This window comes from Xyrauchen texanus, chromosome 41 (assembly GCF_025860055.1).
Source record: "Xyrauchen texanus isolate HMW12.3.18 chromosome 41, RBS_HiC_50CHRs, whole genome shotgun sequence".
NCBI classification, from domain to species: Eukaryota; Metazoa; Chordata; class Actinopteri; order Cypriniformes; family Catostomidae; genus Xyrauchen; species Xyrauchen texanus.
Genome location: NC_068316.1, coordinates 13835316 through 13907404, shown reverse-complemented (window position 1 = coordinate 13907404; position 72089 = coordinate 13835316). Strand labels below are relative to the sequence as shown.

At 44.3% G+C, this 72089-nt stretch overlaps 1 pseudogene; it reads left to right on the top strand.

Moving 5' to 3' along the window:
- Positions 1-31422: 31422 nt before the first annotated feature.
- LOC127634132 (uncharacterized) lies at positions 31423-59142 on the top strand (annotated as a pseudogene).
- The last annotated feature ends 12947 nt before the right edge of the window (positions 59143-72089 follow it).

Genomic DNA, 72089 nt, shown 5'->3' with positions numbered 1-72089 from the left:
TCTTTCATTAAGGTTGCTCGCTCTCACTCCAATTTTTTTTGAGGGAACAGAATGTAATCTCAATGAAATGACCCTTTAAAGTAGCATATGCCCTCACCTTATAAGTTATTCCTGACTCAATTTTAAGTTGCTGTCATATGATTTTCCTAGAAACTTTGTTTTTTGTTTTGTTTTTTGAGGGGGTGTAGTTGAGTGAACTCCCACAGGAGGAGAAAAGGAGTGTGCTGACATCATGCAGCTGACAGAGCTTTAATTGAAATGACAGATTATTTTAATGTGTAGGAAAGTCATTAAAACTCTGCACAGCATAGCAGCATCCATTATCCTTGCTGAAAATAGCTCAGCTTCTCAAACAGCTTAGTAAATATGCTAAAATTATAAAATGAGAGTGGATCTGGCTGTTTCCTCTGTCAGCCTTGCACATCTGGAAAAAGCAGCAGAGGGTGATGTTGAAGAATGTACGAAAACCCCAAAGTCAAAAGGACAGATCAAGAATTTATTCAAAAGAATGACACAAGTCACCATGGAGAAAAGTTTAGAACTGATGAACTCTGTTATGCAAACAAGGTCGTAAGAGGTGTCATACTGTAATGGACTATGCTGCTAATGATATTTAAAGAGCAGGGTTGCCAGTGGCTGATATAATGCTGATACATACTGAATAATACAATTTAATGATTGCAAATAAATTGCACATGCAATTACTGAATTTAAATGAGCACACTCACTGAGCACTTTATTAGGAACACCTTCACACCTACTTTTTCATGTGAATATCTAACCAGTTAATTGTGTGGCAGCAGTGCAATGCATAAAATAATGCAAATATGGGTCAGGAACTTCAGTTAATGTTCACATTAACTATCAGAATGGGTAAAACATTTGATCTTAGTGATTTAGCCCATCAGGCATGATTGTTGGTTTGAGTATTTCTGTAACTGCTGATCTCCTGGGATTTTCACGCAACAAAATTCTGTATAGTTTACTCAGAATGGTGCCAAAAACAAACAAAAAAATATCCAGTGATTGGCAGTTCTGCCAACAGAAACACCTTGTTGATGAGTGAGGTCAATGCAAAATGGCCAGAGTGGACAGAATGGCTATGGTAACTCAGATAACCTCTCTGTACAAGTGTAGTACGCAGAATAGCATCTCAGAACACTTCGACCCATGTGGCAGATGGGCAACAACAGCAGAAGATCATATCAGGCACTTTTTTAGGTCCAAAGTGTTCCTAATAAAGTGCTTAGTGAGTGTATTTCACTCAGTATTTGCTCAAAATTCACTAAAACTATTTGAAAACGTAAATTTGCATTATCTTTTGACATTGCTGTTTGTAGATTTTGGAACTGACCAATCAGGACAGTTACTAGCAGATGCCGCTAATTTCAAAATGGTCAAATATTGGCCAATTAATAGGCCTGTCCAATCACTAAATAAGACCCTATAAGAATTGTGCAATTTGGATTTGATCAGCTAAAAACAACAGAAAAAATACTTATTTTAGCAACACAATCATAATTGTCTGCATTCTTTGAAAAAGCACCTCAAAGTATGTCCAACTAATGTATTTATAGGCCTATAAAATGTGCACCAACTAACTGAAGCGCATGTGAACAAATTAAAGTTTTTAAGTTCAATCGGAGGCTATTAGACAAGCAACACATAAAGTCAGTCTGTGTTTCTGCCCCAACATGAGGACAAATGAATAGTAGATTAGGATTTACCAGAAGCCCTAAACACCTGAACTCATTTAAATTATCTACTGGGAAACATTAAGTTTGATGACTGCAGTAGCAATTGTTCTAAATGAGTGAGGAAATGTGTTTGATTTATTTCAGTTGTTACCTGTTACTGGCGCCAGGGCTCTAATTTTTGTTTAGTTGTTCCACATGCCACTTGCGGAGATATATGTATTTCTCAGGCACTTTGATTTGTCTTTTATTATTGTGGCCTTATGCGTTATGCCGCACTAAAGGTGGCAGCTCAAAATTGACCCACCACGCCACTGTTTTGCCTGCCGTCCTGTTATTGTGCTTTCTGATGGACATTAAGGGATGATTTTTGGTGGGGTAATTGCTTTTTCGACAGCATCTCAATCTTTCTCTTAATTTAAGATTCCTTAAACAATCCTGCCATGCAGCCTGGTGAATTATAGACACACGACGACCATGATCAACTGATAGGAAATTCCATTTTCTGGTGCGCAGTGTCTCTAAGCTCTCCATGCGACTGCTTAAGACTATAAGCACCAGTGAGGGACTCACAATTTGGAGCTTATTTTTCTCAACTCCCATTGTCATTCAGCAGAAGTAAATATTTATAGAGGGTATTGAGCAGGCTACGGTGTACTCTGGGACATGGCAGCCTCCATGTACTGAATATAAAGGACAGCATTTTATTAAGAGCAATGACAGTCATATTAAAGTAAAGAATGTCTGACATAGGCAGGAAATTGCCAGTATATGACACAAATCCTTAATATATAGCAGTCAGCTGCATTGTAATTTTCCAGGACAAATGACAAAGGGGGAAAAAATCCATCTAAAACAGCTGATTATATCCTGCGAGCACATTCAGCTTGATAATTCTGGCAGGCACGAGAATTCTGACAGGCCTTAGGATATTTTCTTTCTGATTTCCAAATTTGTGAATATCTGTGGGGAAGTTATGTTGCATAATCATGAGAACACATGCTATTTAAGGCTGCCATTTTCACCTTTAAGAGCTTTTGGTATTCAACGCATAGTCAAGGTATATTTACCTGACTGCAACATGTAATCTAACAAGCATTGACATTAGAAATGGCCTTAATGTAGGTTAAAACCTGATCTACCTAGATTCACACAAGCACATACTCGTTACTTTAAATGGTGTTGAACACACATTGTCCTGTTTACAAAGTGTCCTCAAAGTAGTGGCCCAATAAAAACAAATGTAGGTTTAGCTGCTATTGGCACAATTCTTATAATTTCCAATAAGTTCTGCTCTAAGCAAGCGTTCTCTTCCTCTCCATTCATTACTTTCTGGCACTGCTGTTCTTTATGTAACGTGACCTGAATTGCCATATTGAGGGATGTAATTCTCATCAATATGTTCATGAGCTGTTAAAGTGACAAATGTCAGAGGATGCAGTGTTCAGCCTAAAAGCACAGTAGCACGCATAGTTGTTTACATTTTTTCCTTGGGATTACGGCAGAGGATTGGGTATTTGAAATACTTGTGTCGCCCGTGATGTGTTGATGTCAACGTGCAAAGTGATGAGAGTCTGTTTCATTGTATATATTTCTGTGAGAGTACAGTACATATGGACAATTGATGTCTAGGCCCTGGTGTTTTGCTTATTGTATATTTTTGTATTTTGTTTAGTTTTTCATTGTCTATTTAATTTTGTTGGGTTGGTATTAGGAATAATGTCTTTTGTAATCAGGTTAAGTGAATGTCTTAACCTGAGTTAAAGTGAAGCCAACCACAGAGGTTCATTTTGTGATAATTTATAGGGGAGTGTTTGAAGTTTAGCGTAGTCTGCAAGGTAGCTTGTGTAAAAGGAGACGTAACTTTCGAGTGTAATTATTTATTTTTTTGTACTTGGTGGTTGGATTTGATCTTGTGTTTTTTTTTTTTTGGCTAAACAGCATGGCAGACAACCACCGCCATGCTGTTTGATGGGAAAGCGTTTCACCGGGAGATTTCTTCTAGAGGTGACAGTGGAAGGAAATGCACCTGGCAGCTATGGATACAGAATCACAATAATTGCGGGACTTGGTTCAACAGCTAAGGACTGATAATCAACACCTGTTAGAGGTTCAGACTATTCCTTTGAAAACTGAATATGCTAATGTTGTTCCTGAAATTTCCTGGTCTTCAGGTCAATCTAGTGGGTCCCATGACCATTTGGTGTATGTGCCCACGGAAAGGAAGTGTCCCATCTTTAGAGCTATGTGTAGCAGTACGAGTTAACGCGTAATGAGCTGGTGTCTCGTTAACGCGTAATGAGCTGGTGCGCCTGTGGCCAATTCCCGTGTGAGGAGCCATCCTATAAATATGTAGCAAGTAGAGAAGTCTAACATCCTCTCTTGCTCGTCAATGACGGAACGTGTGTTGCGGTTCCGGGTCGCTTTTCTGTGTGCCATGCTGTTTGATTGAACACTGGCTCTCCAACTGGAGATCTCTCTCGTTATGCTGCGCAGTCAACAAACGGACTTGTTGTTTCTCTTGGGCATTCGTGAATGCTGTTTGATTTAGTTGAGCAGGTGGGAGTGGATCATGAGAGGTTGCGCCGGGAACAGGCTGCAGCTCAGGGCAGCTAATGGGCTGGCTGTTCCCTACCGTGGCTGTTTGAGCTTGACATTGAGCTCTGTGGTAAGTTAATACAGCGGTGTGGGTTGCTGGTAGTTAAAGACCCTCTTGGGGGTGTGTTGGGGGTTCATGGTATTTTGGGTATGAACGTTATTCGCAGATGCTATAGAGTTTTTTTTTTTATTAGTCGGCATGGCAGTCATGTTTGACTTACCTGTGGTGGCCAACAGCCCAGCCCTCGCTCCCTTTTATTTTAGAGGTGGATGCAAGTCATTGTGGCCTGGGGGCGGTGTTATCACAGGAGCAGGAGGTAAGGTATCGTTCAGGCAGAAGTAATAAGAATGCCGATGCTTTATCTCGTCAATATCCTCCGGGCCCAGTAGGTATAGAAGCTATGTTTCCTGGTACGTCATTGCCCAAGCCTTTACGATAGGCTCTCCACAGAACACGGGCTGAAGCAATTCAGACTGCCGTCATGGCCTTGCCTCATCATACAGCCTCTGATGTTTGTGCCCTCCAGCAGGCTGGTCTAGTTATCTAGGAGGTTTTGGTGTTCTGGAGACATGCGCAACGTCCCAACGTTGAAGAGCATTAAGGGGTGTCCCAACCTGCATTGACGTTGCTCCGACAGTGGGACATGTTGGTAGAGAAGAGTGGTGTCCTGTATCGCTGGGTATTTCGTCCTGACGGGGCGGAGATGGTCTTGCGGGTGGTGGTGCCCGTTTTCCCTGAAAGAGGTGTTAACTAAGGCCCACCAGGAGCATGGCCATCAGGGTATAGAAAGGACGTTAGAACTCTTATGCCAGCGTTGTTATTGACAGGGAATGTCTGGAGAAACCTCCTCATTCCAGTTTTATGGGGCATTTATTGGCCTCCCGGTCTAATGAGATTGTAGCGATTGATTATATCGTGTGGGAGTCCATCCAGAGTGGGCTAGAACATGTGGTGGTCATGACTGATGTGTTCAGCAAGCGTATATACTTGCTGTTCCCATTGAGGACCAACGAGCTTCTATTGTGGCTCAAGCCTTAGGGGTAGAGTGGGTTTCTTTTTTAAGTTTGGTGTCCCTGCAGTCAGTGAAGTGGCTATACGTCGGATGGTCCTTTTAACAGCTGGTCAACATTCCCATATTTATCATCTCCCAAGACCTTTCGCGGCAGCGGATAATGCGGCCGATCCTCTTGGTCTTGTGTCCAATGTAGTAATGGTTCCTTTTCGACCTTGGAGTTAGTATGGGTTATCTTTGGCCTTATTTTTTTCCATCGTCGGGGCGACGATGCCAAAAGGTGGGGTAGAATGTAGCAGTACGAGTTAACGCGTAATGAGCTGGTGTCTCGTTAACGCGTAATGAGCTGGTGCGCCTGTGGCCAATTCCCATGTGAGGCGCCATCCTATAAATATGTAGCAAGTAGAGAAGTCTAACATCCTCTCTTGCTCGTCAATGACGGAACGTGTGTTGCGGTTCCGGGTCGCTTTTCTGTGTGCCATGCTGTTTGATTGAACACTGGCTCTCCAACTGGAGATCTCTCTCGTTATGCTGCGCAGTCAACAAACGGACTTGTTGTTTCTCTTGGGCATTCGTGAATGCTGTTTGATTGAACACTGGCTCTCCAACTGGAGATCTCTCTCGTTATGCTGCGCAGTCAACGAATGGACTTGCTGTTTCTCTTGGGCATTCGTGAATGCTGTTTGATTGGTATGTATGCCAACTGGCGTGGGACTTATCTCTTTTCTGTTTTTAATTATTATCTGCTTTTATGGTTATTATGTGTTGAATGTTTGTAGAACACTGGCTCTCCAACTGGAGATCTCTCGTTATGCTGCGCAGTCTACAAATGGACTTGCTGTTCCTCTTGGGTATGCGTGAATGCTGTTTGATTGGACGGAGGCCGGTTTAGTGGGAGATCGTCGCCAGTTACGCAGTGTGAGTCGCTAGCTGCTGTTTTGCCTGCAGTGGTTGAATTGCTGTCTGCCTACATTGGTGGGACTGCTGTTTTGCCTGTACCGTGGGTTTGCTGAATGGCTGTTTGTTTCGTGCACATGCATTGAACATTTGACCAGCAATTGGAGTGGATTGCTGAGCTTTTGTGTTACCATTATAACCACGGGGCAAATACAGCTATATGGACGGAAGTATGGGTTGTTTGTTTTATGTGATTTAGTGTTTTTATAAAGGTTGAACGTAGCTCAAGGGGTTGGGCTTTATATTATAATTTTGCTGATTAAGAAGTTTGTTTTGTTCTTTTTGTTTTGATTTCAAATTAGATTAAAGTTGTATTTTTCCCTTGTTTGATTTCTGTTGTTGCTGATTATTGAATTTATATATATCTACATATATATATTTCCTTTTGTTATACTGCCTCTTTATAACCATTGCTGGTTTTGGCAGTTTATATTGTTTATTTCGTGATGTTTGTTTGTTCTTTTCATTTAAAGATTATATATTGGTTTTCCTTATTTCTTTTTTTGTGAATCTTTGTTAATTGTGTGTTTTTGTTACAGTGGCTGAGAGCCGATGGTGGTGTTGGTGTCTGGGTGGTAGCGTCCCTTATGGTGTGCCGTGTTGCCTTCCTTGTTTCCATTTGTATGCACTGTGGTGTGGTGGTGTGTTTGCTAGGGGACTTTTCATGGGATTTTTCTACTGCCTTTGACTCATTTTCTCCTCCATCGGTAAGCCTCAGTAACTGTAAATTTTATATATATATATATTTTTCTTTTTGTTTATTTCCTTTGTGCTCTCTTCCCCGAGAGATGAATGTGTTTTAAATTGTTTTAATGGATTGAAATAAAAAGGTGTTTCTTTTCCAAAATTGAACGTCATCTTTGGCATAATTGTACACGTACCTGTGTGTCCTTAATTCTATCAACATCACTGCCATTAGGTAGTACAATTATTCTCTGGGTGAAATTCCCAGGGTGGCGTAGTCTGCATATTGTCTGTCCTCGTTTCGAGTCGCCACATACGGTAGGAATTGGAATAGCTGAATGGGTAGATGAGGTCCGTGCTAGTATGCGGGCACAGTATTTAGCATCAGATGATCAAGCTTATTTTATTTATGATTATTTTGAGGGGGAGGCTAAAACGGAAAATAAATATAGACCTAGAGTAGAGAAAGAAGATCCAGAGAGAATGTTTTCTATCCTCCAGGAAATGTATGGGTGCCCTCAGTCTTATGTTGCATTACAAGAGAAATTTCTCGGAAACAACTCGAGGGTGAGTCGTTACAAGAGTATTCTCATGCTCTGTTTAGGCTTATGAATGAAGTGTTGGAAAGTGCCCCAGATGCTATGCCTAATTCTGATACATTGTTGAGAGATCAGTTTGTTGAACATGTTCTCCGTCGTTTGTTGAACAGCTCTCCGTCGGGCACTGAAGCAGATTGTTCGAACCAACCCAAGTTATACATATCTAGACATTCCTGAAGAGGCTACTCGATGGGAGCGAGAGGGTATGTCTGTTGAGGGGCAGGCACAGAGTTACTCTGTGCCTTCATTGTGCACTACTCATGTATCTACTACATCCAGCTTCTCTAGTACAGGTAATCACTCTGCTGAAATTGCTGAAATAAAAGAACTGTTGAGGAAACAACAAGAACAGTTAAATCAGCTTGTGGAACATCTTTCCCGATTGCAGAACCCTCCTAAACGGTCACCTGTGCATCGTAATCAAATTGTGTGTAGACGTTGACAGCAGCCTGGCCATTTTGCTAGTCATTGTGATAATGAACGCGTTGAACCTCTATCTCAGTTTCATTTCAGTCAGAGAATATCTCAGCATTAGCCATCAGAAAACTAGCTCCCTCTGGGTCGCTGAGTCACGGTTCAGGAGGGGACAGGTTTGACTTGAGTTATTTTAATGAGGTAAGCCACATTGATGTGCCAAAATTAGTGGCACCATGCCCCTCAGTTATGGTGCTCATTGGTGGGGTGAGAGTCTCATGTCTTTTGGATACTGGATCTATTGTGTCCACTGTGTTGGAGAGTTTTTTCCCGAACATTTTAGTGAACAACTGCACTCTTGTAATTGGTTACAACTCAAAGCAGCCAATGGGCTTGACATACCTTATCTTGGGTATGTTGAGGTGAATGTAGAGGTTCTGGGGAAAGTTATACCAAATAAAGGGATTCTTGTTGTGAAAGACACCCCTAGCTTGCAGTCAAGGACAAATATCCCAGGCGTTTTGGGGATGAACATTATTAGCGAGTGCTATGAATTATTGTTCAGTCAGCATGGTACTTCTCTTTTCAGCCTCCCATGTGCAGGGCAGGCTCCTAAAGAGTGGCAGCAGCCTCTCCAGTTTGATCCATCAGTTAGACCCAACTCTGGAATTGCCAGAGTTAGGGGTAGGTACTCTGTTCACTTACCAGGGGGTGTTATGAAATTAGTGGCTGCCACCTGTTCACAGCATCTTGCTGCCCAGTCTAAGACTGTTGTTTAGACATAAAATTTTCTAATTTTATGCTTCCTGCAGGAGTATAAGTGGTCCCTGCTGTAGTGCAGGTGGTTAAGGGTACTGCTTATATTCCTGTGATTAATGCTAGCAATATGGATGCTTGGGTTCCTTTGCATTGTGCTTTAGGGACTCTAAAGCCAGCACAGATAGTCAGTTTACCTGCAGGGGTTGTGGAGGTTCCTTTTTCATTGGGGGTTGGGGAAGTTCAGGCTACTGTTTGCATGCAACACAGACAAGTTGACAAAGTACAGCAGCTTATACAGACTGTTGGCCTATCTGCCCTATCAGAGCTAGATCAGGACAAAGTTACTTCTCTATTAATGAAGTACCAGTCAGTGTTTGCTACTCATGAAGGAGACTTGGGTTGCACTACCCTTATTAGTCATGAGATTCCCCTAACTGATGAGGTGCCAGTACAACAGAGGTATAGGCGTATTCCACCTGTTGAATATGATACAGTAAAGGCACACATAAATCAGCTTCTTGAAAGTCAGGTAATACAGGAAAGTTGCAGCCCCTATGCATCCCCCATTTTCCTAGTGAAAAAAAGACAGTGCTTTGCATCTATGTGGGGACTATCGCCAGCTTAATTGCAAGACTCAGAGAGATGCTTTTCCTCTCCCTTGGATTGAGGAGTCCCTTGTTGCTCTTTCGGGTGCTCACTGGTTTTCAACCTGGGACCTAGCAAGTGGTTACAACCAGGTGCCTGTGGAAGAAAAAGATAAATTTAAGATCACCTTCTGTACTCCCTTCAGCTTCTTCGAATTTAATCATATGCCTTTTGGGTTATGCAATGCCCCTAGTACATTTCAGCGACTTATGGAGCGCATGTTTAGGGCCCAACATTTTCAAACTCTGTTGCTGTACCTAGATGATGTAATTGTATTCTCTTGCTCCATAGACCAACATTTGGAACGTTTGGACAAGGTTTTGATTTGGCTGCACCAAGAAGGCCTTAAAGTAAAGCTGGAGAAGTGCTTTTTCTTCAAGACTGAGGTGAAGTATTTGGGGCATGTGATATCCAATGAAGGGGTTTCTACTGACCCTGAGAAGATTGCTGTTGTAGCTAATTGGGGTCAACCAAAACATGTATCAGCATTGAGATCCTTTTTGGGATCCTTTTTTATCACCAGTTATTACAGATGATTTGTTAAGGCCTTCTCAGTGATTACAGCTCCCTTATATTGTTTGATTGGAGGACTGGGAAGCAAGGATAAAAAGGGTGTGCATAGACCAGTCAGTAGTGCTTGCAAAGCACCTTTCAGCTTGGCTGACCTACGCTCATCACAGATGATAATGATAGATAAGTAGGCGATTTCTTTAGTGAGCAAGATTTCTCGTTGATTTGCTCAAATAGAAAGAAAAAATTCTAGGTACTTTCAAAAACTATTATGATTTACCTGCTGAACAAGTTGACTTGTCAACACTAATATGTTTTTGTTTGAAAACATATCTTTTCCTATAAGTTTTGGACTTTCATTCACACTGAGACTGCATTTTTGACAGCGAAAACTGAGCTTTTTGAAAATGCTCTCCCAAGTGGATAAATTTGATAATTTCATCCTCATGCTGTAGTGTGGACAGGGCAAACAGAGATGTCTGAAAACGATCAAAATGGCGGCTCATGTCAAAGTGGTGTGGTTGTGCCTGCCATTTACTTTGAGAGCATTGTTAAAGATAAATGTTACTTTGTACAACCTTCACAATGCATTCCTTCAAAGGTGACGGGAAGTTTACTCAGAATTGCTGTCCGGCGACGGAACATGAGTATTTTTATAGTAATTGCATTTCAGACATACAAGGAACAGCAATTTTTTTTCTTGAAAACGGTAGTGTGGATGGAGAGCATTTCAATACAGATGAATGTGGACATAGCCTGACAGTATTATTATTTATACACAGTCTGAAATGTGATTAGAAAGAATCCAGTGTAAAAAAATACATTAACAGTTAAATCATGTTTTCAATTGAAACAATACCAATTCCCTTTACAAAAAGCTTCACTTTGATGCTGCGCTTTTGCTAAGCACTATGGGAACAACTCTAGCTGTGAACCGAGCTGAATAATGTGTGTAACACGTCAATGAACATTGACCGGAATTTATAGCCTTGGCTGATGTAATCATTAGATGCACATGCGGCCAGGCTATAAATGGATACGTCACCAGGTGTCGTCAAAACTCTTTTTCAGAGCGATTCTGTTTCTGTGTGTTTCACAAACCCTGTCAAAACTTTCTTTCCTCTGTTAGAAGTTAGAATCAGTTAGGCAGTGTGCAGTGAACGTTGTTCTCTTCTGTTTAGAAAATATTATATATATATATATATACATATATATATATTTAAAAAAAAAAAGAGAGAATGACTAAGCTTTCCTCCGAGCCTCCGAGCTTTCCGTCCGCTCTAAAAAAATCTACGGAGGAATTGCTCGATGTTGTTACTCATGCGGTTGCCAGATTGGACTGGCCACGCGAAAAAGAGACCCCCAAACGCTCCAAACGCTCCAAATTAGGGGATATATTTTATCTTCCAGTCTAAGAAAGGGAATGCCTCATGGGTCCCTTCCCTTCTTTGATAACCTCCATGAAGAGCTTTTTCGCTCATGGAGAACCCCTAAAAACAAAACAAATAAAAAAATATATATATATTTTCTTCCCGTGTTCACATACCCTCGACGTCATTATATTCGACTATCGTGGGTGCTGAGGCACGGCGGTATTCAGTGATGCCGCCGGTCGAAGAGACGCTTGCGGGCTATCTCTCGCCGGGCTCGGCATCGTCACTTAAGAAGCCCTCTCTCCCCTCAAAGCCTTGTAGGACAACCTCCACTTTAGTGGGAAGGGCTTATCAAGCAGCAGGTCAGGCTGGTGCTGCTCTGCACACTATGCTCCTCCTCCCAGGGATTGGGGACAGTCTCGCCGCCCTCGCCAGCCCCTGAAGCAAGACCTCAGGACTACAAATTCTAGTAAGAGAAAACCCTGACGGTCTTGCGCCTAGATTAGGGGGTAGCTCCCCTCGGGACAGGGCGCGTGCTTCACTTCACCCCTCCCGGTACCCCCTCGAAGCCCTTCCATCCCCGCCACCTCTTGGTGTTTCGGGTTGCAGAGGCTTCCGTCAAAATTGGGTGTTTTCGCTGTTCCTGCATTTTATTCAGGACTCGAAACACTCGACAACCCCTCAACAGGAAGTGTTAAAATATAATACCCATCTCAGAGATCCTGGCAGCGTGGAATATATTCTTTTCTGTGGGTCTTATAAGGGCGTCAGGATTTAATTCACTCACCGCTTTTCCGTGTTTCAATGGCGTGTTCTCACTACCGTGAACCGGATTTCTTTTTATGTAAAAAAAAAAAAACTCAATCTGGTTAAAGGGGCCATGGTATGTGTTCCCCTTCCAGAGAGAGAGTTAGGTTATTACACTAAATACTTCCCATTTCCCATGGAGGGTGAGGGGTGGCGTCTGGCTTAGATCTTAAAGCTTGAACTACCCGTGGGTGTTCAAGTCCAAGATGATGCCTGTCAAGACGGTCGTGTCTCAAGCCCTACAACTCGTTTGGCTGGTCACCATCGATCTTATGACGCACTTCTATACTTCATTTAGAAGTTCTGCCACAACATGGAAAGTTCCTGAGGTTCACTTCCGGGGGCGAAGTCTTCCAGGGTCAGGTTCTTTCACTCAGCCTAGCCCTTTTACCCGCACATTCACAATGCATGATGTAGCGCTGGCTCCTTGCGACTCGGGGCATCTGCATTCTGAATTATGTAGACGACTGGCTGATCCTTGCGCAGTTCCAGGAACTGGCAGTTCAGCACAGTGATACCGTCTTAGCTCATCTAGTTTCTATGGGGTAGAGGCTCAACGCCATGAAAAACGTCCTCTCTCCCGCTCAGAACACTGTCCATTGGGTAGGATGTTCGATCACTATGCGGGCACAACTGTCTCCCGCTAGAATTGAGTCCATTCAGTATACCCTGAGCAAAGTCAGGCTAGGTCAAGGTTCTACTAGGTCTCAAGGCGACTGCGTCCTCTGTGATCCCTCTGGACCTTCTGCATAAGACCGTTTTTGTTGTGGTTCAAAGCCAGGGGGTTTTCCTCCAAGGGCCAAACCCCCTAGGCTAATAAGGGTTACGCGCCTCGGGCTTCGTTCTCTTTCTATGTGGTTCAGACCCTGGTTTTCTACCTTGGGTTCCACTCTAGGTGTGTCTTGTTGTCGCAGGCTGCTAACGACAGACGCCTCCCTGACGGCCTGGGTAGCGGCCTTAAGTGGTCGTCCAGCTTAAGGGGATAGGAGGGTCATCAGCTCGGTTGTCACAGTCACTGTCTCGAGTTGATGGCTGTATTTCTGGCCCTGAAATACTTCCTCCTGAGGCTGCCATGTCTTTGTGCGGGTGGGCAATACAGCGGTAGCCTCTCACATAAATCATCAGGGAAATCCACGTTCTTGTCAGCTGTATTTCTGACGCGTCGGATTCTCCTTAGGGCCCAGGGTAAGCACCTGTCACACAGGGCAGTTATATCCCTGGATGCCCGTATGTGGGAGCAGATTTACTGTCTAGATAGAAAATACCAACAGGGGAGTGAAAACTCCACCCTAAGGTACTAGTTGGCCAGAGTTCGCCAGCAAGGGTTTTTTGCTTCTTACTGATAGCACCGCACTGGACGAACAGGGCTTAGTTCTCGGAGCTAATCTCTTCCCTCGACGGCTCGCCTTGGCGATTCTGAACAGGAAGGATCCTCTATCTCAGGCACAGGGCAATATTTCATCCATGCCCCGAATTGTGGAATCTTTCATGTTCGGTCCCTAAGGGTACCAACTGAAGGACACGGGGCTTTCTCCTGAGGTTATCGAGACCATTTTAAATGCCGGGCTTTTTCCACTTGGAACAAGTTTGGGTGAGATCTTAGGGCAGAAGAGGACCTCTTTGCCTCTATGAATAGCGCAATGTCTCCTCTACTTCTCCCTGAGTCACCCAGCCCCCCCCTGGGTCTGGAAGTTGAGTCACATACATGACCCACAGCGCATCTGTATGCATTTCTTTCCCCGGTTTCTCTGCTCCCAGGAGTCTTGGCCAATGTTCACCAGCAAGGGTCTTGCCTCCTACTTATGGCGCTGCGCTGGCCGAACAGGATATGGTTATCGGAGTTAATATCTCTCCTCTACATTTTGCCTTGGTCGATTCCGAACAGGGAGGACCTTCTTTCTCAGGCTCAGGGGACATATTCATCCCCGGCCCCAATTGTGAAACCTTTCATGCTTGGCCCCTGTAGGGTACCAACTGAGGTTCGCAGGGCTTTCTCCTGAGGTTATTGAGACCATTTCAAGTGCTAGGGCTCTCTCCACTTGGAACTGATGGCAGAAGAGGACACAGGGCAGAAGAGGACCTCTTCGCCTCTGTTGATAGTGCAATGTCTCCTCTACTTCTCCCTGAGTCAATAACCTCCCTCACGGGGGCTGATCATGGTGGCGCATACATGGCACTTATTAGTCCTTCTAATAAGTTCATATTACAGAACCAGCTAACTGCCAGTTTGCTTCAGTTTTGGAGTCTCTGTAGAAAGAACTGTCAGCGGGCACTTGCCTCACCACTGCCAGGTTCTATGTGGCCTCCACTTCGGTTTGCCATGCCTCGGTGGGCGGGTGGGCATCCTTGCTAGGACCTCTTCATAGGGTAAGACCCCCCTTTTTAAAACCTCTAGAGTCAGCGTTTGGTAGACTTCTGACCCTCAAGATGGTTTTTCATATGGCAATTACGTCTCTAAGTAGACTTGGGTACCTACAGGCTCTGTCTCTTTTGCTGGCCTGTTTTGAGTTGCCCCAGGTAGGACCAAAAGCATTCTTTGCACCCTCACCCTGACTACCTGCCCAAGGTGCCTTTCGCGACCCTTGGCCAGTCATTCTCTAAGCCTTCTGCTCCCTGCCGTTTGTAATGCCGGAGCAGCTGAAGACTACTCAGACTTTTTCCAGTCTGTGCCCTTCAGAATTATGTCCACCGCATTTGCTAGTGGCGTAAAGTCAGGGCAGCAGTTCTTCACTTTGAAGCCATGACCGGGTTGTCACTTTGGGTGAGGGACCTTACTGCCCAGGCCTACGAGGCGTGCGGTCAAGCTTCGCCAGTAGGTTTTAGGGCGCACTCTACCAGAGGGCTCTCCTCCTCTAAAGCCTTGGCTAGAGGTCTCCCTCTGCAGCAAGTTTGTGGTGCGGCAGGTTGGTCCTCTCCGTGCACATTCATTAAACTTTTATAGTTTGGATGTTCTTGCCACTCTGGGCTCTTACGCCCTTGAGTTGACACCGAACAAGTTTGTGGTGCGGCAGGTTGGTCCTCTCCGCACACATTAATCAAATTTTACGGTTTAGATGTTTATGCTACTCCGGGCTCTTACGCCCTTGAGTCGACATCTCAAGCTCATGTCTGAGACCTCTCATGTTCTTGTGAGCACACCACAACCGTAGGGGTCTGGACAGCCCCAGTGCGGCGGCGTGGGTATTGCGTTCCCCGTAGCGCTTAGCAAAAGCGCAGCATCAAAGTGAAGCTTTTTGTAAAGGGAACGTCTCGGGTTACATGTGTAACCCTTGTTCCCTGAAAAAAGCGGAACGAGATGCTGCGCTTCTTTGCTGCACTGGGACGTCCCAGGACTGCTCTTCAAAAAGAATTATCTGACGACACCTGGTGACGTATCCATTTATAGCCTGGCCGCAGGTGAATCTAATGATTACATCAGCCGAGGCTATAAATTCCGGTCAATGTTCATTGACGTGTTACACACATTATTCAGCTCGGTTCACAGCTAGAGTTGTTCCCCGTAGCGCTTAGCAAAAGCGCAGCATCTCGTTCCGCTTTTTTCAGGGAACAAGGGTTACACATGTAACCCGAGACGTTATATGCCACTGCCAAATGCACTGTATATATATATATGTACATTTTTATTGTGTAACGCACTCACATAATGTCTGTTATAACAAATGTAGTCAATTCAAACAATACTGATTGTATCTTATTGCCATGTATATCTTCTTGTTATACATTTGCTCAAAACCCTGACTATTACGAATTAAACATAACGACATCTAAACACAAAACGTCTAGGTTACGGATGTAACCTCCATTCCCTGATGGAGGGAATGAGACATTGTGTCAAAGAAGCGACACTAGGGGTCTCTTTTGAGCACCGAATATGCCTCTGATCTATGATCTGAAAAGGCCAAAGGGAATTAGGCAGACAGTATTTGCATACCCCGTCCCCGAACATATGGGTATAAAAGCAGGCAAATACGTCGAGTTCATTCAGAAATTTTCTGAGGAGCCGGAAATGGTCCGGCCACTACAGTGGCTCGGCTCAGCAACGTGGCCGGGAGGTCACAACGTCTCTTTCCCTCCATCAGGGAACGGAGGTTACATCTGGGGTCCAATTCAAATCACGGCATGCGCTGAGCCGTGTACGTGTACTGCTGACACAAGAGCGGGCAGGTTTCTTACGTGCAAAGGCGACCAGTTGTGTCAGACTGCAAGCACCCTTCCCCAATGCCGCATAAAAAGTTGTCAGAATCCTTTTGGTTACCGTAAGAAGGGGAACAAGGCGACGTTTGCCAACCTGGGGCCGAGCCTAGCCGTGCCTCTTTTCTCTCTATATTTCCCGCATATAGCCAACGGCTGGGGCCCTTACATGCATCGTGGGAAGGGGGTCTTACCCAGTTGGGAAAGAACCCTGCGGAGACCACACCTGCCCAGGAATGGGGAGGTAAAGAGGCGAGATAAATCACATGGGCCACTCAGGTCACATATGGAAAAAATAGCGTGGTGGTAGATCCAGCCTCAAGGAGTGGGGGTTCACTCGCAAGGGGACGGTACTGAGGAAAATACACAAAGGAGGAGTCCACGCAGGAGTCCCGACCTGTGGAGCACCTATTCCAGTACAGGTAGATTGAGTACCCATAGTGGATTGGGTCAGCGAATTGAGGACCCATAGGGCTAGGGAGGAGTCGTCCAGGGATCTGAATATATGGAATCTCCTGGGAGAGAAAGTGCACAGTTTTTCCTCGACCGAGGGAAAGGGCGCTAGGTGCAAGCGATCCACCCGGTCAGTTCATCAGCGTGTTACCGAATTCTACCGCCTCGGACCTGAGAAAACACGGGACACGCGTCCACCATTGCATTGAGTCGTGGCTGGCTCCAAAGGAGGAGACAATGGGCGAGTTGCGACATGTGGCGGGAGTGTACGCCACCTTGGCAATTTATGTACGCTACCACGGTGGTGCTGTCTGACCTGACTAGGACATGTTTGTCTCGAACTAATGAGAAACCTCCACAGGGCAAAGAATACAGTCAGCAACTCTAGGCAGTTGATGTGCCAGCGCAGCGGGGCCCCTCTCCAACGGCCGGGGGGTCCATGAGACGTGGGGCATCGAATTCCTGCGGGGTGCTCGACGCGTGGGCAGAGAGCTGGGCCCGGGTTGAGGCGGAGCAGAGCCCCCAGGAACCAGTCATCCAACCGCGATGACTGTGTGGAGGACGGAGGATTCCAGTCCAGCCCCACGCTGGCGGCGGCCCGGCAAGCATATCGAATATCTGCACATCGGCATCAGCTTGGGCATGCAGGCCCGAAGGCGATAGCCTGGGGGAGTCCTCAGCGTCAGATGCCGCGCTCTCCGATGCAGCGGCGAGCTCATCCACCTCAAGCTCTAGAGGATAAGCAGGCTGGCCGTGAGGCGAGCTGCTGTTGCCTTGAACATGGACGGGAGTCAACGAGCGTGCCGGGGGGCGGGTGGTCCAACCGGCAAAGCGTCAGAGGAAAACAGGAACAGGAGTGTGACTCGCAGCTGACCGCAACACGACAATTGGCTCCGAAGAAAATTTCTGAATGAACTCGACGTATTTGCCCGCTTTTATACCCGTATGTCTGGGGGCAGTGTATGCAAATACTGTCTGCATAATTCCCATTGGCCTTTTTTCATAGATCAGAGGCATATTCGGCACACAAGAGAGACCCCTAGTGTCGCTTCTTAGACACAACGTCGACGTGAGTGACAGACGGGGAACCCGTCTTTAGCCTGTCCCATTATTAGATACTTTAATACTGATAACAAAGTAACACTCTTAACAACTTAACAAAAGTACAACAATTACGATTACATCATTTTGTGGAGAAACCACCACATTTTTGGTATACAAAGGCACACAGAGTGCACTGCAAGTCACAGCAATAGTATTAATATTATTAATATTTGGTGAAGAAAAACACTGAAGATCTATACATTTTATTTAAAAAAGTGATACAAAGGCAAAGGTGCCGAAATATATATTATATTAGAGATACAGTATAAAAGTAATCACGTAAGATTAAATGCAAAGACAAAAAATGCAGCAATATGGAATACATTATGAAGACGATCCACATAAGATCAGAGATTTTTTTAAGGGGATACAAAGAAGTGATGCAGAAATATAATTTACATGTTAAGAGAACCCATACGAGAAAAACATTTTCAGTTTTTCTCTTATCACGATTCAAGCGCACGCGTATTACACCTGCACCCACTTTCTATTTTTATCGCGATTAAACTGTGTGCCTTATTCAGCGCGCACCCATTTTTCACCTCTGTGTTACATGGATTATAGCATCGATCTCAAAGCAATGCTTATCAAGAACAACCAACAACAGCAAACAATTGTGTGAGGTATTCACATCAATTTCAAAAGCTCACCACTCAGGAACAACCAACAACAACAAACAATTTGTGGTAAGTCATGGCATCTGCTCATGTTATTTCTTCCTGCATTGCATGTCACATGTTTACAATAGCCTCATCCGTCAGCAGTGAGGGATTCACATGTGATAAATGTAAGGAATTAGTCAGGCTGATGGAGAAGTTTAATGAGTTAGAGACAAGCATCTGAACGCTAGTGGAGGTCAGTGAGAAAGAGAAGCCGGTAGATACTATTCTAATGCGAGTAGTACAGAGAGCAACACACACACACTTTGGTTCCGTTTTGGTTCCAGCATTTGGGTGACGTCTCGGCGGCATACTCACTCAGCAAAGAGACACCCTCTCCCGTTCCTGTTAGGGTTTCCAATCGATTCTCCCCACTCAGTGATGCACCCACTGAGAATCATGTTGAAAGAGCCCTTGTTATTGGTGATTCTATTGTAAGGAATGTGGTAATAGAGACTCCAGCCACTATTGTTAATTGCATTTCGGATGACAGAGCATCTGACATCAAATCAAATTTACAAGTGCTGGCTAATGCTAAACGTAGATTTTCTAAAATTGTTATTCATGTCGGCACTAATGATGTGCAAATACCTGCTTGTCATGGTGACAAGGTTTATAGTAGATTAGTGTCACTGAATGGCTGGATGTCTGAGTGGTGTCTGAAGAATAAAATAGGATTTATAGACAATTGGAAGAGTTTTTGGGATAGACCTGACCAACTAAAGAGAGACAGACTTTATCCCTCCAGGTAAGGTGCCGCTCTCCTCTCTAGTAATTTGACTCATAGTCTTAATAATGATTGTATTTGACTAACTGGAGCCCAGGTCAGGAAGCAGACAAAATGGTTAATCTGAACGTCTTCTAGCTGCCTTGAGACATCACACAGGTCACATAAACTAAAACACATAGAGACAGTATCACCAAGATATCTCATAGAGACTGTTTGTTCCCAGAACTACCATCCACAAAACCCTCACTAAATCATTTAAGCTAATTTTTTTATCAGATCTTTTAGTCAACAGTCACATAGATAATGAAATGACACATTGGGATTAGCATTTATTGATATTCTCAACTCTCTTGGAGTTAGACAAAATGTAACAGGACCAACTCATCGCCATAATCATGAGCTAGATTTAATTCTGTCATATGGAGATGATGTTGATAATATAGAAATTCTACAGCAGAGCGATGACAACTCTAAATTACCTCATCTCTTGTATGCTGCGTTCAGCTAATGTTACTCAATCTACACCATGCTATCGTTCAGGTAGAACAATTCTTTCGACCACTAAAGATAGCTTCACTACTAATCTTCCAGATCTAACTCATACACTCAATATACCCCAATGCCCAGAAGAACTTGATGAAATAACAAAAAATATAAATGCAGACTTCTCTAGCACTCTTGATAGTGTCGCCCCACTTCGATTAAAGAAAATTAAAGAAATAACCCCTGCACCATGGTACAATGATTACACTCATGTGCTCAAGAGACCAGCTTGGAAAATGGAGTGCATGTGGAAGAATACTAAATTAGAAGAATTTCTTGGTGCATGGAAGGATAGTGTCTGTAGCTACAGACAGGCACTAAAAGCTGCCAGGTCAGCATATTTTAGTAAACTCATAGAAAATAACCAAAAACAATCCTAAGTGTTTATTCAGTACTGTGGCTAAATTGGTTAAGAACAAAGCCTCAACAGAAGCAGATATTACGTTGCAGCACAAGAGTAATGACTTCATGAAATTCTTTACAGATAAAATTGAAATAATCAGAGATAAAATTTGAATTATGCAATCATCTGTCACAGCCCCTCAGAAAACAGTGTCTAATAATTTTCCTCACGTGCAACTTCAATCCTTCGCTGTCAAAGGACATGAAGAGCTAGCAAAACTTATCGAAACATCAAAAGCCACAACATGTTTGCTAGATCCAATACCAACTAAGCTCTTAAAAGAGGCATCTCCTGTAATTTCAGAACCTCTTCTTAATATTATTAACTCCTCGCTATCCTTAGGACATGTCCCAAGAAACTTTAAAATGGCAGTTATCAAACCGCTTATTAAGAAGCCACAACTTGATCCTGGAGAACTGGCTAATTATAGACCAATTTCAAATTTCCCGTTTATGTCGAAAATACTAGAAAAGGTAGTATCCTCCCAAATATGTTCATTTCTACAGAGAAATAGTATATCCGAAGATTTTCAGTCAGGATTTAGGCCTCATCACAGTACAGAGACTGCACTTATCAGAGTTACAAATGACTTGCTCTTATCATCTGATCCTGGCTGCATTTTACCTCTAGTGCTTTTAGATCTTAGTACTGCATTCGACACAATAGATCACAACATTCTCTTGTATAGGCTAGAGAATTATGTTGCATTTGTGAAGTTGCATTAGCATGGTTTAGGTCCTATTTAGCAGACCGCTACCACTTTGTCTATGTAAATGAGGAATTGTCAAACCAAACAAAATTAAAGTATGGAGTGCTACAGGGATCAGTTTTAGGGCCTCTGCTTTTCTCCTTGAATATGCTTCCCCTAGGAGATGTTATCAGGAATCGTGGAATAAGTTTACACTGCTATGCCAATGATACACAACTTTATATTTCTGATACTTGATGAGTTTTCACAATTCTCCAAATTAGCTTAGTGTATCAATGAAATAAAAGATTGGATGGACAGAAATTTCCTTCTACTCAATTCTGACAAAAAAGAGGTAATAATTATTGGACCAAAAATCTATAAAACATAATACAATTTGACTCTCGATGGATGTACTGTTACATCATCTTCAACAGCGAAGAAGGTGTTATATTTGATACCAATCTGTCCTTTGAAAATCAAATTACCAATGTTTGTAGAACAGCATTCTTCCACCTAAGAAATGTTGCTAAATTACTGCACATGCTCTCTGTTGCTGATGCTGAAAAACGCATGACCTCAAGACTAGATTATTGTAATGCATTACTGGGAGGATGTCCAGCAAGATCAATAAAAAACTTCAATTGGTTCAAAATGCAGCAGCCAGAGTGCTAACGAGAACCAAGAAATATGATCATATTAGCCCCATTTTATCATCTTAACATTGGCTACCTGTTAAATGTAATATTAATTTTAAAATTGTGTTAACTACATACAAAGCTTTGAATGTTCTAGCTCCACAGTACTTAAGTGACCTTCTACCATGCTATATTCCAACACATTTATTATGATAGCAAAATTCTGGCCTGATAATAGTTCCTAGAATATCAAAATCCACAAAAGGAGGTAGATCCTTTTCATATTTGGCTCCTAAACTATGGAATAGTCTCCCTAACACTGTTCGAGATGCAGATACACTCCCTCAGTTTAAGTCTAGACTAAAGACTCTTCTATTTAGACAGGCATACACCTAATTTATCCTTCAATCCACAATTAGGCTGCTTTAGTTTAGTCTGCTGGAACCAGAAACCAGAAACATTGATCGTGATCTATATCTCTGCAATAAATTGAATTGCATCTATGCTTATATTATTTAATTTTGTTTACCTGTCTCAACCTCGGGACTCCTATCCTGAGGTCACCAGAACCGGCTGGATCCAGCTCCATTCCTGCATCGTGTTGAACTCCACTGCTACGTATCGCTGTGTGATGATGACTAAATGCAGCTGGTGTCAGCCAAAGATCACTTCAGTCTATTATGCTGTAATTCAGAGGTTGATGCCAACTCCAACCATAAGACATGGGATGCTTCATATGCCATTGTCTGAACCTTGCATTTAGGATGGACCACACAGAACCTCACCAAAATTACCGGCCAGTTTGAACTGTGATACACCACACTAATCTCTGCCTGAATCACCTCGGTCTATTGATGGACTACACTCTTATAATGGAATACATAGACTATCAATTGCCAACAAAAGCCTTCATCAGCGAATTAACAAGGACAATTGCATCTATGTGAACTTCTGCAGTTAATCCAGGATGGCCTTCAAAGACATTGGTCATTAATCTTACAGTTCATACATCTGTTTAAACACTGGCCCTTAACACTTACTTAGTTAAATAATTTTAAACCATGACTTGCACTATACATGTGTAATACTGACATTACATTCATGATGTTAGCCAGAGGGGAACTGGCCCCCACAGTGAGTCTGGTTTTTCCCAAGGTTATATTTCTCCAATTAAGCAACATCTTATGGAGTTTTGTGTTCCTTGCTACAGTCGCCTTCGCATTGCTCAATGGGGTTATTAATTCAATTATTATTAACAATCGTATTTTATCTAATTACACAATGATGACTCATCGACATTATAGAAATTACTGTTTTATATTCTGTTAATGTCTGATCTTCTGTAAAGCTGCTTTGAAACAATGCGTGTTGAGAAAGGCACTATACAAATAAAACTGACTTGACTTTTTAAGGCATTTGATGCAAATGAATAAACATCCTAATTGCTGGTTCAGGATTTCTTCCTTGAGTTACTTCAGCATTTAATGTCAGTGTCAAAACAGCTTTCTGTGCTTTAGCACCTCCTGTTGATCCAAACCTCAAAGATTATTGGTCAGGGCTTTTCATTGCTGGCCAAAGAAAAAAAAACAGACACAGTCAAAGTAAAACAAAAAAGTAAAAAAATTGCTTTGTCGGTTAAGAATGTTCGCTCCATGTGTGAATGGCTTCATAGGAATCTATTGTTGCTATTCAATTTTAATCACAGTGAGAAATTGCGCCGAAAATTTGCTTTTGGTGTGCAAATGCCTTAAAGTCATCAATCCCTAACATTCTGCCTTGCGTATCCTTTTGTGTTCCATGGAAGACAGAAATTTACACCTGTTTGGAACATCATAAGGGTGAGTAAATTAATACACAATTATAATTTTTTTGGGTAAACTCTCTCTTTTAGCCAGCTGTTTTACAGACTGTTAAATCAGGTTTATTCAAATAGTTCATTTTCGTACAACAGAGTGCCAATGACAGCTAATGGCATGCAAATATAATTAAGATACGAGGCACAAGCATCACACTTACACTTAAATATGCCCTGGGTGGTGACATGCTATACTAAAACTATTTTAAACAGCATTTTGCTAACTCGTTTAGCGAATAAGTATAATGCATGCAGTTTTATGACCTCAGTAAAAAAAAAAAAATTTAAAAATAGATTAAATATGTTTAATGTGGACCAGATACAGTACGACAGACATACACTTTTCTTTATATATTCATATATATGTTAACCTAAAGAAAAAAAAGGCTTTGGATATGTTACACATCAACTATCCATATACTGTTCATGTACTCTAATTGTGATATGTCTACAATAACCAATCAAAGAAAAAAAAGGAAACATCTTTTGCTCTGCCTTTAAGATTCAGTTATGAATGCACTGTTTAATATGCAAGAAAACATTCCAAGAATTTCCTTCCCTGTTGATTCTTGAAGGAATATTGTGCCAAATACAACTACTAATGGACTCTAAAACCACTAACACTCAAAAAATCTCCCTTTTAATTGAATATTATGACAATATAATATGCTTTCAAGCTCAAAGTTAAATTCAGCCAAGCCATATTCTGATAAAGAATGCATAATTGAAACATCATAGTTTTTACCATACAAATTAATGAAGTAGTGAGGCTCAGCATGCACACCAGCAAATTCCCAGTGTCTTCTTACTCCATTAGAGATAAAAGTAGCAGGAAATAATGTCTTTAATTAATATTCAAGCTGAGATAAACACATCCATGAAGCTTGTATCACCATATCCTTAATGTTCATTTCACTTCATAGTCTGAAGCAAAATGGGATATAATTATAAACACACATGATCCACTCTCCTTTCACAATGCATCACACTCAATGTGTCACAATGCCATACAATGACTGTTCAACCAGGGCCGGCTCCTGCCAGCTATGCTAGGGTGGGCTGTTATAGGTGGGCATTGGGGGGTTGTTACCCAGACTACTAATTTAATGTCATTAATTGGTGTGGCATGGTGTAATTGTCAAGATCATTAGGTCCAACATAATTATTGAAGTGGGCCAGACAACTGTACACTTTCAGATTAATTAAAAATACAGCCTTAAAGCAAATTACAAAGACAAATCAGAGTACCCACGAATGCAAGGATGGAGTGGCGAGAAAAAATATCAAGGAGGAAAATGAGGATGGAGTGAATGGAAATATATTAAATTGAGATCAAGATTAAGAACCTAAAATTTCACACAGATGGGAACTGCTTAAAGAAGTAATTATATAATATCAAATGATGACGATTCTTTCTTTTTACTTTTCTGTTTGAAAAAAAATGTAATAAGCAAAGATACTGTCCTACAAAAGCAAAACGCAAAATATTGTTATGAATGAAACAGGGCTCTTTGATCTGTCCGGTGACAGATGAGTTTGTCTCGTTTGCTGAAATTCTGAATAACCATTGTGTGATCTGTAGTAAGTACAAAATCCACATCAAAATAATTCAAGCCATTTTTCTCAGTTTCAATGTTAGTTAATGAGTATGGCCTTTGTAGGGTAGAAAAGGGTATTGATATTTTTACCAGTGAAACTATATGTGTAAAGTCATTTAGGGAATACAGGAATTTGGATGGATGGAAAGTAATGCCATGTTATTTTCATGGAAAACAGAGTAGTTTAAAGCGCAATGACAAACAATAAACAACAAACTATTACAGCACTGTAAACATTTGTATATTAAAGATATGTAAGACATGAGGAGAGAGACAGCATCTATCATCGACACTGAATTAACAACAGGGGAAACAGAAGCACACGTCCAGCTATGAATCATGATCAAGTACGGGTTACTATCAGCTAATATTAGCCGAGGAATCAATGGGACCAGGTGCTGTGTCAAACTCTGTTTCCCCATCAGGATCTGTTTCCCTCCAGCAGATCTGTATGGGGAAACAGTATCTGATGGTAACATTCTCCACTGTCAGAATGCATTCCCCCATGCACAAACCTTTCCCTACCCTACCTACCCTAACCTAACATACACTACCCTACCTACACTAACCCTAACCCAATACCCTATCAGGGCTAGGGGAAACAGATTCCGAAGGGGAACACAATTCGATACAACACCTGGACTGAAATATTTGCGCAGACCACTACATGCAGGCTTGAGGGTGGGAGCGGGAAAAAAGGTGAAAGTGGAAGGCAGGAGGTAGGGGACATAATATTAAATATTTTTTTTGTGGGAGTTGGACAGAATCTCACAGGAGCGGGTCTGAAAATCCCAAAATTTATAATTCAGGTCCAGTATTTTACGAGCACCCGCAGTGTGATTTTGGGGAGCTGATGTGGAGGGAGAGGGAGTCAGGGAGATATTTGACAAGATATTATCAAATATACATTAACTGAAGCCACATGGTCACTGCACACTGAGACAGCACCAGGCTTCTTTATGGGCATTAAAAACCTATGCATTGAACAAAAATATCTCTTATAACCATTCTCGCTCGCATGATGTCTCAGACTCTCTGGTTTGCAGCAGCCACATCTTGAGTGTGTTGTTGCTTTTGGCCAATGACAAAAATAGAAAAACAGTACACATTTCCTGTGCTGTTTTGTGATTGGTTGGGCAGTCTACAGCCCACCCTTAATGTTTGCAACACATAGCCCACCCTGCATATCGCTTTTAACCAATAGGTGGACAAGACTCATGTTTGGGCGGGCCCTATGCCTACATCCGGCTCAGTGTTAAACCCTTCTTCACATAAATGATTCCAAATTATTTACATCAGTAAAACACTTAATGCAATAACATATTATGTTTCATGAATAAATAATGTGAATGGAATTTTATTATAATAAAATATAAGATTAATTATCATCTCCTTGAACATACATTAATATTAGGGCTGCCATACATTTATCCAGATACTCTGGTGAACAAATCTTTTTCACAATTAATCTGTAGTCTGCTCTTTATCAATGTGTTTAAGGTTTACCATTTCTTATGCTCATATCAATCTGGAATTAATAAAGAAAATAAGTAATGTTCAATCTGTGATATGGGGTAAATTTATTTAAAAAAGCAAGAATAGCTGTCCGTGTACAGTTGTCCAGTATACTGACATACTGAATCCATGTAGAATCCTCTTTGTGTGGGTTTCCCCTGTCTTTATATGCCAATAGAGGGCAGCAAATAAGAAAGAAAGAAAGAAAGAAAGAAAAGAAAGAAAGAAAGAAAGAAAGAAAGAAAGAAAGAAAGAAAGAAAGAAATGTGTACTTCATCTTTGGGTTTTGACATAAACAGTCCATTTTAACAGTAAGATAATACATCACCCAACAGGCAAATCCTTTACATTGTACAGCAATAGAAATGTCAGATTAGGATATTTTTGTTGCAAATTCAGATTCCACTCCCCACTTCTCTCATGCCAGTATCTAATATTTATCTAAGGCTGAGCTATTAAACAAAGACACTTTTTTTTTACCTAACACAACACAAACATACACACCAAAAATTAACAACAGACCCGCTCAGTGAACTCAAAATTCAGAGGGATTTACATTATCAAACATGATAATGTTTGCTTCGGTCAGACCCCAAAATGGACGTCTCTTCTCCTACACCCCAAACAAACAGCGACGGAGGCCATTTGTCAAAATGAAGTGAAACGTCCAAATCGAGATAATGACACGAGACAGACTAGCAGTGAGGAAGCAGCATGAGAACATTATGAATTCAATCTCCACGTTTTAGTGTGCTCTTCATGAAAAATTATAAAACAATCCGGAAATTACTTGTTGTGAGTATTTTGACTGAAAAACACTTGTGTATGTTGATGCTGATGATTCACATTCACTGTGTATGTACTATGACATTGAGTGCATTTACATGCACATCAATATGCTGATAACTACCAAAAATCAGCTTATTCAAACAATCTAACAACGAAAGAAGCCTTCATTTACATGATATGTGAAAACATCCAATTATTCAAGCCAGTAAGAATGCTGGTATGCAACATGAAATCGAGGTAGTGGGCAAAAAATCTATCTGTGTTCATTAGTTTTTGCTTAAACCAATTCAATCGCAAATTATTTTTTCTTTAATTTAATTAATTAAAAGTGCAATATGTAAACTTTTTTGCCAATGTGTGAACGGCTTGTAATGCAACGTAAATAATTTGCCTTTCCCGGACATCCTAGGTTGCCTATTAAAGCCTGTAGGCTGATTTTCATACGAAGGGAGTGGGTCATTAATCCAAAGGACGTGACATTTATGCACGCTCCCTCATTATGCCTTGCCTCAGTAATCGTTTCTCTTCCGCTATTCAACAGCGACAACAATCTGCAACACTAGGTAACGCTATCTTAGAGATGGAATCCAGCAAACGTCCGGCTCCCAGCACAACACAGACTCCTACACATACTCCAAGTAAGGAAAAAATCACATGAGAGTCTGCCGGACCAAATTCCAGGCAAGTGTCACTGACAGAGAACGCTTGCAGGTCCGCGACCCTCTTGATGGAGGCGTGCGCAATCAGCAGGGTAGTCTTTAGAGAGAGGGCCCTGAGTCCAACTGATTCTAGCGGCTCGAAGGGGGTCTCTGAAGGCCCGTGAGGACCACTGAGAGATCCCAGGAGGGAAACAGGCTTGGCCAGGATGGATTTAACCTCCGGGAGCCTCTTAGGAGCCTGATGATTAAGTCGTGCTTTCCCAAAGACTTGTCGTCTACTGCGTCGTGGTGGGCCGCGATAGCAGCAACATACACCTTCAAGGTGGAAGGGGACAGCCTCCCCTCCAACCTCTCCTGTAGGAATAAGAGCACTGACCTAACTGCGCACCTCTGTGGGTCTTCAGCCCGGGAAGAACACCAATTCGCGAACAAGCGCCACTTCAGCGCGTAAAGTTGCCTGGTAGAGGGGGCTCTGGCTTGGCTGATCGTGTCTACGACGGCAGGTGGTAGACCAGCTAGATCTTCCGCGTCCCATCCAGGGGCCAGACGTGGAGGTTCCAGAGGTCTGGGTGCGAGTGCCATAGCGTGCCCCATCCCTGAGAAAGAAGGTCTTTCCTCAGGGGAATTCGCCAGGGAGGGGCTGTTGTGAGGAGTAAGAGGTCCGAGAACCAGGCCCGGGTGGGCCAGTAGGGAGCCACTAGGGTGACTTGTTCCTCATCCTCCCTGACCTTGCACAGCACCTGTGCAAGAAGTCTCACTGGGGGAAATGCATACTTGCGCAGCCCCGAGGGCCAGATGTGTGCCAGTGTGTCTACCTCAAGGGGAGCCTCTGTTCGGGCATACCAGAGCGGACAGTGGGAGGTCTCTCGTGAGGCAAACAGGTCTACCTGGACCTTGCCGAATCGTTCCCGAATCATTCCCAAATCACCGGGCCAGCGTTGTTGTGATAGCGCGTCCGCCACCACATTGAGGTCGCCGGGAATGTGAGTGGCGTGCAGCGACTTGGGTCGCTGCTGGCTCCAAAGGAGGAGACAGTTGATGTTCCAACAGTTACTTGATGCAAGAAGGGCTCAAGAAACAGCTGACAAACAAGTAGCAGGTATAGAAGCAACACATGCTAAACCATTCAAAGAATTTTCAGCAAATGCAATACACAAGAAAGCCCTGATTAAAAGCAAAAACAGTCATTCCAAGACAAAAAAAACCTTTGACAACACAACATGCATCAATTGTGGGGGACATTTTCCACATGATGGAGAAAAACAACCTTTAACATCACAACATGCAACAATTGTGGGGGACATTTTCCACATGATGGAGGGCAAAGATATTGTCCAGCAAAAACCTGCAAAGCATGTGGCAAGCTCAATCATTTCCATAAATGTTGCAGGTTACAATGTTATATAGCAAACACTTCATATCCAGCAAATCACAAATATCAACAGACAAAACATAAAGTGAAGACAGTACATGCAGAAGATGTAGCACACAAGTCACAAACTGATACGCTGACAAGCTCAGAAGACTATGTATACGTAATACATATGCTCCACCATTCACTGCAACCACAGTCCCAAGTGAAAATTGCAGGAGTACCAGTGGAAGTAATCATTGATTCCGGCAAAAGTGTAAACATTGTGGATGATGCTGCCTACAACAAACTAGAATGCAACATTGTGTTAAAGCCACCTGATGCAAAAAACTTTGCATGTGTATCATCCACATCACTTCCACTGAAAGGAAAATTCCAAGCTGAAGTTAGGTCCAGCAAAGAGAAGACAGTGGCCACATTCTATGTGATTGTTGGTAACGCCGGTTCTCTGCTGAGCTACAATACTCCAAGGGAACTCTGAAATTCTTCAAATAATCAATGCAATGTCCAGTCAACCACCTCAAGTCCCCACTGTCGATCAATTACTGGAGGAATACAAAGATCTTTTTGGGGCACTGGCAAATTGAAGGACTTTCAAGTAAAATTACATATCAATGACTCTGTAAAGCCAGCAGTGCAACCACACAGAAGAATTCCATTCCACATCAGAAAATAGATAATACAACTTATATTGTAAGGAATTAGCTTTAATAAGGGAATTATGATTAATTAACTTATTGGAGTAATAGAGTTTTGTGTTCCTTGCCACAGTCGCCTTCGGCTTGCTCACTGGGGTTATAAATACAATTATTATTTAATTAATTATGTGTATACACAATTAACAATCGTATTTTATCAAACTACACAATGAAGACTGTGGCAGCGGAGGCCTGGTCGAGCGCCCGTCCAGAGCCCGTCGTGTCCAGAGTTTTCTTGGACTCTACATGGCACGGAGGCTGCAAAGCACGAGGGCAAGAGTGCTGAGGAGCTGCAGAGGAAGTGAAGAGCAAGAGAGCCGAAGAAGAGAGAAGACCACAACCGACTTCTTCCTTGGTAGGAAACTTTTTAACTGAAATTGGCCGCACCCCAATCAGTGTCCTGAGTCAATCAGAAGTGGCTTTTCAGAGACACACGATCAACTGGTCTGTCCTTTTCACAGTTGATTTACAATCCTTCCAAAACTTCCAGCGCATAATAATGCATGTTTAATCATGAACATTTATATCTTAGATACAACTGAATATATAAAAAATGTATTAAAATTAACATTCCTGAAGTGTACAAAGAATTTCAACGTTAGTAAACATGAGGTGTTTTATCCTGAATAGTTACCATTCTTAGTAAAAATGACACGAATACTACAAGATTAAAGATTATAATCATTGATTTGACAGTTATAAAAGTAATCACAGGTCAAACTAATTTTCTTATCTAGAGTTATCTAGCAAAGCAAGGTATTGTGTACATTTTGGGTCCAAATGCATTTTGTACATTTTAGAGGGTTAAATCACAAATGCTGGTACTTTGTGTGAAATGTTCATGGATTCCTTTTTAGATACAATGTGTAAATTAATGATCATGATGTCTCGTGATCTGATGAGTCCAGTTTAAGTGTAGCAAATTGGTTTATATCAAAGAACAAAACAGAGTGTGTATTAAGCCTTTCCCAGGGTTTCCAGGGAGTGTGTTCTCTGTATTTTATTGCCCGTAACGTCTGGGCATATGGCATCTTCGGTGGTGGTTCTCCCCCTTGGGTTGATGCATATGAGACTGCTTGAGAACTGGCTACTGACTCGAGTCCCGAAGTGGGCATGGCGCCACAGCACCCAGCTTGTGACCATCATGCCACAGCGCCATCAGACTTTCAGCCCTTGGTCAGACCTGGCATTTCTACGGGCAATTGTTCCCCTAGAGCAGGTCTCAAGGTGCGTTGTGGGCATGACAGATGCCTTGAACTTGTGCTGAGGTGCGATGTGCAACAGGCAAGCAGTGTTGGGGCTCTGGACAGGGCCGTGACTCCAATGGCCCATCAACTGCTTAGAGTTGCTGGCAGCATTGCTGGCCCTGAGAAGGCTTTGGCCGTTGATTCAGGGCAAGCATGTGTTGGTCCAAACCGACAACACAGCGACCATAGCGTACATAAACCACCAAGGCGCCGTACATTTGCGTCACATGTCACACCGCGTCCACCGCCTCCTCCTTTGGAGTCAGCAGACCTTGAAGTCTCTGCGAGCCACTCACCTTACGGGCATCTTCATCCATGCAGAGGACACGCTCTCATGGCAGGTAACGCTCCATGGGGAGTGGAGACTCCATGCCCAAGTAGTCCAGCTAATTTGGGAGAGATTCAGGGAGGCACAGGTAGACCTGTTCACCTACCAAGACTCCTGTCACTGCCCTCTGTGGTACTCCCTGTCCGAGGCCCCCTTCAGAATGGATGCCTTGATGCACAGCTGGCATCGGGGGCTACGCAAGTATGCGTTTCCTTTAGTGAGCCTCATTGCAAAGACTTTGTGCAAAGTCAGGGAGAATGAGCAGACAGTCCTGTTCGATGCGCCGTACTGGCCCAACCGGACTTGGTTCTTGGATCTGATGCTCCTGACTGTAGCACCTCCCTGGTGCATTCCCCTGAGGCAGGACCTTCTCACTTAGGAGCAAGACACGCTCCAGCACCTGCGGCCGTACCTCAGGAATCTACACGTCTAGCTCCTCGATGGGATGCGAAAGTCCTATCAGGTCTTCTGCCAGCAGTTGTAGACACGATCACTCAGGCCAGGGCCCACTATACGAGACCCACAGAGTTGCACCGATGGGTCTGTGAAAAAAAAACATGAGTGACGACATCATAGTGTATGGTAAATCACGTGCTGAACACAATACCAGCCTGCTGAACCTCACCCTACTGAACCTCACCCTAAATGGAGACAAATGTGATGCATTTGGCTATGCATTTTCAAACAAAGGCATCTCTGCAGATCCAAAGAAAATGATTGTCATCAAAAATCTTCCAGCAACACAAAACATTTCTGAAGTGTGCAGCCTGCTTGGAATGATGACATACTCTTCTTGCTTCATAAAAGACTACGCAACAACCTTGCAGCTGCTGCGTGAACTAACTCGAAAAGTTCACACTCGAAAAGTTCACTCCACTAGCAAAGTCTTTCTCAGATGCCATGTTTGTTTACAGAAGCATTGCAGGGATTACATTGCAATGGGGATACTGCTTTCCGATGAGTTGCACATTGTGACAGGGCGGAGGGCGGGGCCGGGTCGTGATTCTACACACCCGGTCCCTTATCAGGCTAATCAAGCCTCCGCGAGGGATAAAGACTGACTGCGGAGGATGGTGTGGGAGAGAGAGATCGTTTACGGACATGTCCGTCGTGTGTGTCTTTGACTTTTGTTTAAGTTAATCATTAAAATAATATTTATGTCATCAAGCTGGTTCTTGAACTCCTCCTTTCCATTGAACTGCGTTACACACATATATGGGAGAAAAGAGTACACCGCTTATACAGTACATTTAAACAGGAAGCCAGTTTTCTCACAGTAAGCCACAATCTTGCAACTACCAACTTTTTGGTGTCCATCTAAACGTACTGACAGAACGGTTTGCACATCAAATGTGATCAACTTGTAACCACACCCAACAGCACCACCCAGTGCAGTCTGTTATAACTGTGAGTTTTAGTTTTTGTGTTCAGGATTTAATGCATGCATTTTTCAGGGTGCCATCCAGCCTGCCTATCAACCGCGCCCCACATTTCTGGAAAGGAAGTCGGCGACAGCCATCTGTGCCCCCGGTCTGTGGACCACCTTGAATTTAAAGGGCTGGAGAGCCAGATACCACCGGGTGATCTGCATGTTGGTATCCTTCATGCGGTGGGGCCATTGGAGTGGGGTATGATCCGAGCAGAGGGCAAAGGCCCGACCCAGCAAGTAGTACCGCAGAGTGAGGACCGCCCACTTGATGGCCACACACTCCTTTCCCACGGTGCTGTACTTTGTCTTCCTCAAGGAGAGCTTATGGCTGATGTACAGCACTGGGCGCTCCTCCCCCTCCACCACCTGCGAGAGTACAACCCCCAGTCCTCTGTCTGAAGCGTCCATCTGTAATAGAAAAGGGAGAGAGAAATTAGCTGAATACAAAATTGGCCCCCCGCAAAGTGTGGGTTAAACCTGCGTGAAAGCCTGTTGGCACTGCTCCATCCACTGGAATGGGTCTGGAGCCCCCTTTTTAGTGTGATCAGTCAGCAGGCTGGTGACATCCGAATAATTAGGCTCCTGTAATAGCCAGCCAGTCCCAGGAACTGTCTCACCCCCTTTTTGGTCCAGGGACTCAGTTTTGTCAATTTGGCTAAGGATGGGTAATGTGTTTTGGACTAAATATTTTAATTTCTTGGATCATTTGGACCTTTGCCAATGTAACAAGTCTGTTTTTGTCGGGATGTTATGGATCAGCGGACTTCATTGGTGAGTTGCCTCAATTTTGTTATTGTTTGTTTATATGTTGGTGGTTTGACAAATAATTTTCACTCAATTAATTTATCTACAATACCCTGTTAACATTAAAGGGGTTATACCCCCCCCCCCCCAATCTGCATGTAGTCAATCTACAGTACTTCATGTGGTAACAGGGAATTAATCCAAGAGCCTGTATCCAAGGCAAGGGCTTGGGAGAATGCTTTGTCAAGTCCAACTAACAGTGACTGCATAATTGGGACAAATGGATTCCCTAGAGTTGGGTAAGTAAGTCTGAAAGTTGCAACTATTTGTCTCATAAGTATTTTCTGTTGTTGATGTTCATTCTTGCTCTCATCAAATTTAGGCACACACCCTTTTACAGGAGGATCTTTCTCTTGAGATTCCACTGATTCAAATTAATATTTTTCTTGAGATTCAATGGACATCTGAAACAAGTAAGTTTGTCTTATTTTCAAACTCTGCAGACTCTGAATTATTCTTGTCTGTTTAAACTGGTTTGAATTGAGGAACGAATGTCTGATCATTAGGATTTAAATTAGAAACTACAGGTGAAACTCGAAAAATTAGAATATCGTGCAAAAGTTCATTAATTTCAGTAATTCAACTTAAAAGGTGAAACTAATATATTATATAGACTCATTACAAGCAAAGTAAGATATTTCAAGCCTTTATTTGATATAATTTTGATGATTATGGCTTACAGCTTATGAAAACCCCAAATTCAGAATCTCAGAAAATTAGAATATTACATGAAATCAATAAAAAAAGGATTTTAAATACAGAAATGTCGGCCCTCTGAAAAGTATAATCATGCATATGTACTCAGTACTTGGTTTGGGCCCCTTTTGCATTAATTACTGCCTCAATGCGGCGTGGCATGGATGCTATCAGCCTGTGGCACTGCTGAGGTGTTATGGAAGACCAAGATGCTTCAATAGCGGCCTTCAGCTCTTCTGCATTGTTTGGTCTCATGTCTCTCATCTCTCTCTTGGCAATGCCCCATAGATTCTCTATGGGGTTCAGGTCAGGCGAGTTTGCTGGCCAATCAAGCACAGTAATACCATGGTCATTGAACCAGGTTTTGGTACTTTTGGCAGTGTGGGCAGGTGCCAAGTCCTGCTGGAAAATGAAGTCAGCATCTCCATAAAGCTTGTCTGCTGAAGGAAGCATGAAGTGCTCTAAAATGTCCCGGTAGACGGCTGCGTTGACTCTGGACTTAATAAAGCACAGTGGACCAACACCAGCCGATGACATGGCTCCCCAAACCAACACAGACTGTGGAAACTTCACACTGGACTTCAAGCATCTTGGATAGTGTGCCTCTCCAGTCTTCCTCCAGACTCTGGGACCTTGGTTTCCAAATGAGATGCAAAATTTGCTCTCATCAGAAAAGAGGACTTTGGACCACTGAGCAACAGACCAGTTCTTTTTTTCTTTAGCCCAGGTAAGACGTTTGACATTTGAAGCCCATGTCCAGGACCCGTCTGTGTGTGGTGGCTCTTGATGCAGTAACTCCAGCCTCAGTCCACTCCTTGTGAAGCTCCCCACACATTTGAATGGCCTTTTCCTGACAATCCTCTCCAGGCTACGGTCATCCCTGCTGCTTGTGTACCTTTTTCTTCCACACTTTTCCCTTCCACTTAACTTTCTATTAATGTGCTTTGATACAGCACTTTGAGAACATCCAACTTCTTTTGCAATTACCTTTTGAGGCTTTCCCTCCTTGTGGAGGGTGTCAATGATGGTTTTCTGCACAACTGTCAGGTCAGCAGTCTTCCCCATGATTGTGAATTCAACTGAACCAGACTGAGAGACCATTTAAAGGCTCAGGAACCCTTTGCAGGTGTTTAGCTGATTAGAGTGTGACACTTTGAGCCTACAATACTGAACCTTTTCACAATATTCTAATTTTCTGAGATTCTGAATTTGGGGTTTTCATAAGTTGTAAGCCATAATCATCAAAATTATATCAAATAAAGGCTTGAAATATCTTACTTTGCTTGTAATGAGTCTATATAATATATTAGTTTCACCTTTTAAGTTGAATTACTGTAATTAATGAACTTTTGCACGATATTCTAATTTTTCGAGTTTCACCTGTACAACTGTGGCCAAAAGTATTGGCAGTGATTTAGATTTTGTGTTTTGCAAAGTTTGCTGCTTCAGTATTTGTAGATTTATTTTTTCACATGACTCTATGGTATACTGGAAAACAATGATAAGCATTTCATAAGTTTTAAAGATTTTTATTGGCAAAAACATTCACTATATGCAAAGAGTCAATATTTACAGTGTTGACCCTTGTTCTTCATAACCTCTGCAATTCGCTCTGGCATACTGGATATCAGCTTCTTGGCCAAATCCAGACTGATGCCGATCCATTCTTGACTTATTAGTGCTCGGAGTTGATCACAATTTGTGGGGTTCTGCTTGTCCACTCGCCATTTGAGGATTGACGGGATTAAGGTCCGGGGAGTTGACTGGCCACAGATCCAAAATTTCAATGTAATGATCTCCGAGCCACTTCATTATTACTCTTGCCTTGTGACAAGGTTCTCCATCATGCTGGAAAATGCCTGGATCATCAGCAAATTGCTCCTGGATCGTTGGGAGAAGTTGCTCTTGCAGGAGAGAGCCCTCTCGCTTGGATGAAAAGCAACCCCAAACATGGATGGTCTCAGAATGCGTCACTGTTGGCACGACACAGGACTCATGGTAGCGTTCACCTTTTCTTCTTCGGACTATCGATTTTCCAGATCTCCCAAACAGTCGGAAGAGGGCTTCATCAGAGATAATTACTTTACACCAGTCTTCTTCTGTCCAATCCTTGTACTTCCTGCAGAATTTCAGTCTGTCCATGATGTTTTTCTTGGAGAGAATTGGCTCCTTTGCTGACCTTCTTGACACTAGGCCATTGTCCAAAAGTCTTCGCCTCACTGTGCATGCAGATGCACACATTCCAAACTGCTGCCAATATTGAGCAAGCTCTGCACAGGTGGTGACATGATTCCATAGCTGACTGCTCAGGAGGAGACGGTCCTGGTGCTTGCTGGACACTCTGGGGCGTCCTGAAGCCTTCTTCACTGCAGTTGAACTTCTCTCTTTCAGGTACAATATTCTTTGCAGCAATTTCCTTGAATGTGATGCCATTTTGATGCAAAGCAATGATGGATGCATGTCTTTCTTAAGTAAGTAACCATTGGTATCAAGAACACAATGATTGGAAGCACTTCTTCCCTCCTTTTATAGCAATCAGTCTGCTCTTATAATCCAATCAGAATGATTGATTTCACCTGACTAGTACTCCTTCACACTTTCCCAGGTGCTGCTGATATGATTAATGAAATTATGTTAGCTGGTTAGTTTGTGCCAGAGCCAAAAACAGTGAAATTTGGGTTTTTGTGATAAATTCTATATTTTTTGGCCAATGAAAATTTTTGCAATTATTTAAATTGCATCTGATCACTCTGCAAAATAATCTAGAATCACAATGTGAAACACAAAATGTATGTCACTGCCAATACTTTTGGCCACGGCTGTAAACCAACCTCTTCTACAGAGGGTACTCTTGTTTCCAAATGAGATGGCTCAGGAGACTGCTCAGCTACTTCAACCACTTTCTCATTGGTCACCACTCTCTCTGGTTTTATCACCTGTTCCTTTTGAAGTGGTATTTCAATTGTATCAACCCAAGAAATTGGTGACAAAGGAGTGTAATACTCTACTATATTGTCACAGGAGCAATGACATAAACAGGCGAGTAATCTATCTGTTTCACAATCTTGTACACTGTTTTACTTGTACATTTTTCTGCTATTTTATGTTTTTCTCGAATCGCAACGTTTCTCACCAGCACTTTCTTACCAGTCTCCAAGATGCACTCTCGAACTTTGTGATCATATTAAGTGAAGTGATTGGTAATTACAAGTATGATCTTTGTACCCTTTCCATCTGGCTCTAAAGACAGGTAATTCATACAGACTAACTCAAGCAGACAGCTTGTCTTTATGTTGACAAGGGGGACGCTCTTTTCAGCTCTTGCATTGCTTTTTTTATACACCTATTGCAGGTTTTGATCTTTTGCTCCACATCTGCAAACATCCTAGGCCAATAGAACTTTTGACATGCAAAATCGACAGTCATTTCAAGGCCTAGATGTCCAACAGAATCATGAAGTACTTCAAGAGCTGATTGTCTGAAAGCTTTGGGAAGCTTTCTATACCATACATAGCCACTAAGGACAAACTGATCTGTAATCCTCAACATTATTAACTGGACTTCTCTGTCCTCACTTTGTCTGGCTCTATATAAGAGACACTTTTGTGACTTGACGATGTCAATTGCTCGGCTGATAACAGGCTCATTTTGTCGTTCATGAGCTCAATCCTTCTGGGACATATGTTGAAGTGTGCTAGAACCAGTAAATGGGGCGGTATCCTGAAAATCAGGTGGTATGGCTCCTTCACACATTGCGAGACACTTGACAGTGATAGGTTCACTGCTTGATCCATCTATTCTGTCAGGACTGTCATTTATCTAGTGTCTCAGACATACAGCATTTACAGCTTCCTTAGGGAATACAGGCTCAGATCCATCTCTCACAAAATATAAAACCAATAAACTGTTGGACTTGATCATCCTCATCTTTGAAACTATGATCTTACTGATCTGGGGCATGTGGCCATCTGTAAAGACCATCAGCATCTTCATTCCTTTTACCAGCTCTGTATTGTATGCTGAAATCAAAACTTGATAGAGCAGCCAGCCACCGGTGTGCTGCTGCATCAAGCTTAGATGAACAAGTTCATGTAAACTGGCATCAGTATTGCTGGCTGCTTTGGGTTTGCAAACCCCAACACAGGTGTGGTTGTCAGCTTTTCTAGTAAGGTTTTGAAACCATTTTCACATTCAGTGGTCCACTTCTCTTTAAAAGGCTGCTTTTAGTCAACCGAGGGATGTGAAGATTTTTTTAAACTGGCTGCCCTTTTGGGTGGAAGGTAGCTGGCAGTGAGAATTTTGAGAGGTTTTGCAATTTTTGAGTAATCTTTCACAAACCTTGTGTAGTATCCTGTAAATCCTATAAAGGAATTTAGCTCCTTAATGTTTTTTCAGGGTCAATTTCGACTCCTTTTTCAGACACAACATGCCCTAGGTCAGGGGTATCAAACTCCATTCCTGGAGGGCCACAGCCCTGCAGAGTTTAGTTCCAGCCCTGCTCCAAAATGCCTCCTTGTAATCTTCAAGCACTCCTGAAGAACCTGATTAGCTGCTTCAGGTGTGTTTAATTAGGGTTGAAGCTAAACTCTGCTGGACTGTGGCCCTCCCCACAGTTTGACACCCCTGCCCTAGGTACTTGATAGAACAATAAAAAAAAAGATTTAGCCTGAACTCCTTGAGTCTGTTGAGCACACAAACATTGTGTTCTTCAAGGGTACTGGAGAACACAATAAGTTCATCGAGGAATATTAAGACATCTTTCAAATTCATACCACCAACACACTTCTCCATTACATGTCGAAATGTGCTAGGTGCATTAGTGACCCCTTGTGGCATACAACTGAACTCCCAAAATCCCATGGGGGTCTTGTGTTTGTCCTCCTCTTCAACCTTGACTTGAAAATAGCCAGACTTTAGATCCATTACTGAAACCACTTGGACCCGTTCAAGGCTGCAAAAGTTTTCTCAATGTTTGGTAGGATATAAGCGTCTTTAATAGTCTAGCTTTTTAATTTCTTGTAATCGATGGATAATCTTATAGCACCACTCTTCTTTTTCACTACCACAATGGGTGATGCGAAAGGGATCTCATACTCACAGATTTGGTTGGCATCACACACCTCTTTGAGATGGAGTCTTCGTAGTTGATAGATGTATGGGTCTAACCCGCTGTTTAAACGGAGTAGGATCAGAAAGGTGTATGCAGTGTTTGACTTCAGTGGTGTGGCCATAGTCAAGATCACCAACAGCAAAGACGTCAAGAATTGAGTTTAACTTCTCTGTTAACCTCTTTCTCCATTCTCCTGACAATGGGGAGTCACCAAAGTCAAAAGTTATGGGACTTTTGGTGTCTGAACTCACTGCATTGCACTACACAAAGTCTGGAAATTCCTGACTGGAAGTGAATGGAAGCATAGAGAGACAAGGGAACTGAAAGCTCAGCAATGTTTTTCCTAGCTGGAATTGTAATGTCATGAATAGTGCAATTCTTCACAAGGACAGGTACTTTAAAGAAGGTTTCAGCTGGGCTGGTCAAGAGATAACTACAAAAGAGCAACCCACAAGTTAAGATTGAGTGATCTGGGGGCTCAACAAGTGAGGGAATGTTTCTGGCAAAGCCATTAAACACCATCTTCTGGCAAGCTGGAACAGTATGGCCAGTTTTACCCTGGTGCTTTACATTTGCAACTCTCCCATTTTTCAACTCTATTTTGTGTCTGCTACTCAACTTTTTTACAAAAGTTTCATACACATGACTCTCTGGGTTTTTCAGACTGTTTCCATTAGGACCATTGACACAGGTTCTGTAGTGAGCCTCTAAGGAGTTGGTACCAATCAAAGCAGGAACTTCACTGTTGGTTTTACAGTCTGGAACAACTAAAGCTAATGTGTGGATCTCTGCAGCTCTTCCAGCAATTTATTCTGGGAACTTGATATTGAATTTGAGATTGAGAAGGCACCACTTGACCTCCAGCACCTTCAATTTCAAGTATATCATTAAGGGGTTATATTGGCTGTGACTGCACGTGAGTACTATAGAAGGACTTAGACACAGTAGCCACCTGAGAACCATAATCAAGAAGACAATTATAGGGAGTTCCTTCAATGGTGAGAAAAGCAGTACATCTGGGTCCAATCAATCCATTTGGAGGAACTTCTGAAAATGACTGGATCTGTGTATGAGTTTCACATTTGGATTTGCAGGGATTCTAGTTTAAATTGGGACAGGAATCAGTCTCTTGTGCCTCAATACATCCCTCCATTGAGACCCTTTTCAGTTTAAAAGTTGGCCATATTCCAGCTTCCATTTATTTTGCTTGGGCCTCAAGTCTTTGTATTTCTGATCCACTACAACTTTGTTAGGGGGATTCATACACTGTCTGGCTATGTGGCCATCATCACTGTATTTGAAACAAAACCAAGCTCTGGGCTGAGGTTTAGGCATTGCTTGATAGGCTTGAATTTCCGCTTTCGTGGTTTGCTCATTTTCCTTTCCTTTCCTGAGTCTACTTTCTGCTCTTTCTTTGACTTTTTGGATCTCAGCTGTATTTTCAAATCAGCAACTTGCCATCTCACATCTTCAGTCTCAGCCTTGTAAGCCTGCAGCATGGCTGCATTTGAATCGCAGGGCACTGACATTTAAATCAACTATGTGAATATTCAAGGACAGTTTTACTTTGGGGCTACCTTGATGGCATTGTAATCTTTCAAGTTTAGCATCTCATCTGTCCTCGTCTGTTCTAATCTAGAGACAAAGCTGAGCAAATTCAGGGGGCTTGTCTGCTTTTGACACAAGTTGTAAACACAAATGCAGGGACTGATCCCAGCAGCCTTGATTGAAGTACCTTTGTGAGTAACTGTCAGTTGGCATCTCCTCTCTTCACTCATAACTGAGGAGTATCTGTAATCTCTGAACAAAGTCAGAGGCTTTAGCACCAGAGTTTTGATTAGTGTTGAGGAACAAATATTCCCCATCCTCCACAAGTCTATAGGCAGAATCAAGAAGATCTACATACTCGTGTGGGGATGCAGGAAGAACCAGCTGTTTAACAACATCTGATGCTGATGGAAGAAGGCTTTCCAATAATCAGGACAGGCAGTCCTGTAACATCATCTGAACATTTTAAACCCATATTTCAAAATCTGCCTCACTAGGTGGTCATGGTATATGACCTGAGAAAGTTTTCAGGCATTTTGACCCTTGGATTGATGAAGTGCCATTCTTAATCACATGTTCAATTACTTTGCGCTGTATTTCAGGTGGGTTTAACACATCAGAAGAGATACAATTGACAGGCTTTGGCATAAATGCAGGTTTTGTTTCTTTTGGGCATACAACTGCTACAGTGGGGGTTTGAACAAAATCAAATTATCTCAATACATTTCAGAAATTTTTCAATTGGATCTCGTAATGTTTGAATAGAAATAAAACTGTAACAGATTCAGCTATCAATGATAAAATCCTCCTGGCGGGCTCACCACTTGTGTAAACGCTGCACATCATGGTATATTCAGAATAAAAATATAGGTATCTAAATTAATTCAGATGGGAACAGTGATATAAATACCACACTACCTTATAGGCTCAAAGGAGGATTTTAGACAGCAAACCACACATGTTTGCAACAGAAAAGTGTAACTTTGTATAAAACTTTTTTAAGTATTTGCAGAATTGAAAATACAAAACATATAATCAGGCCTGTATATGGAAAAGAAAAAAACATATATTTCTTGAAAAAAAAGGACAAAATGTCTCAGTCCTTTATGTTCCAATGTGGGAAAATCACTGTAATACCTGGGTTGTTTTTAAAACGTGTGATTACTGAAATGATTCAAAGTATTTTGAATGTTTTAATCTCTTGGATCTCTTATCTGTTCTCAATGCACACCTTGTAATCTGGATGAAAAGCTCCACTCCACTAGGTAGCGTGTTGTGATGTCACATGAATCTTGCTGGCTGGCCTGATCCAGAATCAAGGTGGAAGCACACTCATAAAAAAAAAAACCAACCTGCATAAATGCAGAGTAATCATTATCACTCAGTACACTCAATTATATTTAGATTAAGATCTGTCCCCAATTAGTATTTGTGGCTGCTCGTTCAACTCTCCATCAAAACGTGGGAGCAAACAAACATTTAAGAACTCAAAATACATCTCATCTACAAAATATAACTACATACTCATTGCCTATGTATGACTTAAACAACATAGCTACAGTTTAACCATCAATGCATTTTATCAACAGATTTTTGATCTTTTCCTATTACATATTTTGCTGTAATGATCAACACAGTATCAAATGACCTTGTCTCTGTTGCATGTTAATTAGCTAATCATTAGTTAATCAATTCAATGGTGATTTTAACTTAACTTTGATTGTATTTTGTAACAAAATTACTCTTTTATTTGTCTAACAATGTCCATAGTTAAATATCTTTACATCAATTCATATATATATATCTTATTATTAGTTACAAATCGTACTAAATGCTTTAATGATGAACTCAGGAGGAAACAAATTCACTGGAGTTATCTGAACAAAATACCTAAAGAAATGGTTCCCCTTCTGTCGCTCTCTCCACGTGTGTCAGAGAAGCGACACTAGGGGTCTCTCTTGAGCGCCGATATTCACCTCTGAACTATGAAAAAAGGCCAATGAGAGTTGGCAACCAGTATTTGCATGTCCCGCCCCCGGACATATGGGTATTTAAGCGCCGCAAATACGGGAGTTCATTCAGAAAATTTCTTCGGAGCCGATGGTCGTGTTTGCAGACTGCTGCGTTTTACACACCAAGTTCCTGCTGTCCTCTGCTGCATGCTGTTGGATTCTACGGCGCACAACAGCGGCTTCCTCCTGTTTGCACGGCTGTGCACTTCCTGCCCCTGAGCGCATCGACAGTGGCAGATAAGAAAGATCTCTCACGAGTTCTTTCATTCATAAAAGAGTGATTTTATTTAAAAGAGTAATTTCCTCTAAAAGAGCAAAAAACACAGCGGCGTTGAACGTACTTTTAAGGACGCGTCTTTATAAAGATGCCTTTCCGCCCGTGTTGTTCCTGGATGCGGTAGAGTACTCTCCGCTTCCGACGGCCACAGGCGTTGTCTCGTGTGTCAGGCTGCGTTTGTGGATGGTTCATGTTCTCATTGCGAGAACATGACCATGACAACGTTGCGGTCGCGGCTTGCTTACAACCGTAAGCAAGCCACTCCAGCCGCCCCCCGCGTCGCTCCTTCTTCCCACGGGATTGAGGACGATGCGGCTGGCGATGGAGGCGATTCGGGATGGCAGCGTGTGCAGCTCCGCCGGGTATGCCCCCTCGGACCACCCGCGCCCCGGCACGCTTGTTGACTCCCGTCCCCGCTCGAGGTGGCGGCGACTCGCCTCACAGCCAGTCTGCCTACCCTCTTGCGATGGAAGCAGATGAGTTCGCCGCGACATCGGAGGGCGTGGGCTCTGATGCTGAGGGCTCCTATGGGCTGCCGCCTTCGGGCTTGCACGCCCAGGAGGAGGCCGACGCACAGATGTCCGATATGCTTTCCCGGGCAGCCAACAGCGTGGGCCTGGATTGGAACCCTCCATCCTCCCCACAGCCATCACGGCTGGACGAGTGGTTCTTGGGCATGGGGCGCCGCTCACAGCCTCGCCCCCCCCATGATGAGCTGACGTCTTTGTGGAGAGCACCCCTCTCCACTCGTCGCACCGCCACCTGCTCATCCGCCCTCGCCACCCTCGACGGCGGAGCGTGCCACGGGTACACGGAGATCCCCCAGGTGGATAGAGCTGTTGCGCTCCACTTATGTCCCGGAAGCACTACCACCTGGCGGGGCCGCCCTGTACTCCCTTCCCGGTCCAGTAGAGCAACATTCTCGCTCACCGCGAAGGCCTACAGCGCTACCTTCCGCCCTGCATGCCATGGCTCTCCTGCAGGTCCACCAAGCCAAGGCACTTCGCAACATGCACGGGGGTGGCCCTGATCCCGACACGCTGCAAGAACTGCGCTCAGCGACCGACCTCGCCCTGAGAGCGACGAAGGTCACAGCGCAGGCACTCGGGCAGGCGATGGCCACTCTGGTGGTCCAGGAACGTCAGCAATGGCTGGACTTGGTTGAGATGCGTGAAGCTGACAAGACTCGCTTCCTCAACACCCCTGTCTCCCAGTTCAGCCTCTTCGGCGACACCGTTGAGGACTTTGCCCAGCAGTTCTCCCTGGTGAAGAAGCAGACGGAGGCCATTTCGCACATCATGCCGCGCCGCAAGCTTGCCGCCACGGCCCAGGCCCCACCTGCTCGGCGAGGGCGTCCTCCTGCGGCCAGAAGACCTTCTGCTCCGCCCCAACCTGGGCCCAGCTCTCAGCCCCAGCATCGAGCAAACCGCAGGAAGCGTACGCCCCCTGCCTCACGGACCCCTTCGAGGACCCGGAAGGCTCCCAAGCGTCCCTGAGACAGCGGACCCAGAGGACGAGAAGTTAGCTCCGGAGGTGGTAAGACCACTCCGTCCCCCGGTGGAGGGCTGGGAGGAGAATCTTTTGTTTTTTCATTTGCCGCACCAAATTCTCAATAAAAGAGCTTCCTTTACCTCTGGGTCACATGGCCCGCAAATGCCGTTCTCACGGCACTTTGCTTTCAGGCCTCAACAGTCTCGGCGCACAGGATGTGGTGCTTCCGCCCTCAGCCCCATGACTGTTCCCCGGCTGGCCGGTTCAGATGAGTCCAGAGGACGCCAGCATCAGACCTCCTCCTCAGTCACGAACCCGCCCCCTGCCGGGTGCGCGGAACAAGGTAAGTGCTTTGAGTTTATTCTCAGCACCAGAGCCTCGGGACGCCACAGCGCCTCCCGACGCCGCGTTACCTGTTCCGCACCGTTCTCACGGCACTTTGCTTTCAGGCCTCAACAGTCTCGGCGCACAGGATGTGGTGCTTCCGCCCTCAGCCCCACGACTGTTCCCCGGCTGGCCGGTTCAGACGAGTCCAGAGGACGCCAGCATCAGACCTCCTCCTCAGTCACGAACCCGCCCCCTGCCGGGTGCGCGGAACAAGGTAAGTGCTTTGAGTTTATTCTCAGCACCAGAGCCTCGGGACGCCACAGCGCCTCCCGACGCCGCGTTACCTGTTCCGCACCGCTGCAAAGCCCCGCCGGGTACGTCCAAAATACTCGTCCCCTTGGTGCCCCTAGCACGGAGCTTAGAGGCATGACTTTCACTGCCCAGCTCGTCACGGTGGCTGCACCAGACCATCCGACTCAGTTACGCAATTCAGTTTGCCAGGTCTCCACCCCCCTTCGTGGGCGTTCGTTCCTCCGCAGTGCACAGCGAACATGCCCACTCCCTGCGCGAGGAAATCGCCTCCCTTCTAATCAAGGACACGATAGAGCCTGTCCCTCCGACCGAAACGAAGAAGGGTTTCTACAGCCCTTACTTCGTTGTACCCAAGAAAGGCGGTGGCATACGACCGATCTTGGACCTGCGAGTTTTCAATCGGACCTTGTCCAAACTCCCGTTCAAAATGCTTACCCAGAAACAAATTCTATCTGGCGTCCGGCATCTAGATTGGTTCGCAGCGGTAGACCTGAAGGACGCGTACTTCCACGTCTCAATTCGCCCTTGACATCGACCCTTTCTACGGTTCGCGTTCGACGGCCAGGCGTATCAGTACAAGGTCCTCCCCTTCGGCCTGTCTCTGTCCCCTTGCGTCTCACAAAGGTTGCAGAGGCAGCTCTTGCCCCGCTACGAGGAGCGGGCATACGCATACTCAATTACCTCGACGATTGGCTCATTTTGGCCTCCTCGCAGGAATTACTATGTGCACACAGAGACCAGGTGCTCGAGCACCTCGGCCGTTTAGGGTTTCAGGTCAACTGGGAAAAGAGCAAGCTCACCCCGGTCCAAAGCATCTCTTTTCTCGGTTTGGAGTTAGACTCAGTCTCAATGACAGCACGTCTCTCCAACGGGCGTGCTCAGTCAGTGCTGGAATGCCTCGCTTCTTTCGAACCAGGCACCGTGGTCCCTTTGAAAGGTTTCCAATGGCTCCTGGGGCATATGGCATCCTCCGCGGCGGCCGCGCCACTGGGGTTGATGCATATGAGACCACTTCAGCATTGGCTCCAGACTTGAGTCCCGAGACGAGCATGGCGCCACGGCACGCATGGCGTGGAAGTTACCCCCGCCTGCCGCCAAACCTTCAAACCCTGGACAGACCTCTGCTTTCTACGGGCAGGAGTACCCTTGCAGCAGGTGTCCCGTCACGTTCTGGTTACAACCGACGCCTCCAAATTGGGTTGGGGCGCCATGTGCAACGGGCGCGCAGCCGCAGGCCGGTGGAACCGAGGCCCGCTGCGCTGGCACATCAACTGCCTAGAGCTGCTGGCCGTTCGTCTTGCCCTGAAGAAATTTCTTCCGTTGATTCATGGCAAGCATGTCCTAGTCAGGACAGACAGCACCACGGTGGTGGCCTACATAAACCGCCAAGGCGGAGTACGCTCCCTCCACATGTCACAGCTCGCCCATCGTCTCCTCCTTTGGAGTCAGCAGCGACTGGAGTCACTGCGCGCCACTCACATCCCCGGCAACATCAATGTGATAGCGGACGCGCTGTCAAGGCAAAACTTGCCCGGCGGAGAGTGGAGGCTCCACCCCCAATCGGTCCAGCTGATTTGGGACAGGTTTGGCAAGGCCCAGGTAGACCTGTTTGCCTCCCAGGAAACCTCCCACTGTCCGCTCTGGTATGCCCTCACAGAGGCTCCCCTTGGGACAGATGCTCTGGCGCACAGCTGGCCCGCGGGGCTGCGCAAGTACACTTTTCCCCCAGTGAGCCTTCTTGCACAGGTGCTATGCAAGGTCAGGGAGGACAAGGAGCAAGTCACTCTGGTGGCCCCCTACTGGCCCAACCGGACGTGGTTTTCGGATCTCACGCTCCTCATGACAGCCCCTCCCTGGCGAATTCCCTGAGGAAGGACCTTCTTTCTCAGGGGCGGGGCACGCTCTGGCATCCGCATCCAGACCTCTGGAATCTCCACGTCTGGTCCCTGGGCCGGGACGCGGAGGACCTAGCCGGCCTACCTTCGGCCGTCATAGACACTATTAACCAAGCCAGAGCCCCTTCGACCAGGCATCTTTACGCCCTGAAGTGGCGTCTGTTCAGCGGACTGGTGTTCTTCCGAGCCGAAGACCCGCAGAAGTGCGCCAGTTAGGTCAGTGCTCGTGTTTCTTCAGGAGAGGCTGGAGAGGAGGCTGTCCCCCTCCACCCTCAAGGTGTATGTTGCCGCTATCGCGGCCCACCAAGACACGGTAGACGGCAAGTCTCTTGGTAAGCACGACTTAATCGTCAGGTTCCTAAAAGGTGCCCGGAGGATGACTCCCTCCCGGCCTAACCTGTTTCCCTCCTGGGATCTCTCGGTTGTCCTTATGGGACTCCGGAGACCCCCCTTCGAGCTGCTTGACTCAGTTGGACTCAGGGCCCTCTCTCTCAAGACCACCCTGCTGATCGCGCTCGCTTCCATCAAGAGAGTCGGGGACCTGCATGCGTTCTCTGTTAGCGACGCTTGCCTGGAGTTCGGTCCGGCGGACACTTTCGTGATCCTAAGACCACGACCGGGCTACGTGCCCAAGGTTCCTACCACACCCTTCAGGGATCAGGTGGTGAACCTGCAAGCGCTGCCCTGGGAGGAGGCAGACCCAGCCCTTTCACTGCTGTGTCCAGTACGTGCCTTACGTATTTACCTGGACCGCACACAGAGCACCAGACGCTCTGAGCAGCTCTTCGTCTGCTTTGGGGGACAGCAGAAAGGGAATGCTGTCTCCAAGCAGAGACTCGCCCACTGGGTTGTCGATGCCATTTCCCTGGCTTATCACACCCAGGCCGTGCCCCCCCCTTTGCGGGTCCGAGCCCACTCCACCAGGAGTGTTGCGTCCTCGTGGGCACTGGCTAGGGGCACTGCCCTAGCAGACATTTGTAGAGCAGCGGGCTGGGCAACACCTAACACTTTTGCGAGATTCTACAATCTCCGAGTTGAGTCAGTATCGTCTCGTGTTCTCTCAGGTACCGAGCCCGTGAGAACTTCGGTGGCACGTCCACGATCTGACCGGGTGAATCGCTTGCACCCAGCCCTTCCCCTAACCAGGGAAACAGTGCGCCTTCATTCCCAGGAGATCCCAGGTTTGGGACACTGGTTGAATCCTCCCTAGCCCTCGTGGGTCGCAGTTCTGCGGAGGAACTCGCCGACCCAAACCACTGCAGGTACCGCAAGCTACCCTGTACTGGTATAGGTGCCCCACAGGTAAGGCCTCCTGTACGGACTCCCCCTGTGTGTAAAACCACGGTTCTGTCCCCTCACGAGTTGACTCCGTGTTTCCCTTAGGCAGTTACAGCTGCCTCGGTTGCCGTGCTGTATGCTCCCCCCCTCTGCGAGGCTGGATCTACCACCGCACTACTTTTCCGCGAAGACCTAAGTATAGGCCATGCGATGTATTTGCCACTCAAAATTTGCCTCCCCTCCCGGGTAGGTGTGGCCTCCGCAGGGTCTTCTCCGCCCTAATAAGGGCTAAGACCCCCTTCCCTCAATGCGTGTAAGGGCCCCGGCCATAGTTGCTCTATGCGAGAAACATAGAGAGAAAAGAGGCCCAGAAAGGCTGGCCCGTTCCCATGTTGGCGGCCGTCACCTTGTTCCCCCCTCCAGGGTAACGATAAGGAATCCTGATGGCTTAAATGGGGCATTGGGGAAGGGTACGTGCAGCCTGATACAGTTGGTCGTTCTGCACGTAGGAATACCCACTCGCTCCTGTATCAGCGGATCACGTACATGGCTCAGCGCATGGCTCTTTTTAAGTGGACCCCTAGTGTCGCTTCTCAGCGACATAAGGGGAACGTCTAGGTTACGTATGTAACCTCCGTTCCCCGATGGAGGGAACGAGACTTTGTGTCTCCCCTGCCACGTCGCTGAGCCGAGCCCCTGTTGTGGCCGGACCATTTCCGGCTCCTCAGAAAAATCCTGAATGAACTCCCATATTTGCGCCGCTTAAATACCCGTATGTCCAGGGGCGGGACATGCAAATACTGTTTTCCAACTCTCATTGGCCTTTTTTCATAGTTTAGAGGTGAATATCGGCGCTCAAGAGAGACCCCAGTGTCGCTTCTCTGACACAAGGTCTCGTTCCCTCCATCGGGGAACGGAGGTTACATACGTAACCTAGACGTTTCTTTTCTCACAACTCCTATGACCATAAACACTCTTGTACACTTTTCAGTTCCTTTACATTTAATTGTTTCACTTTGAGTTAATTAATCGCAGTTTTCAGCGTAGATCTCCACTCTCTGTAAGATTTGGATAAAATGATCTTGAACAAGTAATGCATGCTCAGAAAATATATTAGAACAACTTGCACTAATCCCCAGTGGAAAATGAATCCTACCGAGCCAATTAAAATTAGCAGAAACACTGGGTGCATCTTCTTGAAATTTGAGTCACACTGGCTTCGGAGAAGATGAAGAAGAAAAAATAGGTGAAGAAAAAAGAACTTAAAAAATACTCGCTCAGAACTAACGTACGCTCATGGCTAACATACTTTTCATTGCATGTATCTCTCCTTCGAGTTCAACTTTGTGTAGAGCCCATTAAAATCTAGCTAACGAGCTTTCCTGACACGCTTGCAAACGTGAAAGATGAGGGGGAGGGGAGAGGGGACAATTGCAGCTTCTGTGGTCAGGCGCCCTGCCAGCACAAACCGCTATTCCCCCCTGTTCTACTGGTGGCACAAGTGCACCTTATTCAGAACCTACATATTCCCAGCTATTACAGCCTGGAACCCTGCCAAGCCAAACTTCTCAAGCATGCCAGAATCTAATGCACTTTTTGATATGTGGAAGAAAAACCACAGAGGGCTTCTTCTGGGTCCACTAAATTCATATCATTCATTGGTCTATCTAAGGCTTCACACCCTACCTGCCTACATTCATATGGAGATCTACACTGATGCTATCATGAACCTTAAAAATGCAGAAACCAACATGATCAAAAACAGCCAATAAATGGAGGGAGTGAGAGAAAATAGAGAAGTAGATTGGGTTGATGAAATGGAAATGGACCTGACTGACCCCCAGATAACTTCTGTCTGTCCCCAGATGGAGTCCTCAGTTAGGCCCATCATTTCTCTTCTTCTTTCTTGTTTTGATGGAGCTGTCTTAACTCATTTATTTTTTCACCTGAATGCTCTAGTCGCCACTACTATAGGAAGGCATGCACTGAGGGGGTCAAATGTTTTACTGCAGACTGCTCTAATACCCTACATAGATGAACTTAGCCATCCTAAAAGGATTTAGACCGAGTGCAAAGGACCCGAGCATTAGCTATCAATTCCTGTGAACATCTGATGGAGAGATCGAGAAGATGAGATGGTTATCGGCCTGTTTCCTTGCCCATGAGCTTCAGTGGAAGCAAGAGAGAGGGTGATTATCCAAGGAACTGCTGAAACGGCAATGCAACCAAACAGTAAATTAATTTGTTTAATGCTAAAGTAAATTCACTTGCATCCATAATTAGGCCGTGTATAAATAATGCAAAGGTACATAGATCATGGATAGGTTACAGGACTTTGGAGAGTACGAGAAAGGTTTCTGATGACAAACATGAATTAATATACTATTTTTTAAACTGGCAGTACAGAGCGGGTGAGAAGTAAAGGGATTTGTGGACATGGTTAGTTTCTTTTCATAATCTGCCTATTAGCACTAAACTGTGAAATTCACAAAACCATGACAGGGCCACTGTTACTGGCAAACTTGCAGGGCTCTGGTTTGACTTCCCTGGAGATCTCTCTCTCTCTCTCTCTCTCTCTCTCTCGCTCGCTGTCTCTCTCCAGCCTACTAAATCTATTTGAAATTCCCAAGTCGCATTACAATGATAGAGGGGGAGAGCACACACAGAAATTGCGTTAATAGGTGTGACATTTTTATTGCCAGGCAAGAGAAGGCTTTTTGGTGCAAACTTTTAAAGATACATGTTTGATTTTAATTCTACACACCATCATTCTGGATTGCTCTGTTTGTCATGTATTGGAGTAGAGAGGCAGAAGCATGTAATTGCTTTTTTAAACACATGACAATTTGCTAGTACATGTTTTAGTGAGTTTACTTTCCTAATTTGGCTGCAGCCTCATCTCTTTGTTGTGATCTTCATAATAGACTCATAGAGATAGAGAAAAACAGTGACAGAAAGATATATAAGGACGGAAACAGGTCAGGGTTTCCATGTTAGTGGAATATGGATCTTACAACACTAGCAAGGTTTTTTTATTTATATTTTTATGATGAAGTTCTATCACAGCTCAATTTACTGCAAGGGTGATAAACAATGAATAAACTAAATAAATAATCAGAAATATTTACTTTTACATAATCTTATTGTGGTGATAATATACCAACAAAACAATTCAAAATAATTCACCAAAAGAATACAATCGTTTGTATAATTGCTGAAGAAACCCCACCATCTCTGAGTCAATATATATGAATCACAAACTAAAGCCTATATACTAAAGCAAAGTTGACTAAAATATGACTCAAACAAAAAGCAATCTTCAAACAAAATTTTAAATGATAATTCATATGAATGTTGTCATATGTTGCAGTATATGCTTCTTAACTGGTTTATACATTTACAGTAATCATAATCAAAATACAATATTATTGCGGGCAAATGGCCTATATATTAAGGCTTGGTGCAGTTTTAAAAACATGCCAAATTCTGTGTGGCTGAGTGATTCTGCTATTAGTGTGAGCCTGTCAGATAGTATTTTATCATTTTACTTGGATATGTTATCCACCATTACAGATCAGCTTGATTTACTGCATACTGCATTTGACACAGTTAGCTCCCCTAACTGTTGTCAAATTCTGAAATCACTCATAACAGCCTGCCATTGGGAGATTCTGACCTAATGCAACACCTTAATTTTGTCATTCACTGGAAGAGATTACACTGATGTTGATTTCTTACACTATATTTACTAACGATGCCTCTAGATTCACAGGAACAATGGTACCCATTGGCTTTATGTGTAACACTCACTGTCCAGGAGGACATGAAGGTGGGTGCAGTTTAAACGGGATATGTGCTTTTTATATTTCAAATGGGGATATGTGGAGAGACACATAAATACACACATTTAAAGGGACAGTACACCCCCAAAATGTGTTTTTGCCATTATTTAATCACCCTTATTTTGTTCCAAATCTATATGACTTTCTCAATTCTATGGAACACTGGAAGATTAGACAGAATGTTAGGACTGCCTTAAGCCTGAAACATACTCTACCTGTACATGGAAGCTAGTAGCTACTCATGATCATTTTTGTGCATCATTGCATTCCAAAATGTATCAGACTGCAATTCAGAGCTCAAAGCAAATACACTTAGCATTCTCAAAATTGTCACAAGGGGCACTATAGTGGGACTTAGTGTAAATTGCCCACTTCTAAGGTCAGGGGCGGGTTTACGATTTCTGAGGCCCCAAGCAGGGCTGGACTGGTAATCTGGCATACCAAGCATTTTCCCGGTGGGCCGACGCACTTTGGGGCTGATCAGGGGCGGACTGGTGGGTCGGCCGCGAAACGGGGCGAATGGTAAAATGAGCCGCCACGTTATGCAGAAAAGGACAGTGAACACAATAATTTGTTAATGTCCAGATTGTCATTATAATATGATGCAGTATTCAGGATTTGTTGTATACAATAGTAATATACTGTAAATCTGTCTTATTTACTTTCATTTCACTTTATATTGTAATGCTGCAATGTATTGTTCACCGTTTCAGAAGGCTGTATTTTTTGTAAGCATAGTAGGCAACATTCGTAACAGTATTGGAACAGTACACAAGGCACGGCGGCCCCTCAGCACACTTGAGGAGAAGGTAAAAAATAATGTTTATCAAGCACTTTGCTTGGTGTAGGACAATCTGGAATAATGTTAAACAATGAACCAGTCACCTCTTTGCAACCTGAACTTGCTCAGAATGTTAAATCTTTGTGACACCTGCAGTAAAAACAATCTAGATGCAGCACAACGAATGAAACCAAACGCTGAGGTCTTGACATGCGTTTTTGAGACCTGAAGTTCTTTTTAACTTGACATGTGTCTATAAATGTGGCGGTCGGGTCCTGCGTGAGACACTGAAGAAACAGTGAGACGTGGTGCAGGAGTCAAGGATGTTTGTCTAGCACATTTAACTAGAAATAAAATGGAAAAACAGAGCAGATACATGCAATAACGAGTTCGGTTTGTACGGCCCCTCATCTGTTTGTACCTATCTGTGAGTTAGAGCATGTGGGCAAAACAAGTTCGGAAGGCCTGGATAGTTTTTCATAAATTACAAACCCAAGGTCCTACTTAAAAAACTGCCCAGCGAACCTCTAATGTGAACCGCTCTGAGAGTGCTGACAACAGCATATTTGCTTGTGTACCCAGAACAACATGTTACGCCTCCAGTACTTATTGCGGAGCTTTTCTACCGCTACTGTCTACGGTGAGTTTTCTCTTTCAGTTCAACCACTGAAATGGTGAGAAATTGCTGAGCAAGTATGTTAAATTCGATATATTTACAGCAACTTACCTGAATAATAACTAGAGCTGTCAGAATTAACATGGCAGTCCCATAGACATTCTATGGGCAGTATTGTCGTAACACGCTAGTTGACTGTTATGTTCTCTCCTATGATAGAGATGGTGAGGCGGTTATATAGATAAATAAAAGAATCTCAGACAGTGCTTCCCTGTCAGTAATAAAATAATGGAGAAATGAATTTGATGTGCAAAAAAATCCATTGAGACATGAAATAAAATATTTTCCAGCCTATGTATGGCACTTTTTAATTAACACAGAAGCACATAGTCTTATCTATCACCAAAATGCAGAATAAGACGTTTTTGTCTGCAGGCGCTTTCCACATTGAGTTCAAAGCGGCACTCGACGCTGGCATTGACGCTCTCACGTGAACCATGAACACAGCTTCACGATTGTTGTAGGAAAGTGAATAGCTACAGTCTATCTGCAGATTAATATTGTAGAGCAGTGTTCCCCTTCTGTCGCTCTCTTACGTTGTGTCAGAGAACGACACTAGGGGTCTCTCTTGAGCGCCGATATTCACCTCTGTACTATGAAAAAAGGCCAATGAGAGTTGGCAGCCAGTATTTGCATGTCCCGCCCCCGGACATACGGGTATTTAAGCGGCGCAAATACGGGAGTTCATTCAGAAAATTTCTTCGGAGCCGATGGTCGTGTTTGCAGTTTGCTGCGTGACTACACACCGAGTTCCTGCTATCCTCTGCTGCATGCTGTTGGATTCTACGGCGCACAACAGCGGCTTTCTCCTGGTTGCACGGCTGTGCACTTCCTGCCCCTGAGCGCATCGACAGTTGCAGATAGAAAGATCTCTCACGAGTCTTTCATTCATAAAAGAGTGATTTTATTTAAAAGAGTAATTTCCTCTAAAAGAGCAAAACACAGCGGCGTGAACGTCCTTTTAAGGACGCGTCTTTTTAAAGATGCCCTTCCGCCCCTGTGTTGTTCCTGGATGCGGTAGAGTACTCTCCGCTTCCGACGGCCACAGGCGTTGTCTCGTGTGTCTGGGCAGTGATCACACCGAGGCTGCGTTTGTGGATGGTTCATGCTCTCACTGCGAGAACATGACCATGACAACGTTAGCGGTCGCGGCTTGCTTACAATCGTAAGCAAGCCACTCCAGCCGCCCCGTGTCGCTCCTTCTTCCCACGGGATTGAGGACGATGCGGCTGGCGATGGAGGCGATTTGGGGATGGCAGCGGGTGCAGCTCCGCCGGGTACGCCCCTCGGACCACCCGCGCCCGGCACGCCCGTTGACTCCCGTCTTCGCTCGAGGTGGCGGCGACTCGCCTCACAGCCAGTCTGCCTACCCTCAGGCGATGGAAGCAGATGAGTTCGCCGCGACATCGGAGGGCATGGGCTCTGACGCTGAGGGCTCCTCTGGGCTGCCGCCGGGCTTGCACGCCCAGCAGGAGGCCGACGCACAGATGTCCGATATGCTTTCCGGGCAGCCAATAGCGTGGGCCTGGATTGGAACCCTCCATCCTCCCCGCAGCCATCACGGCTAGATGATTGGTTTTTGGGCGTGGGGCGCCGCTCACAGCCTCGCCCCCCCAGTACCTTTCTTCCCGGAGGTGCATGATGAGCTGACGTCTTCGTGGAGAGCACCCCTCTCCACTCGTCGTGCCACCTGCTCGTCCGCCCTCGCCACCCTCGACGGCGGAGCGCGCCATGGGTACATGGAGATCCCCCAGGTGGATAGAGCTGTTGCGATCCATCTATGCCCCGGAAGCACTACCACCTGGCGGGGCCGCCCTGTAGTCCCTTCCCGGTCCTGTAGAGCAACATCCTCGCTCACCGCGAAGGCCTACAGCGCTACCGGACGCGCCGCTTCCGCCCTGCATGCCATGGCTCTCCTGCAGGTCCACCAAGCCAAGGCACTCCGCAACATGCACGGGGGTGGCCCTGATCCCGACACGCTGCAGGAACTGCGCTCAGCGACCGACCTCGCCCTGAGAGCGACGAAGGTCACAGCGCGGGCACTCGGGCAGGCGATGGCCACTCTGGTGGTCCAGGAACGTCAGCAGTGGCTGGACTTGGTCGAGATGCGTGAAGCCGACAAGACTCGCTTCCTCAACGCCCCTGTCTCCCAGTTCGGCCTCTTCGGCGACACCGTGGAGGACTTTGCCCAGCAGTTCTCCCTGGTGAAGAAGCAGACGGAGGCCATTTCTCACATCATGCCGCGCCGCAAGCCTGCCGCCACGGCCCAGGCCCCATCTGCTCGCCGAGGGCGTCCTCCTGCGGCCAGAAGATCTTCTGCTCCGCCCCAACCTGGGCCCAGCTCTCAGCCCCAGCGTCGAGCAAACCGCAGGAAGCGTACGCCCCCTGCCTCACGGACCCCGTCGAGGACCCGGAAGGCTCCCAAACGTCCCTGAGACAGCGGACCCAGAGGATGAGAAGTTAGCTCCGGAGATGGTGAGACCGCTCCGTCCCCCGGTGGAGGGCCGGGAGGAGAATCCTGTGTTTTTTCATTTGCCGCACCCCCTGACGGGGGCTGCGGTACCCAAATTCTCAATAAAAGAGCTATTTCCTTTACCTCTGGGTCACATGGCCCGCAAATGCCGTTCTCACGGCACTTTTGTTTCAGGCCTCAACAGTCCCGGCGCCCAGGATGCGGTGCTCCCGCCCTCAGCTCCACGACTGTTCCCCGGCCGGCCGGTTCAGACGAGCCCAGAGGACGCCGACATCAGACCTCCTCCTCTGTCACGAACCCGCCCCTGCCGGGCGCGCGGAACAAGGTAAGTGCTTTGAGCTTATTCTCAGCACCAGAGCCTCGGGACGCCACAGAGCCTCCCGACGCTGCGTTACCTGTTCCGCACCGCTGCGAAGCCCCGCCGGGTACGTCCAAAATACTTGTCCCCTTGGTGCCCCTAGCACAGAGCGCAGAGGCATGGCTTTCTCTGCCCAGCTCGTCACGCTGGCTGCACCGGACCATTCGACTCGGTTACGCAATTCAGTTTGCCAGGTCTCCGCCCCCCTTCCTGGGCGTTCGTTCCTCCGCAGTGCACGGCGAACATGCCCTCTCCCTGCGCGAGGAAATCGCCTCCCTTCTAATCAAGGATGCGATAGAGCCTGTCCCTCCAACCAAAACGAAGAAGGGTTTCTACAGCCCTTACTTCGTTGTACCCAAGAAAGGCGGTGGCATACGACCGATCTTGGACCTGCGAGTTTTCAATCGGACCCTGTCCAAACTCCCGTTCAAAATGCTCACCCAGAAACAAATTCTATCTGGCGTTCGGCATCTAGATTGGTTCGCAGCGGTAGACCTGAAGGACGCGTACTTTCACGTCTCAATTCGCCCTCGACACCGACCCTTTCTACGGTTCGCATTCGACGGCCAGGCGTATCAGTACAAGGTCCTCCCCTTCGGCCTGTCTCTGTCCCCTCGCGTCTTCACGAAGGTCGCAGAGGTGGCTCTTGCCCCGCTACGAGGAGCGGGCATACGCATACTCAATTACCTCGACGATTGGCTTATTCTGGCCCCCTCGCAGGAATTACTATGCGCACACAGAGACCAGGTGCTCGAGCACCTCCGCCGCTTGGGGCTTCAGGTCAACTGGGAGAAGAGCAAGCTCACCCCAGTCCAGAGCATCTCTTTTCTCGGTTTGGAGTTAGACTCAGTCTCAATGACAGCACGTCTCTCCAACGAATGTGCTCAGTCAGTGCTGGAATGCCTCACTTCCTTCAAGCCAGGCACCGTGGTCCCGTTGAAGCGTTTCCAACAGCTCCTGGGGCATATGGCATCCTCCGCGGCGGTCGCGCCACTAGGGTTGATGCATATGAGACCACTTCAGCATTGGCTCCAGACTCGAGTCCCGAGACGAGCATGGCGCCACGGCACGCACGGCGTGGAAATTACCACTGCCTGCCTCCAAACCTTCAAACCCTGGATAGACCTCTGCTTTCTTCGGGCAGGGGTACCCTTGCAGCAGGTGTCCCGTCGCGTTCTGGTTACAACCGACGCCTCCAAATTGGGTTGGGGCGCCGTGTGCAACGGGCGCGCAGCCGCAGGCCGGTGGAACCAAGGCCGCTGCGCTGGCACATCAACTGCCTAGAGCTGCTGGCCGTTCGTCTTGCCCTGAAGAAATTTCTTCCGATGATTCGTGGCAAACATGTCCTGGTCAGGACAGACAGCACCACGGTGGTGGCTTACATAAACCGCCAAGGCAGAGTACGCTCCCCCCACATGTCACAGCTCGCCCGTCGTCTCCTCCTTTGGAGTCAGCAGCGACTGGAGTCGCTGCGCGCCACTCACATCCCCGGCAAACTCAATGTGATAGCGGACGCGCTGTCAAGACAAACCTTGCCTGGCGGAGAGTGGAGGCTCCACCCCCAATCGGTCCAGCTGATTTGGGACAGGTTCGGCAAGGCCCAGGTAGACCTGTTTGCCTCCCAGGAAACCTCCCACTGTCCGCTCTGGTATGCCCTCACAGAGGCTCCCCTGGGGACAGATGCTCTGGCACACAGCTGGCCCGTGGGGCTGCGCAAGTATGCTTTTCCCCAGTGAGCCTTCTTGCACAGGTGCTATGCAAGGTCAGGGAGGACAAGGAGCAAGTCACTCTGGTGGCCCCCTACTGGCCCAACCGGACGTGGTTTTCGGATCTCACGCTCCTTATGACAGCCCCTCCCTGGCGAATTCCCCTGAGGAAGGACCTTCTTTCTCAGGGACGGGGCACGCTCTGGCACCCGCGCCCAGACCTCTGGAAACTCCACGTCTGGTCCCTGGACGGGACGCGGAGGGTCTAGCCGGCCTACCTTTAGCCGTCATAGACACTATTAACCAAGCCAGAGCCCCTTCGACCAGGCATCTTTACGCCCTGAAGTGGCGTCTGTTCGCGAACTGGTGTTCTTCCCGAGCCGAAGACCCGCAGAAGTGCGCAGTTAGGTCAGTGCTCGTGTTTCTTCAGGAGAGGCTGGAGAGGAGGCTGTCCCCCTCCACCCTCAAGGTGTATGTTGCTGCTATCGCGGCCCACCATGACACGGTAGACGGCAAGTCTCTTGGCAAGCACGACTTAATCGTCAGGTTCCTAAAAGGTGCCCGGAGGATGATTCCCTCCCGGCCTAACCTATTTCCCTCCTGGGATCTCTCGGTCGTCCTGATGGGACTCCGGAGACCCCCTTCGAGCCGCTTGACTCAGTTGGACTCAGGGCCCTCTCTCTCAAGACGGCCCTGCTGATCGCGCTCGCCTCCATCAAGAGGGTCGGGGACCTGCATGCGTTCTCTGTTAGCGACGCCTGCCTGGAGTTCGGTCCGGCAGACACTTTCGTGATCCTAAGACCGCGACCGGGCTACGTGCCCAAGGTTCCTACCACACCCTTCAGGGATCAAGTGGTGAACCTGCAAGCGCTGCCCCGGGAGGAGGCAGACCCAGCCCTCTCACTGCTGTGTCCGGTACGTGCCTTACGTATTTACCTGGACCGCACACAGAGCACCAGACGCTCTGAGCAGCTCTTCGTCTGCTTTGGGGGACAGCAGAAAGGGAACGCTGTCTCCAAGCAGAGACTCGCCCACTGGGTTGTCGATGCCATTTCCCTGGCTTATCACACCCAGGCTGTGCCCCCCCCCTTTGCGGGTCCGAGCCCACTCCACCAGGAGTGTGGCGTCCTCATGGGCACTGGCTAGGGGCACTGCCCTAGCAGACATTTGTAGAGCTGCGGGCTGGGCAACACCTAACACTTTTGCGAGATTCTACAATCTCCGAGTTGAGTCAGTTTCGTCCCGTGTTCTCTCAGGTACCGAGCCCGTAGAACTCGGTGACTCGCCGACGATCTGACCGGGTGGATCGCTTGCACCCAGCGCCCTTCCCCCTAACCAGGGGAAACAGTGCGCCTTCTTCCCAGGAGATCCCAGGCTTGGGACACTGGTTGGCTCCTCCCCTAGCCCTTGCGGGTCGCAGTTCTGCGGAGGGACTCGCCGACCCAAACCACTGCGGGTACCGCTAGCTACCCTGTACTGGTATAGGGGCCCCACAGGTAAGGCCTCCTGCTCGGACTCCCCTGTGTGTAAAACCACGGTTCTGTCCCCTCACGTGAGTTGACGCCGTGTTTCCCTTAGGCAGTCACAGCTGCCCCAGGTGCCGTGCTGTATGCTCCCCTCTTTGAGGCTGGTGCTACCACCGCACTACTGTTCCGCATAAGGCCTAGGTATAGGCCATGCGATGTATGTGCCACTCAAATTTGCCTCCCCTCCGGGTAGGTGTGGCCTCCGCAGGGTCTTCCCTGCCCTACCAAGGGCTAAGACCCCTTCCCTCAATGCGTGTAAGGGCCCCGGCCGTAGTTGCTCTATGCGAGAAACATAGAGAGAAAAGAGGCCCAGCCAGGCTGGCCCGTTCCCATGTTGGCGGCCGTCACCTTGTTCCCCCTCCGGGTAACGATAAGGAGTCCTGATGGCTTAAATGGGGCATTGGGGAAGGGTACGTGCGGCTGATACAGTTGGTCGTTCTGCACGTAGGAATACCTGCTCGCTCCTGTATCAGCGGATCACGTACACGGCTCAGCGCATGGCGCTTTTTAAGTGGACCCCTAGTGTCGTTCTCTGACACAACGTAAGAGAGCGACAGAAGGGGAACGTCTAGGTTACGTATGTAACCTCAGTTCCCCGATGGAGGAACGAGGCGTTGTGTCCCCCTTGCCACGTCGCTGAGCCGAGCCCCTGTTGTGGCCGGACCATTTCCGGCTCCTCAGAAAAATCCTGAATGAACTCCCGTATTTGCGCCGCTTAAATACCCGTATGTCCGGGGGCGGGACATGCAAATACTGGCTGCCAACTCTCATTGGCCTTTTTTCATAGTACAGAGTTTAATATCGGCGCTCAAGAGAGACCCCTAGTGTCGTTCTCTGACACAACGTCTCGTTCCCTCCATCGGGGAACTGAGGTTACATACGTAACCTAGACGTTTTCCAACTGGGGTACACCAAAAAATTCTTTACCGTTCTCTACATTTCTTTACAGTCTAAAATCCCAGATCATGTATTTCTCACTGGCACAAATAATTGTATGTTCTACAGTAGTGTAGAAACACCAAAATTGTTGTGTCATAAAGGTCAGATAAATATGCAATAAAATAACCCTATCTTTAGTGGTTAACAAAAACCTCTACTCATGCGTTGTGTGTTACACAAGTATCTTTTTTTGCCAGCCCAGCACACTGCTAGGTGACGTAGCTTCACTCTTTTACCAGACTTTCACATGTCAGTCGCCCACGATTGCTTCCACAGTTTTAAACGTAATTTGTATTTAAGGTTAGATGCATAGGGAGTTTTGATTCTGATGGTATAAGTTCATAAATAATTATATAATGTTCCACATTCACAGGTAGTAATTTTCACTCACATTTGCTCGCACACTAGAGACCTGCTTTTACATTGTTGCATGATGCTTTTTCAGCAAATGAGCTCAACTTTGCTAACAGTGTCAAATGTGACATAAAAAAGCACCTTGAGCTGAACACAATTGCACAGATACATACCTGCAATACTCGAAGTTGGCCAGCAATATAAGGGAGTTGTTTTACAAAGATAATTGTGCTATACATATTTGCAAAATACATGTGAATGTTATCTATGCTTTAGAGAGGGGGTACGCGAATGGATGTTGAATGTTTGGAAGGGTATGCCACTGTACAAAGTTTGGGAACCACTGTTGTAGAGGATGAAAGTAAAAGAGATTTAATGCATATTGTAATGAATTTGCAACCAATGCGGGAACTAGTACTTTCAATTAGTCAAACTCCCACTTACACTTTGGGAAACATTTAATGCTAAGTGAATTGGTGCTATTTTAATCTTTATTTTGTGGAAGGCTTTGTTTGAAAAATGTTAGTATTATATAGTTATATATTGTATTGTTTTCTTTCCTAAAATGGAAATAAATGCATTTTGACAAGAAAATAATTTTATATAGTGTACAATTTCAAAACTTTCAAAATCTGTGATTAACGTAAAAAAATTCTGCGACTAATCCCGATAAAAAAAATTATTGACTGACAGCACTAATCATAACACATCCTGTTATATGGCAAAAACTTCAAGATAACTTTATCACCCCCTTGAATACTAAGGTTTGTTACCGCCACAGTAACACAAGAACGAAAGTTAGAATGTTAAACCGTACGGCAGGGTGGCAATGCATTGTGTACTGCAATGGATGCAAGGAAATCTGACCTTCCTTGCCGAGGGGTTAACATGGTCAATGTCACAAATTTGCTTATTTTATTATCATTCTAAACATTGTACAGAATCTAAAATAGTTCACAAGTACTGTATGCCATAATGTTTATTTTTAAAATGTGTTTAAAATCCTAAACTTTGTCTATTTCCAGGTTCATATTAGATTCTGAGTAACATATATACACACTGTAGATACTGTACACACAGTTCCCCTCTTTAACTAAAGCAATTAGGCTACAGTAAGTGCATAGACTTGGGCGTAGATTAATTCTTCCTCACTGATAACAAAACACTCCTGTCCTAAGATGTCATTAATCAAAAAATTGAATTATATGATTTGGAGAATGGAGTGCATACTGATCTTCATTCGTCAGGTTCCATCTCCAATGAGTGGGCTCGGGGGAGCTTTCCTCATTCAGGGGTAATCTTTCAAGGTTGAATAAAAGAAATGGTGGTGGGTCCCTGAGAGAGGGAAAGTGATCATCATTTTCACCTTCAACTTCTCTTTGATGTGGCAGAGTCAATTTTTAATCAGCCACAATCGGGCCAGGCTTCATTTCTCCTTACAAAGTCCTATTTCTCCCCACTTTCTGGGAGGAGGTGATAAGGACAATGCTCTCCTCTCTCCCTCCGTAGAGCCTCACGTATGATGAGTCCCTTTGGAGAGGCTTAATAAAAAAGAGGGGACTGAGCTAGGAAGGATAAAGGTCACCTCTCTTTCAGGATTTACCCTTCCCATCCCACTCTGCCTAACAGGAGTGAAGAGGATCTTGTAGGAGCCTGGGGAACTGGGGGTTTACACATTCTTAATGGGCTACACCCAGCCGTTCCCTGCAGTGGAGTCCGTTTTTGGCTTAAACTGATTGTAGATGCTGATTACCAGATATCGTTCAAATGAGCTTTATCTTTGCAATGTGATCACTGAGCGTTCAAGATCAACAGCATGTGAGAAGGTGAAAACAACAGACCCATCCTCTTGCCCAAAGGGCAGCTCTGACCTAGACAGTGTCGTGGAGTGGTTTTTACGTTTCTCCCCTGCCTCTCTTCACTAATCAGAACTAGGTAGGCATGCATGATTCTTTGTCTAAAAATGAGCACTGTCCATGACCCTGCAAACAAGTTCACATTCACATACCATAAAGCTGCAGTTGGTAATCAGCATAGAGTGGCCCAATCTAAGTGCCACATGGTCCAGACAGACATCACTCAATCCTCATTTACAGTCCAATCAGGTACATGTGCCCTGCATCTGTCTTATCTATCTTTACCCTTTTCAATCTTAAAAAGCCAATTTAAAGAGTGCTGCACAGGTTTGGCTCGCCAATGGTTAATGCCAATAATGTTCCTTTAAATGACAAGTTTTTTTTAAACATCCACTATTTATTCCTTGATGATTTAACAAATATAATTTAATTTAATGAAAATATGAAGTAAAATATTTAGCAAGATGAGCAAAGATGCTTATCACCAGATTTTTTATAATTTTTTTTACTATCAGGGTTCTCACATTTTATGACCAATGAATTTTTATAATTTTTTTCCCAATGATTTTTTCAATTAAGATCGAATCACTACCAATTCAGTTTACGAATTCATTGAAAAGAATTGACTCACACATTTGCTCACACCTTGGAAATCACTGTGGCTTGCAAGCATGTATTCTACACAAAATCTGCATCATAGCAATATCTAGCCAATAAAATAATGTAGATCCAAGCATATCTAAAAATGATTAGATATTTTTTTTTTTTAAAGAATAACTATAGAAAGAAATTCAATGACTTGATATGTTTGTAGGTTTTCCATGACCCGTTATCTTGAATATATCCCTGATAGGTATACTAATTTAAAATACTATTTAAAGCTAAATGTACATTTTAATCTACATAAAACCCTTAATATGCTGTAGTTTCAATGCCATAATAATTCAAAAGTCTATAGTATTCAGAGATGGCTGGTCCATTGGACAAAGAAAGAAAGAAAAAAAGACAGAGAGAGAGAGAGAGAGAGAGAGAGAGAGAGAGAGAGAGAGAGAGAGAGAGAGAGAAGTATAAAAGTGTACAGAGGGTGTTCCTGAATGCAAAACAGACCTATGATCTGTTATGATCAATTCAGACGGCTTTATGACTTTGGAAATTTCCCTCACACAAATACACAGCTGGTTTGATGATTCCACTGAATGTCTGTCAATGGTAAGAGGCTATACAGTTACCACACTGAAATTTACCAATCGCCTGTGTGCCTCTTCTTAACATTTGAAACTGAAAATGAACACATGTAATGCATTTGAGTGTGTGTATGGAATGAAGGCCTCAGAGTCATTTTCATTTCCAATGGTGAAATAAAATAATGCACCATAATCTCATAGGTAATTGTCAACATCCCTATCTGGAGTGGGCTCCCACAGTTTGCGTAGAGAAAAAGCTCATTTTGGGAGGGACGAATGTACTGCATGGCAATATTTTCATAGTACCATAATTTTCCAGAGGACCACATGCACTACAACCACATTTTCATTAACTCAAATTATGGCAGGAAGTCAGGATAGAGAGGATACGAGTCTCATTTCTTTCTTTCTTTTAAAGCACATATTATGTTGAAAATGAGAACTTATGCTTAAGAAGGGTTTGTATGCTTGTGCATTTTTTTAGGTGGTGGTGGGGGCAAATGAATCCCCCTGCTAGGCTAAAATGAGTTAAAAACACATCAAAAGCCAGCTTAACCTTAGAAACCCTCACTGGGGTTTTAAACAACAACAAATGATGATTCCACACCATTGTTTTCAAGAGACTCTTTCTTCCCAGCACTTTTAGCTTTGGCTTGGAATCTTAAAAGCCTGTGGTTTCATTTTTAATGACTATGCCATGAATGTGAGGCTAAGATGTGTGTGCATGCATTAAAAAGGAGTATTTTTAACTGTGACATTGCAAGTGACTAATACCAATAACAAGCCATGTCTTACCTCATTAAAATTTATAATTCTTTGGTTAAAAAAAATATGGTGGTTAATATTGCCTTGCCTCTTGCGGATGAGAGTAAATGCCACACTAAACAGTCCCTCATTAACACGGTGAAACAGCTTCTTTTCTTCACAGAAGGGTCATTTCAAAGAGCAGTCTTAAAGGTCTATTTGTTTAGCCAACACAGCATGGTCCTTTCAGCCTATTATTTATTCTGTGGCCTTAACCAACATTTGAGACACATTTCTACTTAAGGTTATATGCGTGTTTGTGAAAAACATTGAAAAAGAATGAGAAATACTGTATAGAAATTCATTGGATCAAACGGAGAAGCAATCAGCTGTTTATATGAGACATATTGTAAGACTCACTTCCGTACACTTTTATTTTCTGGAGCGTCAACCTTCTTCAAAATGTATCATCTTGTGCTCCATTCTATGGAAGAAAGAAAGTTTTATAAGGGTTTATAACATCATGGATGAGTAAATGATGACAGAATTTGAACCCTTTAAGATTTGGTTTACATCTCTCTTGGGGAGAAAAACAAACCAAGGAAAACACATGGTCATAATAAGAGCATATTACAAACAAAGACATATGAATACTCCTTGCCAAACAATATTACAGACTAAATGGTCTAATAATAATGGAATAATAATAAATTATGAAATCTACGGTAATCAAACGCTGTCATGTTCATTAAAGAGGAGACTGAGTTTTTAAGCACAAAAAATGTATACATGGTGGCAACAAACCAGCCGAAACAACAATGTATTATTACTTCACAGTGCAGGCATAGGGTGAATTATCCCTTTGCTTATTTATGAGTAGAATCACTAGGCACAGATGAGAGCTCATTTTCTCAGTAAAATATATGGCCTCAGACCCCTGCTTCCTACAGCTCATGCAAGCATCCATGCATGCATCAATGCATACCTTACTGATGACTAAAACCTAAACATGCCCATGTCTCTGCTCAAGAAAAATAAAAGTAATTCCATATATAACATTACTAATGACAAAAAATATAAAACAATCATATTCTATAAGCCTTAAACATAAAACAGTGAACATTTTATACTATTACTATAACATTGTGAATGGAGTATTGTGAATGGAGAGTGAGATCGGGACACGAAAATGGTAAGGATCATCACCTGTCAATGATTGTCTCTAACAGCTATTTATCATTGCAGTGAGAGTTGGAGACGGATTTAAGAGCGAGCCAGACGCCACTGAGGAAGAGAGAGAGCGACCACGCACACGAGACCCGAGTGCCAACATTTTTAAGCTCCAAAAATCACATAGGTCAGGATAAAAGTAATCCATAAGACTCCAGTGATTAAATCCATGTCTTCAGAAGCTAAATGATAGGTGTGGGTGAGAAAAAAGTCGATATTTAAGTGAAATTTTCATATAAATTCTCCTCCATGCTCAGTCAATCTCCACTTTCACATTCATCTTCTTGTTTTTTGGTGATTAACATTCTTCATGCATATGCCCCCTACTAGGCAGGGAGAAGAATTTCTACAAACAATGTACTTAAATATTGATCTGTTTCTCATCCACACCTATCATAACACTTATGAAGATATGGATTTAACCACTGGAGTCTTATGAGTTACTTTTATACTGCCTTTATGTGCTTTTTGGAGCGTCAACATTTTTGCACCTATTCACTTGCACTGTATGGACATTTAGAGCCGTTCATTCAGGTACGAGGGAACCGTGTGATTGAATGAGGGATCACATTTAACCACTGATCAGTCTTAACTTGTTTTTAAGGTACAGTTGAAGTCAGAAGGTTACATACACCTTAGCTAAATACATTTAAACTCAGGTTTCACAAGTCCTGACATTTAATCGTAGAAAAAGAATGGCCTGTCTTGGGTAAGTTAGGATCACTACTTTATTTTAAGAATGAGAAATATCAGGATAATAGAAGAGAGAATTATTTACTTCAACTTTTATTTCTTTCATCACATTCCCAGTGGGTAAGAAATTTACATACACTTTGTTAGTATTTGGTAGTATTGCCTTTAAATTGTTTAACTTGGGTCAAACATTTTGGGTAGCCTTCCAAAAACTTCTCACAATACGTTGCTGATATTTTGGCCCATTCCTCCAGACAGAACTGGTGTAATGGTGTTATGATGAGCAGGTGAAGGCAGACGAGGGGCGAGGATCTAAATGCAGTGGGTTCTTTTTATTGAAAGATGAAAAAAAACAACAAACAAGACAGGAACAAATGAAATATCCACAATGGGAAAAAACAAAACAAAAACACGGAAGACATCCAACGGGAAAACAGGCAAGACAAGCATCCACTAACATCAACAATCGACAAGGGAATGGAGAACAAACAGGGTTTATATACACAGGAGACAAGATGATGACAAACGACAATCAGGTGAGCACAATGACACAGGGCTGGCAGTGATGAGGGCCGGGGATCATGGGAAGTGTAGTTTTAGACAAAGACAAGTGAAACACAGGGCAGACAACAAGGGAATCATGACAAACAGAGTCAGGTTTGTAGGCCACCTTGCTCGCACACGCTTTTTCAGTTCTGCCCACAAATTTTCTTTCGGATTGAGGTCAGGGCTTTGTGATGGCCACTCCAATACCTTGACTTTGTTGTCCTTAAGCCATTTTGCCACAACTTTGAAGGTATGCTTGGGGTCATTGTCCATTTGGAAGACCCACTTGCAACCAAGCTTTAACTCATTGGCTGATGTCTTGAGATTTTGCTTCAATATATGCACATCATTTTCCTTCTTCATTATGCCATCTAATTGTGAAGTGCACCAGTCCCTCCTGCAGCAAAGCACCCCCACAATATGATGCTGCCACCCCCATGCTTCACAGTTGGGATGGTGTTCTTCAGCTTGCAAGCCTCACACTTTTTCGTCCAAACATAAAAATGGTCATTATGGCCAAAAAGTAAAAAAAAAAAAATTTTTGAAAATATGTTACCCCCGGGACACCTCCTCTCCCCATCTGAACATTTCAAAGACATTCTCTCTTAGCTCAGCAGAGATGGATTCCACTCTCATGGTTTTCATAGACAACTGTCTCAAAATTGTGGCCAATAAGCTGTATTAATGACCTGTAGTTGCCTTAGATATATCTTATGTATCATGTATGTTTTATATAACCTGTGATTACTTTTATAGCTGACAAATTAATGATTATAGCCTGATGCACCTTTTAAAATATATGTAGTGATTTGTAATCACTTATAACTGACAAATTGATGATTATAATCTTTAATCTTGTATTATTCATCTCATTCTACTAAGAATGGTAACTATTTAACTTGATAATATACCCCAACATTCAGGTTTCTCATAACGTGTAATTTATTATCCATGTTGTAAAACGAATTTATTAACCAGGATGATTTGTAACCAGGGATTTCATGTTTTATTACTTACATGTGTAATATTCATGAAAGCATGTGACATTTAGTATGTAACATATAGTATGTATGCTTGCTTGTTTACGTAGAGAATATTGATGACAACAAATGTCATGTCTCTTGCACTGTTTTCAAGATATAAAAGTTAATGATTAAACATGCACTATTTTGAGTGGGAGTTGAAAGAATACTACATACAAAGGATTGTAAATCAACTTTGAAAAGTACAGACCAGTCAACCATGTGACTGAAAATCCATTTCTGATTGGCTCAGGACACCTTTGGGGTGCAGCCAATTTCAGTTCAACATTTTCCTACAAGAATGAACTCTCTTGAATCCTTATGCTTCTGCTTCTTTTCTTGGAACTCCCTCTTGGAACCTTTGCTTGGTCTCCCCTCTTCTTCGGCTCTCTTGCCTTTCCAGTTCCTCATCCTCCATGCCACGTAGAGCCCAGGGAAACTCGGGACCTGAAGTCCCAAGGAAGCAAAGCCCGCCTCATTATCCATCATGACAATAACTATCCACGATCATAGCAGAGTCAAAGACATCGACGGGACAAACTGTCTACAAACGCCAAAGAACCAAGCAACACAAAGAATGCAATGCAACTAAACGCAACAACACGCAAGTACATCTCCAGACTTTTGCTCAAAGTGCTGGTGTATTAGTTGAATACTTTGGGTAATCCAATAGCAAATCGATTTAGACTCAAAGAAGGATAAATGGTTTTTAAGGCATTGTCAATAGACTCAAAAGCTCATTTTAGCTTTACTGATTATTTATTTCACATTCTTTCACTTTACTCACTAACCTGTTTCATCTTTTATTTGTTAGATTAGTTTATGTTTAGAATAGCAATAAAGTTTGTCTGTATTCAAAGATAATTTGACTGTGGTATATTATGATAAATAATCTCATCCCTGTTTTTAAAAGATTTCGCTATACCTTAATATGTGTGATATTATTTTAAATAAGCCATGAGAATAATATTACTCCAATAAGTGAATTCATCATAATTCCCTTATTAAAGCTAATTCCTTACAATAGAAGTTGTGAGCGGATAAAACGAGACGCATTACGATTTTAATGGTGATGGAGAATTTTTTTCAGACAAATAATCTAATTATTTGTTATTTATCTTGCTTATAATGGTTGTCGAACTTGACTAATTCCATAATAAATTTCCTTACATAATGATGTAGAATAAGGACAGTTTAATTTAATTCCTAGCTCACACATACTGTTCCTACATATAATGGTAAAGAATTGCGGCACTTTAATCTGTACCGTGCACATCTACATTAACTGAAATTTGTTACACTGGTCTACCTGTTTAATCCAGCATTTCACATGGTCCTTTGCCATTGTTCTGGGATTGATTTGCACTTTTCACACCAAAATATGTTCATCTCTATGGGACAGAATGCATCTCCTTCCTGAGCCGTCAGAAGCTAATTGTCTAATTGCCTAAATGTTGACATAATTTTCAGGAATTTTCCAAGTTGCTTAAATGCACAGTTAACTTAACCCACTGGAATTGTGATATAGTTAAATTAAAGTAAAACAATCTGTCTGTAATCAATTGTTGGAAAATTACTTGTGTCTTGCACAAAGTAGATCTGCTGAGAAGTTGCCAAAACTATAGTTTGCTAAAATGATATCTGTGGAGTGGTTAAAAAATAGTTTTAATGACTTCAAACTTAGTGTATGTAAACTTCTGACTTCAACTGTAGGCAAAATTTTAACTATGTCAAACATTAACACAATGTAGTTTGACATATGTGTGGATATCTTTTTTTAACACAATTGAGTTTGACATGTGTAGATATCTTGTTTACTTGTTACTATATGTATAAAACAAACTTTTAAATACCTTGGAAAGATACAGTGTCAATAGTGTCAGAAATGAACACCACCGAAATTAATACAAATATCCCAGAAATTAAAAATATGGTGGCAAAAATTGCACACGAATGAGTTGCCATGTTTTATTAATAATATCAGATATAGGTCCAATTACGGACCTATATCACATTGCCATCTTTTTTAAAATTTTCCCGCCATCTGGTTCCTCGCACGCACAGACAGGCTCTCCGCTTCTATAAATCCACATCAGTTCGGTATTGTACTCCCGCGTTAAATTCTGTAACTGTTCACCACTCTTGTTCAGAATAAACTGTCCTAGCAGGTAACACCCTCACTCATGGTACTGTACTGTACTTCCCTGTCCTGTGCTGCTGTTTATCTGTCTGAAAAGCCTCACCCGCTAGAGGCCAAAAGTGTGCAAGGGATGGATGTTATATAAAGAAGGTATGAAAAATCACAAAACATAATGTAACCAAATGCTAAAATATACTTAATAATATCTCAATATGTTAAATAACCATAATGTTAATTAAGATTTTATTATTACAACTGTAATACAATAATACATATACATAACAACCCCTTTTTGTGTTTGAATCAATTTTACTGTATCTCTCTAAACACTGTGTGAAATTTACATTTTTGCCTTATTTTATTCAGTTGGCATGTAGGAGTTGATAACAGTTTGCTTAATAATCTTATTCCATATCTGGATAATTGCTGCAATATCATAGAGGAAAAATGTCCTCCTCTATGATATTGCATTATATTAGTTTTGTACAGTATGTTATAATAAGAACATTTTCTTTTTAGCACTATAGAATGCTTTTGTAAGTGTAAGGCAGGGTGCCAATATGTTTGCATTCAAAGGCAAAGAGCAAATGTATGATCTTTGAGAAAATCAACAAACTAACTTTCTCACAATTAGCAACTCTTCCTGAGGCACCACACCCCACTGAGCGAAGACTGCAAATTCACACCTCATTGTTGCCCTTCCACATCTGTCCCATTCTCTCCTCTCTCCCCCATTCAGCTCAGAATCACCTAAGAGCTGTATGTAACAAAAGTCTATATCTGATGTATACAAATAATGTAACTAGTGTAACATGTTTGGAATCATTTAAAATGTCTCAGTGCATCTGGTATAGTGCTCTTATTCCCAGGTTTGTAAACTTAATGACAACAAAGTTATAAGGTCTTTGCCAAATGCTAATTCTGGAGGTCTGTCTCCATCCCTGCTTGTATGTTAATGAAGTATGTCCCCAGGACTTCCAAACCTAACCACTCCCAAAATCCCCTTTGTCCATGGTTTGGGTATTTAAGGAGGTGTGACACATTGCTCAAGGTTCTCTGTAGTCAGAGGAGCCCACACAGTTTACTGTGTGTAATTTATATCAGGTGATTGCGATTCGAATTTCTTATGTTTTGATAAAATGTCTAACTTTGAATTATCACTGTCTAATTGGAATTGATGAATTGATTATGTTACCTGGTCAATAAATTGTCAACATTTGATTTTATTCTGACTGACTCTGACATTATGTTTCCCAAACAGATGAAACGATTTGTATGTTACCGAAAGTCTGCTTCAGATTAGTGACGACTAATATT